This window comes from Bombina bombina, chromosome 1, assembly GCF_027579735.1.
Source record: "Bombina bombina isolate aBomBom1 chromosome 1, aBomBom1.pri, whole genome shotgun sequence".
NCBI lineage: Eukaryota > Metazoa > Chordata > Amphibia > Anura > Bombinatoridae > Bombina > Bombina bombina.
This window is the reverse complement of record NC_069499.1, coordinates 700,427,139-700,499,227: the sequence shown is the minus strand read 5'-3', so window position 1 is coordinate 700,499,227 and position 72,089 is coordinate 700,427,139.

The following is a 72,089-nucleotide window of genomic DNA, read 5'->3' as shown; positions in this document are numbered from 1 at the left end:
TAGCTACAATGTAATTATTAATTATATTGTAGCTATATTAGGGTTTATTTTATAGGTAAGTATTTAGTTTTAAATAGGAATAATTTAGTTAATAATATTAACATTATTTAGATTTATTTAAATAATAATTAAGTTAGGGGGTGTTAGGGTTAGACTTAGGTTTAGGGGTAATATAGTTAATATAGGTGGCGGCGGTGTAGGGGGCTCAGATTAGGAGTTAATATATTTAAAATAGGTGGCGGCAGTGTAGGGGGCTCAGATACGGGGTTATATAGTTAATATAGGTGGCAGCGGTGTAGGGGGCTCAGATTAGGGGTGAATACATATAATATAGGTGGTGGCGGTGTAGAGGGCTCAGATTAGGGGTTAATACATATAATATAGGTGGCGGCGGTGTAGGGGGGTCAGATTAGTGGGTAATACATATAATATAGGTGGCAGCAGGGTCCGGGGGCGGCGGTTTTAGGGGTTAATACATTTATTGTTAGGAGTGAGAGGGGGGATTGCTGATAGAGGGGTATACGCGTCGGGCTATTTTTGGGAGGCGTGTTAGACAGTAACGGCAGATTTAAGACTTTAGTTATTTTTTTTAGGCGGCGGCAGTTTCTAAAGTGCCGTAAGTCACTGGAGACTGCAGAAATTTGTACTTACGCTTATTTCTGGACATCGCTAGTTTGTCCGACTTACGGCACTTTAGCAACTGTCGGCGCCGTATTTGTGATAGCTCGCTGTGCGAGGTGAAATTACGGGCAGTGCAGGTTTCCACGCTTGCACCAAAACCTGCGCCATATATCGGATTGCGCCCCATATATCTAATTTTCAACTAATTTTGTACTTACTGTGCATCTGGGCATGTTCATATGTGTAAATGAGTAAATTGCAACCTAAATGACATGATGCATACCAAAAATTCAGAAAATCTTTGGGCTTTATTTTCTTGTCTATATCACAAAATTTCTTTGACCGTCAGTGTACCATGGGGATCAGCAAAATGTAGCAACTCTTTATGGTTAATTTTTATGCTGACCCCACACACTAAAGGAATAGTACCTTTATCACACATGCACCTGGGTAAGATATTGGAATCCCTAACCTTACCCCCACCACAGTAAAAAACATTTTTCTATAACCCTAACCCCCTAGATTGATTTTATCTCCATAGCTAACCCTGGCTCCCTCACAATTTGTAATATACTGTATGTGACCTATTTCTGTGGTCCCTCTTCATGGTCTGGGCATCTAACATAGTCTCCTCATATTTACAGAAAAAAAGTGATTAGTTAAATATATTAACCAAACATAAATGTATATGGGCAGGCTAAATGTAAAAATTGGGCATACGCACTTTTCTGTTTAATAGTGTTTATTTAATCAGAATAGGCAGAATCAGTCTTAAACTGAAACACAAATCCACAGTTCTGATAAGATAATATGTAAGAATTACCACATTAAGAAACTATCACCTAGATTACGAGTTTTGCATTAGAGGCTATGCGGGGCTAACGAGCAGTTTTCTCTTACCGCTCACTTACCTGCAGCGATGGTATTACAAGTTTTCAGAAACCCGTCGTTAAAAGACAAGAAGTGAGCGTTGAGCAAAATTTTGCTCATTACCGCACTCCAATACCAGCGCTGCTTAAGTCAGCGGTCAGATGGTGTATATTGCTGGTTGAAAAAAAGTCTAATACCTGCAAAAAAGCAGCGTAAAGCTCCCTAATGCAGCCCCATTGATTCCTATGGGGGAATAAAATTTATGTCTACACCTAACACCCTAACATGAACCCCGAGTCTAAACACCCCTAATCTTACATTTACTAACCCTAATCTGCTGCCCCCGACATCGCCGACACCTGCATTATATTATTAAACCCTAATCTGCTGTTCCGGACACCACCACCACCTATATTATACTTATGAACCCCTAATCTGCTGACCCCAACATTGCCGACACCTACATTATATTTATTAACCTCTAATCTGCCGCCCCAATGTCGCCGCCACCTACCTACACTTATTAACCCCTAATCTGCTGCCCCAACATCGCCGCCACTATAATAAACATATTAACCCCTAAACCACCACACTCCCGCCTCGCAAACATTAGTTAAATATTATTAACCCCTAATCTGCCGGCCCTAACATCACCGCCACCTACCTACATTTATTAACCACTAATCTGCCGCCCCCAACGTTGCCGCCACTATATTAAAGTTATTAACCCCTAAAACTAAGTCCAACCCTAAACCTAACACCCCCTAATTTGAGCTTGCATTCTATTGGCTGATTGGAACAACCAATAGAATACGAGCCAATCCTATTGCATCAGCCAATAGGATTTTTTCTACCTTAATTCCGATTGGCTGATAGAATTCTATCAGCCAATTGGAATCTAAGGGACGCCATCTTGGATGACGTCACTTAAAGGTACCTTCATTCTGTTTTAGTCGGTGCCAGAAGAGGATGCTCCGCGTCGGATGTCTTGAAGATGGACCTGCTCCATGCCGGATGGATGAAGATAGAAGATGCTGTCTGGATGAAGACTTCTGCCCATCTGGAGGACCACTTCTGCCCAGCTTGGATGAAGACTTCTGCCCATCTGGAGGACCACTTAGCCCGGCTTGGATGAAGACGTCTCCCGGTAAGTTGATCTTTAGGGGGTTAGTGTTAGGTTTTTTTAAGGGTGTATTGGGTGGGTTTTATTATTTAGATTAGGGTTTGGGTGGCAAAAGAGCTAACTGCCCTTTTAAGGGCAATGCCCATCCAAATGCCCTTTTTAGGGCAATGGTGAGCTTAGGTTTTTTTTAGATAGTATTTTATTTGGGGGGTTCGTTGTTTGGGTGGTGGGTTTTACTGTTGGGGGGTTGTTTGTATTTTTTTCTTTACAGGTAAAAGAGCTGATTACTTTGGGGATATGCCCCGCAAAAGGCCCTTTACAGGGCTATTGGTAGTTTAGTTTAGGCTAGGTTTTTATTTTTATTTTGGGGGGGCTTTTTATTTTAATAGGGCTATTAGATTAGGTGTAATTAGTTTAAATTTCTGTAATTTGTTTATTATTTTCTGTAATTTAGAGGGGGGGGTTGTACTTTAGCTAATTTAATTTAATTTAGGTAATTGTATTTAATTTAGTTAATTTATTTAATTATAGTGTAGTGTTAGGTGTTAGTGTAACTTAGGTTAGGTTTTATTTTACAGGTAAATTTGTATTTATTTTAGCTAGGTAGTCAGTAAATAGTTAATAACTATTTAATAACTATTCTACCTAGTTAAAATAATTACAAACTGTAAAATAAAAATAAACCCTAAGCTGGTTACAATGTAACTATTAGTTATATTGTAGCTAGTTTAGATTTTATTTTACAGGTAAGTATTTAGTTTTAAATAGGAATAATTTAGTTAATGATAGGAATATTTATTTAGATTTATTTAAATTATATTTAAGTTAGTGGGTGTTAGGTTTAGGGTTAGACTTAGGTTTAGGGGTTACTAACTTTAATATAGTGGCGGCGACGTTGGGGCGGCAGATTAGGGGTTAATAAATGTAGGTAGGTGGCAGCGATGTTAGGGACGGCAGATTAGGGGTTAATAATATTTAACTAATGTTTGTGAGGATGGAGTGTGGCGTTTTAGGGGTTAATATGTTTATTATAGTGGCAGCGATGTTGGGAGCAGCAGATTAGGGGTTAATAAGTGTAGGTATGTGGCTTTGACATTGGGGTCAGCAGATTAGGGATTCATAAATATAATGGAGGTGGCAGCAGTGTCCGGAGCGGTCAGTGTTAATTTTGACGGCAAATTTCAATTTAGTCTTAGTTTTAGTCTTTTGACTAAAATGCCATTTTAGTTTTAGTCGTATTTTAGTCATCTGAATTGTTTTAGTTTTAGTCTAGTTTTAGTCGACTGAATTTTCAGTAGATTTTAGTCGACTAAATCCTAGTAGATTTTAGTCAACTAAAATCTAAGGGGTTTAGTTAAAGTGTAATGCATTATTTAAGCATTTCTCTATCATTTGCAAACTGATTACATACTTCAGGAGTAAACATAATACCTGTTAATATTTATGGTATTAAGGTTTAAACATGCAATAAAGACACAGATTTAGCCGTTGTGATATGTAACATCTTTATTAAACTTACAATTAAATAAAACCAAGTTTCATAAACAAACAGAAGTGCAACTTTAAAATATAAAAAAAACAAAACTGTATTGGCTAAATTGAACATATTACCCAATATAAAAACTTTAACAGTTCTCTGTTACTAATTAAAACAAGTATCAAGTAACTCAACACAACAAAAAGTTTCTGCAGATAGCACAGGCACAACATAACTTAAACCCATACTTGTGGGTTATGCTTATTTCTATAGGAAGAATCAATTGATTGTTCACAGATTCAAAAAAGTTTCGGCAACAATATTAGCACTGCTCTAGAACTTCCAAACTCATTATATACTCCTGGAGTAAAGGTTTATTAACTTGTTTTTATTTATGGTATTAAGGTTTGAACATGCAATACAGATATAACAGATTTAACTGTTGTGGTATATAACATGTCTTTATCTTAAAATTTAATAAAATTAAGTTTTGTAAATTTTACAAAAGAGCAGTAATTAGATATGGATTGATTATAACAACTTGCATAAAATGTTTTTGTCAGCAAATTTTGATTTAGTTTTAGTCATAGTCTTTTGACTAAAATTACTTTACGTAAGTCGTTTTGCGGTAAGGCCAAAGAAGTGTGCGGTGCCCCTAAACCTTCAAGACTCCTAATACCAGCGGGCGTAAAAAAGCAGCATTAGGACCTCTTAACGCTACTTTTTTACCCTAACGCACAACTCGTAATCTAGCCTTTGTTTGCAGTATTTAACATTATAAAGGGATTTTTCTACAGGTTCATTCAGGATGCAGGTTAATGTAATGGATTGTGCTTTAGAATTAAAATGTTTGTATGAGTTTTTCATCATGTGTTCATAACAGTCTAAAACAATGATGTGTATAATATAGGCCATGTCACATATTCCTTATAATAAAAAGGATTTGTGTTTGTGCTTGATTTTTGACAGATGACCAGGAATCCATCCCGGCCACTGCTCCTACAATCTTGCCAGCGCTGGCAGAGGATGAGACGGCTTTAATGTAAAATGTATTCATTTAATGTAATGTAAGAAAACTTAATATTATGTTTTAACAATTGTATCTTGATAATGAATTTGTAGAACATATTTTATGTTGTCTTTTTATAGCTCGCGATCAGGGTACACAGACCGAGCCCTTCCTGCAAGAATTTTTCAAACAACTGGCGGAGGGGCTCCAGATTGTCGCCACTGCAGTGCGGGGGATACAGGAGGCCATACATATTTTTTTATAAAAAGTTTTAAGCTTGTGGAAAAAAAAGTTTAAATTTACTTATAATATGTATTTAATCAAAATTATAGTGTAGCTGTATTCATTTAAAAATTATTTTGAAGGGACATGATGCAGATAAACTATGTAGCTGCTGAACACAGATGACTCATATGATTGGCTTGCACATGTGAATTGCTACTTCTACTAAAAAGGATATCTGAGGAATAATAAAAGTACAATGGTTGTAATGTTGCTTGAGATGGTCTTCTATATCTTCATAATAATATTTCTGATATGAGTTTGATGTCCCTTTCTGATCAAAAATAATATTATTTAAGAAAAATAAAATAAAAGAATTATAAATATATTTACATGTGCCATTTGTTACATTTAGTATTATACTTTGGAAGTATGTATATGTGAAATTAGTATTAAAGATAAACATTGATGCTGACATTAGGACACCAAGTGTAATGATTAAAGGGGATTTTTTTCCATCCGACCAATGGTAACAAATTTAAGATTAGAGAGTATCTTACGTGTAGCTCAACATTTGTTATCTATCTAATCAAATGTCCATGTAGTTTTATTTACATTGGCGAGACCCGTAGAGAGGCCAGAGATAGACTTACAGAACATAAGTCTAATATTAGACGCAAAAATACAGAAGCACCTGTTTCCTTTCACTTCCTCTCCAGGGGACATAACATCAGCCAGCTTCAGTTTCAGGTTATCGAACAAGTGGCTGTCCCCAGGAGAGGAGGTGACAGGGAACACCTTCTAAAAATAATATTTTTGTAAAATGACATATATCTGTTGTGTTACATTCTTTTTTTTAAAAAAAAAATATATTTTTTTGTATATAATGGTTTTACTTTATCTATGTTTTTAACTTTTAGAGTTTGATACATTAAGGGTTAACATTTAAGTTGAAAGATGCAATACCAATATGTTACAAGCAGATGTCACTATAATGTTACCTAGAACTCTGTATTATTCAGGTGAGGGTATAAAAGGTACAAACCTGTATGCAATCAGTGTACATGACTAAGAGCCTATTGTAGGTTTGAAACGTTGTTCCTGTAAACTATTGGACCAAACTAATAAAAATAAAGGTATTTTAAACAAATATTTCTACTGGTGGCTGCAGTGCTTTGGATGTATGAATATTTGGATTGACAAGATTTGGGAAATCTTACTCCATGCGCCACAAAGAGGTGTGCTGTTCTCCTTTCTTTTTGATCTTATATGCCAGCCCATTTTATAACACCTGTGTAGGGGTGGTTTTAAAAACTAGATTGCAATGAGGAGGGGTTACACAGGTACAGAGAGAAAACCTGCCCAGCTCTTAAAATATCCATTGATTGCAAATAAATACATATGATACCCTGATTACATGTTATATTCGCAATTATTCCTGCTCAGAATAATAATACATTTACACTATATACATATAGTGGTATAAATAAACACAGAGATATGAAAGAATATGATAGAATTTTATCAGCCAATCGGAATTAAGGTAGAAAAAATTCTATTGGCTGATGCAATCATCCAATAGGATCGAGCTCGCATTCTATTGGCTGATTGGAACAGCCAATAGAATGTGAGCTCAATTCTATTGGTTGATTGGATCAGCCAATAGGATTGAACTTCGATCCTATTGACTGATTGCATCAGCCAATAGGATTTTTTCTACCTTAATTCCGATTGGCTGATAGAATTCTATCAGCCAATCGGAATCTAAGGGACGCCATCTTGGATAACATCACTTAAAGGTACCTTCATTCTTCTTTAGTCGTCGGATGAAGAGGATGCTCTGCATCGGATGTCTTGAAGATGGACCCGCTCCGCGTCGGATGGATGAAGATAGAAGATGCCGTCTGGATGAAGACTTCTGCCCGTCTTGAGAACCACTTCTGCCCGGCTTGGATGAAGACTTCTCCCGGCTTCGTTGAGGACTTCGCCCGGCTTGGATGAAGATGTCTCCGGTAAGTCGACATTTCAGGGAAATGGGGAGCTTAGGTTTTTTTAGCTAGTATTTTATTTTGGGGGTTGGTTGTGTGGGTGGTGGGTTTTACTGTTGGGGGATTGTTTGTATTTTTTTACAGGTAAAAGAGCTGATTACTTTGTGGCAATGCCCCGCAAAAGGCCCTTTTAAGGGCTATTGGTAGTTTAGTTTAGGCTTTAGCTTTTTTTATTTGGGGGGGGCTTTTTTATTTTAATAGGGCTATTAGATTAGTTGTAATTAGTTTAAATTTCTGTAATTTGTTTATTATTTTCTGTAATTTAGTGTGTTTTTTTTGTACTTTAGCTAATTTAATTTTATTTAGGTAATTGTATTTAATTTAGTTAATTTATTTAATTATAGTGTAGTGTTACGTGTTAGTGTAACTTAGGTTAGGTTTTATTTTACAGGTAAATTTGTATTTATTTTAGCTAGGTAATTATTAAATAGTTAATAACTATTTATTAACTATTCTACCTAGTTAAAATAAATACAAACTTGCCTGTAAAATAAAAATAAACCCTTAGCTAGATACAATGTAACTATTAGTTATATTGTAGTTAGCTTAGGGTTTATTTTACAGGTAAGTATTTAGTTTTAAATATGAATTATTTAGTTTATGATAGGAATATTTATTTAGATTTATTTAAATTATATTCAAGTTAGTGGGTGTTAAATTTAGGGTTAGACTTAGGTTTAGGGGTTAATAACTTTAATATAGTGGCGGCGACTTTGGGGGCGGCAGATTAGAGGTTAATAAATGTAGGTAGGTGGCAGCGATGTTAAGGATGGCAGATTAGGGGTTAATAATATTTAACTAATGTTTGCAAGGCAGGAGTACGGAGGTTTAGGGGTTAAAATGTTTATTATAGTGGTGGCGACATTGGGGGCGGCAGATTAGGGGTTAATAAGTGTAGGTAGGTTGTGGCAACATTGGTGGTGGCAGATTAGGGATTAATAAATATAATGTAGGTGGTGGCGATGTTGGGGGCAGCAGATTAGGGGTTCATAAGTATAATATAGGTGGCGGCGGTGTCCTGAGCAGCAGATTAGGGGTTAATAAGTATAATGTAGGTGGCGGCGATGTCGGGGGCGGCAGATTAGGGATGTTTAGACTCGGGGTTCATGTTAGGGTGTTAGGTGTAGACATAACTTTTATTTCCCCATAGGAATTAATGGGGCTGCGTTAGGGAGCTTTACGCTGCTTTTTTGCAGGTTTTAGACTTTTTTCCGCCGGCTCTCCACGTTGATTCCTATGGGGAAATCGTGCACGAGCATGTTACACCAGCTCACCACTGACTTAAACAGCGCTGGTATTGGAGTGCGGTAATGAGCAAAATTTTGCTCAACGCTCATTTCTTGTCTTTTAACGACGGGTTTCTGAAAACTCGTAATACCAGCGCTGCAGGTAAGTGAGCGGTTAGACTAAACTGCTCGTTAGCACCGCATAGCCTCTACTGCAAAACTCGTAATTTAGGTGATAGTATTATACTTGAAAATTACCTTTGATATCAGGGACGTCCGTATCTGTCCCTGACTCATCCTCTTTACGACCCTCAAGCAGTGTCAATAGCAGCGAGGGAGAAAAGAGGTTGCTCCTTGGTGTCACCATTGACACTGGCCTGATGTATCGGGGGATTCTGTCTCTTGGCCGTCTGAGATCTATGAACATATAAAGTTGTATGTCAACATTAGATCCATGTGATTTTTTTTTCTTTTTTTGTAATGCATATGCAGCTGTAATGCATGTAATCTTTATTTCCTTTGATGAAAATAAAAACCTATTTAAAATAAGAGAATGAAATAAAATGAATAAAAGGATTAAATTTGAAAGTAGATTAAAATGTCATGCTCTAACATGAAATAAAATATGTGAGCGATGAGCGACTGTAGCGCCCTGTAGTGCTCTTTTTTGCGCCGTCTAAAACCTCCAGAGACTATGACGACGCAACCTTATCACACCCGAGACGCGATACATTCATCTCAATATTTCATAGATGATCTTGTTGTGACCTTCATGTGCTACTCCACGTAGTCCTACAATTCTCTTCAGTAAGTACTTGTCCATCCCGTATACAAGACAGACAAGTTCTACCTCAGAGAATGGGGGTGGGGGCACCATGATTGTCTATGAAATTTTATGAAAAAAAATGTTATCTGCGATACTAATGACACAATTTTTGAGCAATCTGATTGGTTATAGTGATTAAAAAAGTATTGTAATTTTTTATTTGATGTTTTTATTGATAGTGATAATGCCTTTTATGTCAAACATGGATAATAATCTAATAATATCTGCGTCATATATCCTAGTATAAAGCAATGTCAATGCTTGAGTAAAATATTTTTTTTTTATTTTTATCTCTATATCTACTAGTGCACCAAATATAGAGCAATACTTTGCACCAAATTTGAAGCAATAATATTGTCCCCTTGCTTTGTAATGAGAGACAAAGATGTAACAATCCATAAGTAATAATGTATTTTTCATTTTTATCCCTATATGTACTAGTGCACCAAATGCGGAGCAATAATATTGTTTGATTTAGAAAGAGTACACCATTTTAATAGTTTCTAATTTACTTTTTTATCTAATATGCTTAATTCTCTTGCAGCATTGAACATAAGCTTTCTGCGTTTTCAGACTCCCATTGATTTCTATGGCATCTGCGGCCTCAAGGGTGGCAGTTTGAAAATTAGGTACGCTGCGTCGGAATAGACGCAAGCGTACATGTTAAATGTTTGATAAATTGAGAAAATGGTCAAATAGAGTCGAATGTGAATTCGAAACATCTGTAATGACACAAGCATCGATCTGAGCCTGATTGAAATCACGGGAGCGTATATTTTGTCACACATTTCAACATTTGACAATCTTGACACTTTCATAACTACGGCGGATCAATCTCACGACAAGCATATTTTCAGTTGATGCTTTGATAAATATCCCCCATAGAGTTACTTGAGATATTAGACCAGGTATATTTACAGAATAGTAATAGACGGATATTCACTTATTCTTGAGTAGCTTTTATTGCTTTTGGTGTAAAGTTGATGTGGATTCAATTTTTTACTTCCACATTAATTTATTTTTGTGGTACTAACTGTTGTTACATTGTGTGCAAATGGTTTAACTCAATTCAAATAACAATTATTATAGAAACATGACTATGTAAAGTTAATTACATGTAGCAACTCCTGTTAGCATGTTTAGCTTGTCACAGCGGTCACTTCACTTATGCTGTCTATTTTCTTTTTCTTTTTTTTTTGTGGCTTTACTTTAATCATTTCTAAGTAGTACATTGTAACAACAGTATTGTAAATATATATCAACCCTGTCACTACAATGTGTGTCTGTCTTGTGATCTAATGTATCAATGATATATTCACTATTACATGTAAAGACACTAAACACATAGGGGTAGATTTATCATAGTGTGAGCGGACATGATACGATGTAGCGTATTCTGTCCGATGCACATCAATAAATGCCGACAGCATAAGCTGTTGGCATTTTTCATTGCACCAGCAGTTTTTGTGAACTGCTGGTGCAATTCCGCCCCCTGCAGATTCGCGACCAATCGATCGGGTTGATTTCTGTCCGTGGCCCCAGAGCAGACGGACAAGTTATGGAGCAGCGGTCTTTAGACCGCTACTTCATAACTTCTGTTTCCGTCGAGCCCGAAGGCTCATGCGGAAACAGGGGCATCAAGCTCCATAGAGAGCTTGATAAATCGGCCCCTATATATTCTGCTCTTACTTCATTTGTAAACTATTGTTTTTAATGAAGTGAAAAAGTTACCTCACAGTCTTAAAAGCTTGCATTTTTTTTATTCTTCACAGTCACCTAATAAAAGCAGCATTTTTGCATCATGTTTGCTATAATAATTTGTTATAAAAGATTCTTGCCTTTCATCTGTTTACAAACAGACTTTGATAGAAATAAATTGTTAATCACAGCATGAGGTGGTATTCCAGAATGTTAAGTATTTTCTATTCTCTATTGATGATTACTATGTCCTAGCCAAAAAAAGACTAAATAACTTAAATTGTTTAAGGGCTCAACAGTAATTAAAAAGTAACTGCAATTAACATATTCACTATCATGCATACAACAAAGTAGTTGTTAAAATTAAAAGTCCAACAGATGTTGCAATATTAAATAATGTTCTTTAGTGTAATGGTAATTATGTTTTGCACTCATTTACATATTAGTTTTGCAGTAATCTTTTCTAACCTTTTGACATTTGATATAATATATATTTAATAATATTTTTGATTGAACTTGCCCTTACTTTTTGTAACATAAAACAGAATAGAATATTGTTGTATGTTCGTGATTGAAATAAATATAGAGAATATGTCAGCATGATACTCCTTGGTTTGAAAATCATAAAACCACAACAGCATAAGTCCATATCCATAGAAACCAGCAAATAATGTTCATATACCCTTATTAAATTGGAAAAAAAATTATGCTATTAATTACAATCATTAACATTTTATTTGAACTGTATGATTGGCAGTTCCCTTCTTTGATTCACTAGAGTCAAATCAGACATTGAGAATTATTTAGAACAGTATTCTATCAAAATACGTATAGTAACGCAGACTGCATTAGATTAGCTTTGAATAATGAAGTGCACTTACAGTGTAACTGATCTTAGGTTGTCACACTATAGTGAACATTGCCAAACTTCCCAGCATGAGGGTTACTATAGAAATTAATCATGGTAGCTGCCAACACAGTCTCACCTCTTCTTTTCTTCACTTTTTGGCTGCACAATCTTGTTTGGCTGTTTAAATGGGTATTAAAAGTATTTTTTTTATCACTTATATTAGCAAAAACGCTTCAAGTAAAAAACATTATTATCTTCTCTAGAAGCATTTTGCTAATACACAAATATTTAAAAAATGTTTCTATTCAATATTAAAATGCAATGCCATTTTGAGCACTATGTCCCATTAAAGAATGGTCTATATCAGTGATGGCAAACCTTGGCACTCAAGATGTTTCAGAACTACATTTCCCACGATGCTTAGGCACTCTGAAGTACAGTCGAGCATCATGGGAAATGTAGTTCTGAAACAGCCAAGGATCGCCATCACTGGTCTATACAAATGGTAAAATGGATGTTGCTCCTAACAATTTTACTGCCATTTGAATGCATCTATCGAAAAGGATTTCAACACCTAAATATTTCAATACAACATAATATTCCAATGTTACATAGACTTACATTAAAGTTGATAAGAATCAAAATTTGATATTAATTAAAATAATTAAATGTTTATTTTTACCCCTTGCTCTAACACAACCAGTGATAGAAGAGCTTGTAAACAATTTTGGAAAGATCAATCCAGAATGATTTAAATTACGAGTGAGCCTGCATCTCAAGGGCTCAAAGCTGTTTCCACACTATGATAAGCGAAGCCTTTAATGTTCAAAAGATACATTTAATATCTACTTTAAATTGCAAAAAGATATGCAATTCAGATACTAGAATTTGACCTTTAAAGTGAAAGTAAATCCTAGTGTTTTACAATGCTAGGATTTACTATTGAAACAAATAAAGGGCACTTTCATTTATGAAGTATAAGATACTTCATGTAGAAAGCTCCTTTATTTTATTCAATCAATCGCCGCTCTTAGCTCCTACAGCAGCACATGGCTAAAAAAAAGTTTGGCTAAGAGGTGATGTTTTCACCTGTTAGCCAATAGCCGTGCAGTAAATCCGGCTTGGTGCCCATGGGAGCCGTATTTACCGCACGGCTATTGGCTAAGAGGTGAAAATGTCACCTCTTAGCCAAATTATTTTTTAGCCATGCGCTGCTGTAGGAGCTAAGAGCAGGGATCGGTTGAATCAAATAAAGGAGCTTACTACATGAAGTATCTTATACTTCATGAATGAAAGTGCCCTTTATTTGTTTCAATAGTAAATCCAAGCGTTTGTACAATGCTAGGATTGACTTTCACTTTAACTTTAAACATTACATTTAATATAGAACAAAATCAACATCCAAGCTCAGAAACAAACAACATTCAGTTTGATTATGTTTTTGAATCACTGTCCATAACAATACAGATTAAGATATGGCAAGCCTAGATTTTTCCTACAGTATAACACATACCAATGGAAGTATACCCCAAGGAATGCAAGGTCCTTCTGCCATAGCCATGATTTTGAGTAGAGAGTGAGATTTTATTTATATGTTTCTTGAGTCATTGGCAATTCACTGCTTTTTGAAATATCCCTTATAATTCTTGGTACACTGCTCATTGTTTATTCTTTGCATTGACTATATATTTTCTTGTTAATGCACTATTCATCTTTGTAAAATCAGGGATATAGATGCATATCATACTCACAATATGTACATGCTCCTTCTGATCATCCTAAGCCTTCTCTAATAAAGAGGAAATATGTTTCATCATAAGAGACATAGAAGACAAAGAGTTACTTTTGGTAATAGAAGTAAATTGAAAGTGAACTTTAAATTGTATGCTGTATCTGAATCATCTAAGTTTAATTTTGACTTCAATAAACCTTTACTTAATTTTTAACATGTGCTCAAACTTTCACCTATTTTTACTGATTATGGGGTCGAATTATTAAGGGCTGAATGGCCCCTGATACCCCTGTTTCCACGCGAGCCTTCAGGCTCGCCAGAAACAGCAGTTATGAAGCAGCGGTCTTAAGATCGGTGCTCCTTAACTCGTCCGCTGCCTCTAAGCAGTGGACAGCAATCAACCCAAACCTATACGATCGAGTTGATTGACACCCCCTGCTAGCTGCTGAGTGGCAGTGAATCTGCAGGGGGCGGCATTGCACAAGCAGTTCATGCTGTCGGCATTCAGCAATGCCGTATTATGTCTGCCAGACATTTATAAATTAGCCCCTATGTCTCCTTTGATCCCCTCACATGGTGCTTTAAACTATACACACAAAAAAGTGTTTGCATTAAATAAAACAAACATTTCTTTATGTACAGAGGAGCAACATTTAAAATTGCACACAGGCCCAAACATTCACCATGTATTAGGTTTTATAGAAACTCACTTGATGATGTAATAGATGTTTTATTGTCTGATCAGATCATATTTACCCATTCTGGATATTCATGAAGATAAAACTACAAATTAATGGGCATAATAAATATATAAAACTTTGGGAATTGGAACTGAAACTAACTTAACACAATTAACTCATTTGAAGATGTGGCTATAGGAAGCATTCAAAGTTTCTTATGATCCATTTGGCCCAGGATGAACAAACTGAAATAATGCTTGACATTAATTAAGAGGCCATTGATCATGGAGAGGAATGATGTAAAATCTTTGAAGGAGTGGGGTTTGTGCATTATATTGTAAGGTATGTATCCCTCCTTCACAGCGAGAACCATGCATAGCAAGATAAACAGCTTTTAAAGATATATGAAACCCAAAATGTTTATTTCATGATTCAGGCAGAGCGCAGAATTTTAAACAAGCAACCAAACACATACCTATGTCGTTTCGGGAGCTTGGAACTAGCTGCTGATTGGTGGCTGCCTTTGTATGACTCTTTTCATTGGCTTACCGATGTGTTCAGCTAGCATTGCTGCTTCTTCAATAAAGGATATCAAGAGAAAGAAGCAAAACTGATAACAGAGGTACATTGAAAGTTGTTTAAAAATGTATGCTCTATCTGAATCATGAAAGAAAGAAAAAATGGGTTTCATGTCTCTTTAAGCTAACGTTTGTCTTCCTAAACTTCTTTGAGTGAATTTGCAGTACTGACAAGACTTCTTAGACAATCTCATCGGAGTAGCGCTTCTGAACAACAGGCCTTAAAAGAGAGGAGACCAGGAGGTTGCAGTATGCCATTTATGTCAAAATATTTGAATTACAAATAAACACTAGAAACTTTTATAATTATAGTAGTATCTAATGGTGTCTAACAGGGCTCTTAGATGATCTCTTATGGGTGACCTGGTATGTGTAACTGTGAATTCCTGTATCTGTGCGATTGACATGAAGGGGTAGCTTTATCAAGAAGTGGATGCTGCAATCTACCCCTGAAGATTCGGGATCACTTAAACTTAAGCTAAGAAGCAGCAGTCTGAGGTGGCGGACAGCAATCATCCGGATCAGATACTATCGGGATGATTGAAACCCCCTGCTAGCGGCCAATTGTCCGCAAATGTATAGGGGGCGGCATTGCACAAGCATTTCACAAGTAATGCTTGTGCAATGATAAATGCAGAGAGCAAATGTTGTCGGCATTTATCAATGTAGGGTGGACAGGATTCGCTACAGCGAATCATGTCTACCTGCAAGTTGATAAATCGGCCCGAAGAGTCAGATCTGTTTATTATGAACTGGGATGTTAAATAGGTAACATGTTATTGAGAGGTAAAGTTTTACTTTGCTTTACAATTCCGGATAAGTTGTATATTATCCCCTTAATGACCACAATGTACCCTGTATGTCACTGGTCGTTAAGGGTTTTTTCAGGACATAATAGCACAAGTCTAGCAAGAACACGCTATCAATGCCCTCCCACCAGCAGGCTTTGTGGAATAGAGCAGTCTCAACGCTGGTGGCAAGACCACACTATAAAACAATCAAGTCCCAAAAAAGGCCAGTGACATACAGGGTACGTCGCTGGTCCTTAAGGGGTTAAAGTAAAATGTCCAATATGTTATATACTTTAATTATGTTATTTTTAATCTGTTCAACTGGTTATTCTTCATTTATTTAGCTTCGGCTAGATTACGAGTTGTGCATTAGGGTAAAAAAGCAGCGTTAGAGGTCCTAACGCTGCTTTTTTACGCCCACTGCTATTACGAGTCTTGAAGGTTTAGGGTCACTGCACACTTCTTTGGCCTTACCGCAAAACGACTTACGTAAACTTCGTAAGTCTTTTTTCTATGGGACTTCCATGGCGCCGGTATTATGAGTCTGTCCTGGGATGCCAAAAAGTGAGCGGTACACCCTACCCCATCCCATCAAGAGTCCTAACGCATTTAAAAGTCGGTAGATAAGAGTTTCCACCTACATTATATTTATGAACCCCTAATATGCTGCCCCCAACATTGCCGACACCTACATTATATTTATTAACCTCTAATTTGCCGTCCCCAATGTTGCCCCACCTACTTACACTTATTAACCCTTAATCTGCCGCCTCCAATGTTGCCGCCACTATAATAAACATATTAACCCCTAAACCGTCCACTCCCGCCTCGCAAACATTAGTTAAATATTATTAACCCCTAATCTGCTGTCCCTATCATCTACGCCAACTACCTATATTTATTAACCATTAATCTGCCGCCTCCAACATCGCCGCCACTATATTAAAGTTATTAACCCTTAAATCTAAGTCTAACCCTAACCCTAACACCCCCTAACTTAAATATAATTTAAATAAATCTAAAGAAAATTACTATCATTAACTGCATTATTCCTATTTAAAACTAAATACTTACCTATAAAATAAACCCTAAGCTAGCTACAATATAACTAATAGTTACATTGTAGCTATCTTAGGATTTATTTTTATTTTACAGGCAAGTTTGTATTTATTTTAACTAGGTACAATAGTTATTAAATAGTAATTAACTATTTAATAACTACCTAGCTATAATAAAAAAAAAGTACCTGTAAAATAAAACCTAACCTAAGTTACACTAACACCTAACACTACACTATAATTAAATATATTAACTAAATTAACAACAATTAAATCAATTAAATTAAATTAGCTAAAGTAAAAAAAAAAAAACACTAAATTACAGAAAATAATAAACAAATTACAAGACATTTAAACTAATGACACCTAATCTAATAGCCCTATCAAAATAAAAAAGCCCCACACCAAAATAAAAAAAAACCTAGCCTAAACTAAACTACCAATAGCCCTTAAAAGGGCCCCAAAGTAATCAACTCTTTTACCTATAAAAAAAATATAAACAACCCCCCCAACAGTAAAACCCACCACCCACACAACCAACCCCCCAAATAAAATACTATCTAAAAAAACCTAAGGGTGTATTGGGTGGGTTTTATTTTTAGGTTAGGGTTTGGGCTTGCAAAAGAGCTAACTGCCCTTTTAAGGGCAATGCCCATCCAAATGCCCTTTTCAGGACAATGGAGAGTTTAGGTTTTTTTAGTAAATATTTTATTTGGGGGGGTTGGTTGTGTGGGTGGTGGGTTTTACTGTTGGGGGGGCTATTGGTAGTTTAGTTTAGGCTAGGGTTTTTTTTTTAATTTGGGAGGCTTTTTTATTTTGATAGGGCTATTAGATTAGGTGTAATTAGTTTAACTATTTTGTAATTTGTTTATTATTTTCTGTAATTTAGTGGTGGGGTTTTGTACTTTAGCTAATTTAATTTAATTGATTTAATTGTTGTTAATTTAGTTAATTTATTTAATTATAGTGTAGTGTTAGGTGTTGGTGTAACTTTATTTTACAGGTACTTTTGTATTTATTTTAGCTAGGTAGTTATTAAATAGTTAATAACTATTTAGTAACTATTGGACCTAGTTAAAAAAAATACAAACTTGCCTGTAAAATAAAAATAAATCCTAAGCTAAATACAATGTAACTATTAGTCATGTTGTAGCTAGCCTAGGGTTTATTTTATAGGTAAGTATTTAGTTTTAAATAGGAATAATGTAGTTAATGATAGTCATTTTCTTTAGATTTATTTAAATTATATTTAAGTTAGGGGGTGTTAGGGTTAGGGTTAGACTTAGGTTTAGGGTTTAATACATTTAGTATAGTGGCGGCGATGTTGGGGGCAGCAGATTAGGGGTTAATAAATGTAGGTAGGTTGCGTAGATGTTAGGGACGGCAAATTAGGGGTTAATAATATTTAACCAATGTTTGCGAGGCGGGAGTGCGTCGGTTTAGGGGTTAATATGTTTATTATAATGGCGACGACGTTGGGGACGGCAGATTAGGGTTTAATAAGTGTAGGTAGGTGGCGGCGACATTGGGGGCGGCAGATTAGGGGTTAATAAATATAATGTAGGTGGCGGCGATGTTGGGGGCAGCAGATTAGGGGTTCATAAGTATATGGTAGGTGGCGGCGGTGTCCGAAGCGGCAGATTAGGGGTTAATAAGAATAATGTAGGTGTCGGCGATGTCGGAGGCGGCAGAGTAGGGGTTAATAAGTGTAAGATTAGGGGTGTTTAGACTCGGGTTCATGTTAGGGTGTTAGGTGTAGAGATAAATTTTATTTCCCCATAGGAATCAATGGGGCTGCGTTAAGGAGCTTTACGCTGCTTTTTTGCAGGTGTTAGACTTTTTCTCAGACGGCTCTTCCAGTTGATTCCTATGGGGAAATTGTGCACGAGCACGTACGACCAGCTCACCGCTGACTTAAGCAGTGCTGGCACTGGAGTGCGGTAAGGAGCAAAATTTTGCTCAACGCTCACTGTTTGTAAAAATTTGTAATACCAGTGCTGTAGGTAAGTGAGTGGTGAGGGATAACTGCTCATTAGCACCGCACAGCTCAAAACGAAAAACTCGTAATCTAGCTGCTTGTTTCTTACCAGCCCCTAGGTATCGTGTTTTATTTTCCATTATATAGTCTAAATCTAGTTTGTATTGTTTATTTTAAAACAAGAAACAATAAAGTGTTGGATTTGTATGTTATCCTATTGAGAAATACCAGAGGGTAGACATGTATTTTATCCAGGAAAACAGCTCCCAACTTCACTATCACAACTGTTTAAAGGATGCTGAAATGTCTTATTTAACTATCTTGTTGACACATGGCTGTTTTGTATTGCTTCCCTTTGTCTATCATTGCATTGCTATGTTGTGATAAATATAAGGTTCTGGTTCTGCATTATCTTTGGTATCTTTGCAGTTTCAAACCTTTTTTTTTTTCCCTTTGGCAATAAATAAATTATTTCAGTTAAAAATAAATACAAGGAAAAAAATAGCATTCAAACCAATGTGTATTTGAATTTCAGTTGAACCAGCATTGGGCTAGATTACAAGTGGTGCGCTAACTGTTGTGCACAAGTGAAAAGGGGACGTATCATGGGTCCTTGCATGCATTGCAAGTAGCGTGCATATTATGAGCTGAAAGTAAATGTGTCCACTTGAGTGCAATTGAAATTAATGTGTTTCGGAATGGTGTGACTTCAAAGCTCTGGTTAACTGTTACTCGAGTCAAAAAAGTAGAACAAACACATACAAAATACAAAAATTTAAAAGTACAGTTACACTCATAATAACAAAATTATTGAATAAAAATATTACATAACAAAAGGTATAAGGTGTCTCAGGTGTTGAAAAAAAAAAAACTACAAAGGGCTTTAACATAGAGATACATACATACACATGTCTACATGTGTGTGTATATATACATATATACAGGGCTTTTTTTCTGCCTCTTCAAAGCACAATTGACTATTAGATCAACTACAATGTTCCCTCTAAAGAGCTACTGCACATGATAGAGTTAAAATGGCGGGGACGGCTGCTCTTAAATAAACAGAACCATACTCTCCATGATATTCATTCATTACCTATCACTCTAGGCATGACCACCTCCTGACATGACATCTTCAACCCAAAGGGGTGCGTTAGCTACGCATGCTTTTTTTCCCCCGCACCTTTTAAATACCGCTGGTATTTAGAGTTCACAGAATGGCTGCGTTAGGCTCCAAAAAAGGAGCGTAGAGCATATTTACCGCCACTGCAACTCTAAATACCAGCGTTGCTTACGGACGCGGCCAGCTTAAAAAATGTGCTCGTGCACGATTCCCCCATAGAAAAAAATGGGGCAGTTTGAGCTGAAAAAAAACCTAACACCTGCAAAAAAGCAGCGTTCAGCTCCTAACGCAGCTACATTGTTTTCTATGGGGAAACAGTTTCTAAGTCTGCACCTAACACCCTAACATGTACCCGAGTCTAAACACCCCTAACCTTATACTTATTAACTCCTAATATACCGCCCCCGCTATCGCTGACCCCTGCATATTATTTTTAACCCCTAATCTGCCGCTCCGTATACCGCCGCAACATACATTATAGTTATGTACCCCTAATCTGCTGCCCCTAACACCGCCGACCCCTATATTATATTTATTAACCCCTAATCTGCCCCCCACAACGTCGCCACCAGTTACCTACAATAATTAACCCATAATCTGCCGATCGGATCTCGCCGCTAGTCTAATAAATGGATTAACCCCTAAAGCTAAATCTAACCCTAACACTAACACCCCCCTAAGTTAAATATAATTTAAATCTAACTAAATAAATTAACTCTTATTAAATAAATTATTCCTATTTAAAGCTAAATACTTACCTGTAAAATAAACCCTAATATAAAATAAATTATTCCTATTTAAAGCTAAATACTTACCTGTAAAATAAACCCTAATATAGCTACAATATAAATAATAATTACATTGTAGCTATTTTAGGATTAATATTTATTTTACAGGCAACTTTGTATTTATTTTAACCAGGTACAATAGCTATTAAATAGTTAATAACTATTTAATAGTTACATAGTTAAAAAAATTACAAAATTACCTGTAAAATAAATCCTAACCTAAGTTACAATTAAACCTAACACTACACTATCAATAAATTAATTAAATAAACTACCTACAATTACCTACAATTAAACCTAACACTACACTATCAATAAATTAATTAAATAAAATACCTACAAATAACTACAATGAAATAAACTAACTATAGTACAAAAAAGAACTAAGTTACAAAAAATAAAAAAATATTTACAAACATTAGAAAAATATTACAACAATTTTAAACTAATTACACTTACACTAAGCCTCCTAATAAAATAACAAAGCCCCCCAAAATAAAACAATGCCCTACCCTATTCTAAAATTAAAATAGAAAAGCTATTTTACCTTACCAGCCCTGAAAAGAGCCCTTTGCGGGGCATGCCCCAAAGAATTCAGCTCTTTTGCCTGTAAAAAAAACCCATACAATACCCCCCCCAACATTAAAACCCACCACCCACATACCCCTAATCTAACTCAAACCCCCCTTAAATAAACCTAACACTAAGCCCCTGAAGATCTCCCTACCTTGTCTTCACCTCACCGGGTTCAGCGATCGGTCCAGAAGAGGGTCCGAAGTCTTGATCCAAGCGGCGGCTGAAGAACTCCATCATCGGGCTGAAGTCGGAAGTCCATCATCGGGATGAAGTCTTCTATCAAGCCGCATCTTCAATCTTCTTTCTTCCGGAGCGGAGCGGAGCCATCTTCTTCCCAGCCGACGCGGATCCAATCTCTTCAAGCAATGCCTACTCGCCGAATGACGGTTCCTTTAAATGACGTCATCCAAGATGGCGTCCCTCGAATTCCGATTGGCTGATAGGATTCTATCAGCCAATCGGAATTAAGGTAGGAATATTCTGATTGGCTGATGGAATCAGCCAATCAGATTCAAGTTCAATCTGATTGGCTGATTGGATCAGCCAATCAGATTGAACTTGAATCTGATTGGCTGATTCCATCAGCCAATCAGAATTTTCCTGCCTTAATTCCGATTGGCTGATAGAATCCTATCAGGAAATCGGAATTCGAGGGACGCCATCTTGGATGACGTCCCTTAAAGAAACCTTCATTCTTCAGTTGGACGTCGGAAGAAGAGGATAGATCCGCGCTGGAGGTCTTCAGGATGGAGCCGTTCATCGGATGAAGATAGAAGATGCCGCTTGGATCAAGATGGTTGCCGGTCCGGATCTCCTCTTCTTCCCGGATAGGATGAAGACTTTGGAGCCTCTTCTGGACCTCTTCAGCTGACGCTTGATAGAAGACTTCAGCAGGATTATGGATCGCCATCCCCTGCTTGGGCTTGGATGAAGACTTCAGAGCCAGGACGGATCGGTGTTATACCCGGTGTGGTGAAGACAAGGTAGGATGATCTTCAGGGGGGTAGTGTTAGGTTTATTTAAGGGGGGTTTGGGTTAGATTAGGGGTATGTGGGTGGTGGGTTTTAATGTTGGGGGGGGTTGTATTTTTCTTTTATAGGCAAAAGAGCTGAATTCTTTGGGGCATGCCCCACAAAGGGCCCTTTTAAGGGCTGGTAAGGTAAAAGAGATTTGAACTTTTTTAATTTAGAATAGGGTAGGGCATTTTTTATTTTGGGGGGCTTTGTTATTTTATTAGGGGGCTTAGAGTAGGTGTAATTAGTTTAAAATTGTTGTAATATTTTTCTAATGTTTGTAAATATTTTTTTATTTTTTGTACTTTAGTTAGTTTATTTAAATGTATTTATTTGTAGGTATTGTATTTAATTAATTTATTGATAGTGTAGTGTTAGGTTTAATTGTAGGTAATTGTAGGTATTTTATTTAATTTATTTATTGATAGTGTAGTGTTAGGTTTAATTATAACTTAGGTTAGGATTTATTTTACAGGTAATTTTGTAATTATTTTAACTAGGTAACTATTAAATAGTTATTAACTATTTAATAGCTATTGTACCTGGTTAAAATAATTACAAAGTTACCTGTAAAATAAATATAAATCCTAAAATAGCTACAATATAATTATAATTTATACAGGGAGTGCAGAATTATTAGGCAAGTTGTATTTTTGAGGATTAATTTTATTATTGAACAACAACCATTTTCTCAATGAACCCAAAAAACTCATTAATATCAAAGCTGAATATTTTTGGAAGTAGTTTATAGTTTGTTTTTAGTTTTAGCTATTTTAGGGGGATATCTGTGTGTGCAGGTGACTATTACTGTGCATAATTATTAGGCAACTTAACAAAAAACAAATATATACCCATTTCAATTATTTATTTTTACCAGTGAAACCAATATAACATCTCAACATTCACAAATATACATTTCTGACATTCAAAAACAAAACAAAAACAAATCAGTGACCAATATAGCCACCTTTCTTTTCAAGGACACTCAAAAGCCTGCCATCCATGGATTCTGTCAGTGTTTTAATCTGTTCACCATCAACATTGCGTGCAGCAGCAACCACAGCCTCCCAGACACTGTTCAGAGAGGTGTACTGTTTTCCCTCCTTGTAAATCTCACATTTGATGATGGACCAAAGGTTCTCAATGGGGTTCAGATCAGGTGAACAAGGAGGCCATGTCATTAGATTTTCTTCTTTTATACCCTTTCTTGCCAGCCACGCTGTGGAGTACTTGGGCGCGTGTGATTGAGCATTGTCCTGCATGAAAATCATGTTTTTCTTGAAGGATGCAGACTTCTTCCTGTACCACTGCTTGAAGAAGGTGTCTTCCAGAAACTGGCAGTAGGACTGGGAGTTGAGCTTGACTCCATCCTCAACCCGAAAAGGCCCCACAAGCTCATCTTTGATGATACCAGCCCAAACCAGTACTCCACCTCCACCTTGCTTGCGTCTGAGTCGGACTGGAGCTCTCTGCCCTTTCCAATCCAGCCACGGGCCCATCCATCTGGCCCATCAAGACTCACTCTCATTTCATCAGTCCATAAAACCTTAGAAAAATCAGTCTTGAGATATTTCTTGGCCCAGTCTTGACGTTTCAGCTTGTGTGTCTTGTTCAGTGGTGGTCGTCTTTCAGCCTTTCTTACCTTGGCCATGTCTCTGAGTATTGCACACCTTGTGCTTTTGGGCACTCCAGTGATGTTGCAGCTCTGAAATATGGCCAAACTGGTGGCAAGTGGCATCTTGGCAGCTGCACGCTTGACTTTTCTCAGTTCATGGGCAGTTATTTTGCGCCTTGGTTTTTCCACACGCTTCTTGCAACCCTGTTGACTATTTTGAATGAAACGCTTGATTGTTCGATGATCACGCTTCAGAAGCTTTGCAATTTTAAGAGTGCTGCATCCCTCTGCAAGATATCTCACTATTTTGACTTTTCTGAGCCTGTCAAGTCCTTCTTTTGACCCATTTTGCCAAAGGAATGGAAGTTGCCTAATAATCATGCACACCTGATATAGGGTGTTGATGTCATTAGGCCACACCCCTTCTCATCACAGAGATGCACATCACCTAATATGCTTAATTGGTAGTAGGCTTTCGAGCCTATACAGCTTGGAGTAAGACAACATGCATAAAGAGGATGATGTGGTCAAAATACTCATTTGCCTAATAATTCTGCACTCCCTGTATTGTAGCTATATTAGGGTTTATTTTACAGGTAAGTAATTAGCTTTAAATAGGAATAATTTATTTAATAATAGTTAATTTATTTCGTTAGATTTAAATTATATTTAAGTTAGGGGGGTGATAGGGTTCGGGTTAGACTTAGCTTTAGGGGTTAATACATTTATTATAGTAGCAGTGAGCTCCAGTCGGCAGATTAGGGGTTAATGCTTGAAGTTAGGTGTCGGCGATGTTAGGGAGGGCAGATTAGGGGTTAATACTATTTATTATAGGGTTATTGAGGCGGGAGTGAGGCGGATTAGGGGTTAATAACTTTATTATAATAGCGGCGCGGTCCGGTCGGCAGATTAGGGGTTAATAAGTGTAGGCAGGTGGAGGCGACGTTGAGGGGGGCAGATTAGGGGTTAATAAATATAATATAGGGGTCAGTGGTTTTAGGGGCAGTAGATTAGGGGTTCATAGGGATAACGTAGGTGGCAGCGGCGTGCAGTCGGCAGATTAGTGGTTAATAAGTGTAGGCAGGTGGAGGCGACATTGAGGGGGGCAGATTAGGGGTTAATAAATATAATATAGGGGTCGGCGGTGTTAGGGGCAGCAGATTAGGGGTTCATAGGGATAATGTAGGTGGCAGCGGCGTGCGGTCGGCAGATTAGGGGTTCAAAAATTTTAATAGAGTGGCGGCGATGTGGGGGGACCTCGGTTTAGGGGTACATAGGTAGTTTATGGGTGTTAGTGTACTTTAGAGCACAGTAGTTAAGAGCTTTATAAACCGGCGTTAGCCCAAAAAGCTCTTAACTACTGACTTTTTTCTGCGGCTGGAGTTTTGTCGTTAGATTTCTAACGCTCACTTCAGCCACGACTCTAAATACCGGCGTTAGAAAGATCCCATTGAAAAGATAGGATACGCAAATGGCGTAGGGGGATCTGCGGTATGGAAAAGTCGCGGCTGCAAAGTGAGCGTTAGACCCTTTCCTGACTGACTCCAAATACCAGAGGGCGGTAAAAACCAGCGTTTTCGCTGGCTACCGCCCAACTCTAAATCTAGCCGACTATGTTTACTGCAGGGCATTACACTACTCGCCCTTTAGGTTAGCAGCTCTCATGGTCACCAATAATTTCTATACACTCACCACTCAGGCTGTTGTCTCTTTGCCCAAGAAGGTGGGCAAACTACAACTACCTATGTGCTCCGCACTTCTGCCACTTTTCCTATTTGCTCTGTGTGAGTGGAAACCCAGAAGCCATCTGAATAACCAAAAACAGCTTCATGCCAGGTATACACATCTGTTTTATTGAATTAAATGTTATATTTATGGTCAGGGAATTAATTATAAGAATAATTGTTTTAAAACTAGTTTGTTAACAATACATTTGAAGAATAACAGCAAAATAACTCAGCAATGTGTGAGAGGACTGTCTGGGCTTTAAACCCTGCAAGGGCCAGGAACACCCCCATTGCTCAGCTAACGCAGGTGCAGCAATCACTTGAGCACCTATGGGAGGCACAGAACACAAAGTTATGGTCACAGAACACTTCCCCTGCCTGTCAGGAGCTGGCAACGTGCCGCGACTAGCCATGACAGTCACATGGTCAGAAATTGCAGAACGTCCACTTGCATGGAGGTTTCTTTTTTAAATGGGCAGCTTTTGATTAGAATGCTTGCCTACAACTATGGTTGTTAAATAAAATTACCTCTATGTGTCAGAGTGTTATTGTGTCTGTGTTAATGTCTGTGTATGTGTTAGTGTGTCAGTGTCTCTATGTGTGTTAGTATGTCTGTGTATGTGTGTGTTTTAAGTTTGTCTGTATGTATCTGTGTCAGATTGTCAGTGTATCTGTGTGTATGTGTTAGTGTGTATGTGCCCTAGTGTTTCTGTGTGTTTAGCATTTCTGTGTGTGTTAGTGTGTCTGCATGTGTCAGATTGTCAGTGATTATACACAAATAAGTAGGCATGAGTATTTGGATGCTTAGCTAGAATATAAAATGTGTTGCTCTCTTACAAGAAAATAACCAGCTCTAAAAAGAGCCAAATGCCGCGAGCAGCCTTCGAGTATTGGCACTTTTTTTTTTCTTTCAAAAAAGCCCTGCGCGCACACACACACATATATATATTTATATGTGTTTACAAATGTATTTATGTATTAATATGTGTATATAATTTATGTATTTATAGATATTTATATATACACATATTAACACATAAATACATATGTGTATATATATATATATATATATATATATATATATATATATATATATAGATATATATATATATATATATATATATATATATATATATATATATATATATATATATAGATAGATAGATAAAAACATGTAAAATCAAATTTAAGCAATATTCATATTTAGGTATAGATATATATTTTACCTAAAACCAGCAGATTTTCTAAATTTCTAAATTACCTTCTAGATTGTTTCCATGAGAATAGGACCCTCAATTCCTCCTGTATGTGTTCGTCAATTTTTTTTATTTTTTTGTTACTTTTTTTAAAACATTGCATTCGACGGCACCAATACGCTTCCGTGACATCACCTAACATCGCAGCCGTGGACCTGAATACACTCTCCATATTTATATAAAAAGCTGTCAAAAAGCCGCGCACCAAGTACGGGGCAATGAGCAGCGGACTGTTATTAACTAAACAGTCATCGATCTCACTGCTATTCGGCTTTTTCATAGCTTTATGTATACCCTGTCACTAAACACCGCCACTATACTAAACTGTTTAACCCCTATCCTGCAGCTCCTGGACACCGCTGCAACTAAATAAATTTATTAACCCCTATCCCGCTGCTCTCCGACATCGCCACAACTCTAATAAACGTATTAACCCCTATTCCACCGCTCCCGGACCCCGCTGCAACTAACTAAATGTATTAACCCCTAAACCTCTGGCCTCCCACATCACTACCACTTACAAAACCTATTAACCCCTAAACCGCCATCCCCCCACATCGCCATAAACTAAATTAACCTATTAACCCCTAAAACTAACAACCCGCTAACTTTATATTAAATATTAACTCATCCCTATCTTATAATAAATTAAAACTTACCTTTAGATTTAAATTAAACTATATAAAACTATTACTTAACCTACCCTAACTGTTATACTAAAATTACGTTAAACTATATTAAACTATTAATTAACCTACCCTAACTGTTATACTAAAATTACATTTAACTATATTAAACTATTAATTAATCTACCCTGTTATACTAAAATTGCATTAAACTACATTAAACTAATAATTAATCTACCCTAACTGTTATATTAAAATTACATTAAACTACAAATTAAATTAACTAAATTACATATTTAAAAACCTAACCCTACTCAAACAATTTAAATCTACTATTAAAAATTACAAAGTTACAAAAAACTAACAACTAAGTTACAAAAAATAACAAATACTAAGTTACAAAAAAATAAACACTAAGTTACACAAAATAAAACATTTATCAAATATTTAAACGAATTACACCTAATCTAAGAGCCCTATGAAAATAAAAAAGCTCCCCAAAATAAAATAAAAAACCTAGCCTACAATAAACTACCAATGGCCCTTAAAAGGGCCTTTTGTGGGGCATTGCCCCAAAGAAATCAGCTCTTTTACCTGTAAATAAAAAATGCAAATACCCCCACAACAATAAAACACACCACCCACATAACCAAACCCCCCAAATAAAAACCTAATCTAAAAAAACCTAAGCTCCCCATTGCCTTGAAAAGGGCATTTGTATGGGCATTGCCTTTAAAAGGGCATTTAGCTCTTTTTCGAAAGCCCAAACCCTGATCTAAAATTAAAACCCACCCAATAAAGCCTTACACTAACCCCCGAAGATACACTTACAGTTTCTGAAGAGCCGACATCCATCCTCAACGAAGCACAGAAGTCCTCATCGAAGAGGCCGAAGTCTTCATCCAAGCCCGCAGAAGTCTTCATCCAGACAGCATCTTCTATCTTCATCCATCCGGCGCGGAGCGGCTCTATCTTCAAGACATCCGACGCGGAGCATCCTCTTCTTACGATGTCTTCTTCCAAATGAAGGTTCCTTTAAATGATGTCATCCAAGATGGCTTCCCTTAGATTCCGATTGGCTGATAGAATTCTATCAGCCAATCGGAATTAAGGTTGAAAAAATCCTATTGGCTGTTGCAATCAGCCAATAGGATTGAGCTTTCATCCTATTGGCTGATCCAATCAGCCAATAGGATTGAGCTTGCATTCTATTGGCTGATTGGAGTATCCAATAGAATGCGAGCTCAATCCTATTCGCCTTCATTCGGAAGAAGACGTCGTAAGCAGAGGATGCTCCGCGTCAGGTGTCTTGAAGATGGAGCCGCTCCGCGCCAGATGGATGAAGATAGAAGATGCCGTCTGGATGAAGACTTCTGCGGGCTTGGATGAAGACTTCGGCCGCTTCGATGAGGACTTCTGCTGCTTCGTTGAGGATGGATGTCAGCTCTTTAGAAACTGTAAGTGGATCTTCGGGGGTTAGTGTTAGGCTTTTTTGTATTTTTATTTGTATTTTTATTTACAGGTAAAAGAGCTGATTTCTTTGGGGCAATGCCCCGCAAAAGGCCCTTTTTTTAGGGCCCTTGGTAGTTTATTGTAGGCTATGTTTTTTTTTTTTTGGGGGGGGGGGCTTTTTTATTTTCATAGGGCTCTTAGTTCAGGTGTAATTAGTTTAACCCCTTAATGACCGGACCATTTTTCAATTTTCTTACCCTTAATGACAATGGCTATTTTTACATTTCTGCAGTGTTTGTGTTTAGCTGTAATTTTCCTCTTACTCATTTACTGTACCCACACATATTATATACCGTTTTTCTCGCCATTAAAAGGAATTTCTAAAGATACCATTATTTTCATCATATCTTATAATTTACTATAAAAAAATTATAAAATATGAGGAAAAAATTGAAAAAAACACACTTTTTCTAACTTTGACCCCAAAAATCTGTTACACATCTACGACTACCAAAAAACACCCATGCTAAATAGTTTCTAAATTTTGTCCTGAGTTTAGAAATACCCAATGTTTACATGATCTTTGCTTTTTTTGCAAGTTATAGGGCAATAAATACAAGTAGCACTTTGCTATTTCCAAACCACTTTTTTTCAAAATTAGCGCAAGTTACATTGGAACACTGATATCTGTCCGGAATCCCTGAATATCCCTTGACATGTATATATTTTTTTTTAGAAGACAACCCAAAGTATTGATTTATGCCCATTTTGGTATATTTCATGCCACCATTTCACTGCCAAATGCAAGCAAATAAAAAAAAATCGTTCACTTTTTCACAAATTTTGTCACAAACTTTAGGTTTCTCACTGAAATTATTTACAAACAGTTTGTGCAATTATGGCACAAATGGTTGTAAATGCTTCTCTGGGATCCTCTTTGTTCAGAAATAGCAGACATATATGGCTTTGGCATTGCTTTTTGGTAATTAGAAGGCCACTAAATGCCGCTGTGCACCACAGGTGTATTATGCCCAGCAGTGAAGGGGTTAATTAGGGAGCTTGTAGAGACCTTGAAGGGTTAATTTTAGCTTTAGTGTAGTGTAGTAGACAACCCAAAGTATTGATCTAGGCCCATTTTGGTACATTTCATGCCACCATTTCACCGCCAAATGCGAGCAAATAAAAAAAAAAGTTACATTTTTCACAATTTTAGGTTTCTCACTGAAATTATTTAGCTTGTGCAATTATGTCACAAATGGTTGTAAATGCTTCTCTGGGATCTCCTTTGTTCAGAAATAGCAGACATATATGGCTTTGGCGTTGCTTTTTGGCAATTAGGAGGCCACTAAATGCTGCTGCGCATCACACTTGTATTATGCCCAGCAGTTAAGGGGTTAATTAGGTAGCTTGTAGAGAGCTTGCAGGGTTAATTTTAGCTTTAGTGTAGAGATCAGCCTCCCACCTGACACATCCCACCCACTGATCCCTCCCAAACAGCTCTCTTCCCTCCCCACCCCACAATTGTCCCCGCCATCTTAAGTACTGGCAGAAAGTCTGCCAGTACTAAAATAAAAGGTGTTTTTTTATATATATATATATTTTTTTTTTTAATTATTCATCTGTGATGGACCCCTGCCTTAGCCTCCAACCTCCCTGATCCCCCTCCAAACAGCTCTCTAACCCTCCCAACCTACCTATTTGCCACCATCTTGGGTACTGGCAGCTGTCTGCCAGTACCCAGTTTTCCCCAAAAAAGAAAGGTTGTTTTTTTTTTTTGTTTTTTTTTTCTTAAACAGCAGTTTTCTGTACTGTAGCTGCCCCCCCACCTAACCCCATCCCCCTACCCTAGCAGATCCTATTATTTTTTTAAAAAAAAAAATGTTTTCTGCCCCCCTCTCTCTTCTCTAGTCATTGGTGGCAGTGGTTGCTGCACGCGCGCGTGCGCACACACACATGCACTCGCGCGCGCCCGCAGGCCCCCCCTCCGCACGCTCCCAGCATCCGGCGTGCACAAAGCACTTGAAGGAACCGGATGCCAGGGAGCGATGGGCCGCCCACCCGCCTCCCTTGTAAGCTCCCACCCACCCACCAACGGCACCATCGCTACCGGTGCAGAGAGGGCCACAGAGTGACTCTCTCTGCATCGGATGCTTTTTAAAGGGTATTGCAGGATGCCTCAATATCGAGGCATCACTGCAATACCCTGAGAGCTGCTGGAAGCGATTGAGATCGCTTCCAGCACTCTCTTAGACAACTGACGTACCAGGTACGTCCATTGTCACTAACTGTCAGTTTTTGCAGGACGTACCTGGTACGTCAGTTGTCATTAAGGGGTTAAATATTTGATCATTTATTTTTTATTTTGTGTAACTTAGTGTTTATTTTTTTGTAACTTAGTCTTTGTTATTTTTTGTAGTTGTTAGTTTTTTGTAACTTTGAAAATTTTAATAGTAAATTTAAATTATTTGAATAGGGTTAGGTGTTTAAATATGTAATTTAGTTAATTTAATTTGTAGTTTAATGTAATTTTGGATCAGCCAATAGGATGAAAGCTCAATCCTATTGGCTGATTGCAACAGCCAATAGGATTTTTTCAACCTTAATTCCGATTGGCTGATAGAATTCTATCAGCCAATCGGAATCTAAGGGAAGCCATCTTGGATGACATCATTTAAAGGAACCTTCATTTGGAAGAAGACATCGTAAGAAGAGGATGCTCCACGTCGGATGTCTTGATGATAGAGCCGCTCCGCGCCGGATGGATGAAGATAGAAGATGCTGTCTGGATGAAGACTTCTGCGGGCTTGGATGAAGACTTCGGCCTCTTCGATGAGGACTTCTGCGCTTCGTTGAGGATGGATGTCGGCTCTTCAGAAACTGTAAGTGGATCTTCGGGGGTTAGTGTAAGGCTTTATTGGGTGGGTTTTAATTTTAGATCAGGGTTTGGGCTTTCGAAAAAGAGCTAAATGCCCTTTTAAGGGCAATGCCCATACAAATGCCCTTTTCAAGGCAATGGGGAGCTTAGGTTTTTTTAGATTAGGTTTTTATTTGGGGGGTTTGGTTATGTGGGTGGTGTGTTTTATTGTTGTGGGGGTATTTGCATTTTTTATTTACAGGTAAAAGAGCTGATTTCTTTGGGGCAATGCCCCACAAAAGGCCCTTTTAAGGGCCATTGGTAGTTTATTGTAGGCTAGGTTTTTTTTTTTATTTTGGGGAGCTTTTTTATTTTCATAGGGTTCTTAGATTAGGTGTAATTCGTTTAAATATTTGATAATTTATGTTTTATTTTGTGTAACTTAGTGTTTATTTTTTTGTAACTTAGTCTTTGTTATATTTTGTAGTTGTTAGTTTTTTGTAACTTTGAAAATTTTAATAGTAAATTTAAATTATTTGAATAGGGTTAGGTGTTTAAATATGTAATTTAGTTAATTTAATTTGTAGTTTAATGTAATTTTAGTATAACAGTTAGGGTAGATTAATTATTAGTTTAATATAGTTTAATCTAATTTAATGTAATTTAAGTATAAAAGATAGGGTAGATAAATTAATAGTTTAATATAGTTTAATGTAATTTTAGTATAACAGTTAGGGTAGGTTAATTATTAGTTTAATATAGTTTAATTTAAATCTAAAGGTAAGTTTAAATGTATTATAATATAGGAATGAGTTAATATTTAATGTAAAGTTAGTGGGTTGTTTAGGGGTTAATAGGTAAAGTTAGTGCTAGTGATGTGGGAGGCCAGGGGTTTAGGGGTTAATACATTTATTTAGTTGCGATGGGCTCCGGGAGCGGCGGGATAGGGGTTAATAACATTATGTAAGTGGCAGTGGGGTCCGGAAGCGGCGGAAGAGGGGTTAATAACTGTATGGGGGTGGCGGGGGTGGCGGGGCAGCATATTAGGGGTTAATAGGTATAATTTAGGTGGCGGCGGTGTAGGGGGTGGCAGATTAGGGGTTAATAAGTATAATGTAGGTGGCGGCAGTGTAGGGGGCGGAAGATTAGGGGTGTTTAGACTCGGGGGTTATGTAAGGGTATTAGGTGTAAACATAACTTTTATTCTCCCATAGGAATCAATGGGATATCTGGCAGCAGAGAACATGAGCTTTTGCTGCTTTCAGACTCCCATTGATTCCTATGGCATCCGCCGCCTCCAGGGCGGCGGATTGAAAAGCAGGTACACTGGGCCGGATTAGTGGCGAGCGAACCTGGTAGATATTTGTTAACTAGCAAAAGTAGTCAGATAGTGGCGAATTTGCATTCGGAACATCTGTAGTGACGTAAGCATCGATCTGTGTCGGACTGAGACCAGCGGATCGTATGTTACGTCACAGATTTCAACTTTTGCCGGTCTGTAGGCTTTGATAAATAAGGGAATCAAGCTCTCCACAATTGCGCTGCAGAATTCCAGCGTATTTGCAGTTGACGGCTTGATAAATAGGCCTCTTTGTCAGTGCTGAAGAATATGTTGGCGCTTTATAAATAAAGAATTATAATAATAATAATAATAATATACAGGTAGCCCTCAGTTTACGCCGGGGTTAGGTTCCAGAAGGAATGGTTGTAAATCGAAACCGTTGTAAATTGAAACCCAGTTTATAATGTAAGTCAATGAGAAGTGAGGGAGTTAGGTTCCAGCCCCCTCTCAAAATTGGCATAAGTAACACCTAATATATATTATTTTTAAAGCTTTGAAATGAAGACTTTAAATGCTAAACAGCATTATAAACCTAATAAAATAATCACACAACACAGAATATATAATTAAACTAAGTTAAATGAACAAAAACATTTGCTAAACAGCATTATAAACCTAATAAAATAATCACACAAAACAGACTTTACTTGCATTTTTCTGCAAACAGTTCTTTCTATGCATTCCAATCTGGACTGATTTATAGACAGGAAGATCTTGTTCCTTTCCAAGCTGCTCGATAGCTCAGGTCTGGTTAAACTGATTAATTTCAGCTTGCTTGGCTTGCATATCTTTGCTGCAACACAAGCGGACAGCTCCACCTACTGACTATTTTAATCAATGCACTGCTTCTCAATGCTTTTCAATAGCAGTCACATGACTGAAAAAAAAGGTTGTTATTCTGAAACGGTGCAAATTGAACCGTTGTAAACCGAGGGCCACCTGTATATAGAAATATGTATTTAAGAATAAATAGAACATTTTCTATGTGAGGAACATTGTAATGTGAAATATTAATATTTCATGTCAGGTTAGTGCACTTGAGATAATGTGATCGGGTTTGCATGCAAGTAAGGATGTTAGAGTTTTTTTCTACTTTTCGCACCTCATTGAAGTCTATGGGGGAATGTGTTAATGCAGTTGCAATATTCTTATTTTTCAACCTGTAATATGCATGCTACCCGACGCGCACAAAAAGAGTTTGAGCACAAACTATGGTTCCACTCATAATCAAGACCTTTATCGTTTCTATGGCATTCTCATGTTTCTTTAAAACTCTATAACAATTTAACAAATAAAAAATATACGGCTAGATTTAGAGTTTTGTCGGTAATGACCCGCGTAGCTAACGCATGCTTTTCCCCCCCCGCACCTTTTAAATACCGCTGGTATTTAGAGTTCACAGAATGGCTGCGTTTTCAGTGCGTTAGGCTCCAAAAAAGGAGCGTAGAGCATAATTTACCGCCACTGCAACTCTCGATACCAGCAGTGCTTACGGACGCGGCCAGCTTCAAAAACGTGCTCGTGCACGATTCCCCCATAGGAAACAATGGGGCAGTTTGAGCTGAAAAAAAACCTAACACCTGCAAAAAAGCAGCGTTAAGCTCCTAACGCAGCCCCATTGTTTCCTATGGGGAAACACTTCCTACGTCTGCACCTTACACCCTAACATGTACCCCGAGTCTAAACACCCCTAACCTTACACTTATTAACCTCTAATCTGCCGCCCCCGCTATCGCTGACCCCTGCATATTATTATTAACCCCTAATCTGCCGCTCCATACACTGCCGCAACCTACATTATCCCTATGTACCCCTAATCTGCTGCCCATAACACCGCCGACCCCTATATTATATTTATTAACCCCTAATCTGCCCCCCAGAACGTCGCCTCCACCTACCTACAATTATTAACCCCTAATCTGCCGACCGGACCTCACCGCTACTATAATAAATGTATTAACCCCTAATCCGCCTCACTAACCCTATAATAAATAGTATTAACCCCTGATCTGCCCTCCCTAACATCGCCGGACCTCGCCGCTACTCTAATAAATGTATTAACCCCTAAAGCTAAGTCTAACCATAACCCTAACACCCCCCTAAGTTAAATATAATTTAAATCTAACGAAATAAATTAACTCTTATTAAATACATTATTCCTATTTAAAGCTAAATACTTACCTGTAAAATAAATCCTAATATAGCTACAATATAAATTATAATTACATTGTAGCTATTTTAGGATTTATATTTATTTTACAGGCAACTTTGTATTTATTTTAACCAGGTACAATAGCTATTAAATAGTTAAGAACTATTTAATAGCTACCTAGTTAAAATAATTACAAAATGACCTGGAAAATAAATCCTAACCTAAGTTACAATTAAACCTAACACTACACTAGCAATAAATTAATTAAATAAAATACCTACAATTAAACACAATTAAACCTAACACTACACTATCAATATATTAATTAAATACAATACCTACAAATAAATACAATTAAATAAACTAACTAAAGTACAAAAAATAAAAAAGAACTAAGTTACAAAAAATATAAATTTTTTTACAAACATTAGAAAAATATTACAACAATTTTAAACTAATTACACCTACTCTAAGCCCCCTAATAAAATAACAAAGCCCCCCAAAATAAAAAAATGACCTACCCTATTCTAAAATTAAAATAGAAAAGCTCTTTTACCTTACCAGCCCTTAAAAGGGCCATTTGCAGGGCATGCCCCAAATAATTCAGCTCTTTTGCCTGGAAAAAAAACATACAATACCCCCCCCAACATAACAACCCACCACCCACATACCCCTAATCTAACCCAAACCCCCCTTAAATAAACCTAACACTAAGCCCCTGAAGATCTTCCTACCTTATCTTCACCACACCGGGTATCACACCGATCCGTCCTGGCTCTGATGTCTTGATCCAAGCCTAAGCGGGGGCTGAAGACATCCATCCTCCGGCTGATCTAGGCGTTACTCTGTCATCTTATTTGCTTTGTCTAAAAATTTATCATGTGCTTTTTAGTGACCAAGAATATAGCCCACTGAGCATTTCTAAATTAATATTTTACAATACAATACTTTCTATACTTTGAATATATTTTAACCCTTAAGGTATTAACTGAAACCCATGTACCTAACCAACCTTAAAACGACAATTTTCCCACCTCCCTAAAGACTTTATTTTTCATTTTTTATCCAATGAAAATACACATACTTTCTTTTGCCCTACCCTATCACTTATCACTACAAACCTGCTTACAAATATATACAAATGGCACTTTAAAAGTATAAACTCAATTAAGTAAATTGTACTAAACTATGTTGACTCAATAATGCATAGAGTTTTGCAGATTAAAGGGACATGAAACTTAATTTTTTTTATTTTATGATTCATATAGAGAATACAATTTTAAACAACTTTACAAATTACTTCTATTATTTAATTTGCTTCCTTCTCTTGTTATCCTTTGCTGAAATGTTTATCTTGGCAAGCTCATGAGCAGCAAAGAACCTAGGTTCTAGCTGCTGATTGGTGGCTGCATATATATACTGATTGTCATTGGATCACCCATGTGTTCAGTTAGAAACCAGTAGTGCATTGCTGCTCCTTCATCAAATGATATCAAGAGAATGAAAAAATTAGATAATAGAAGTAAATTAGAAAGTTGTTTAAAATTGTATTCTCTATCTGAATCATGAAAGAAAAATTTTGGGTTTCATGTCCCTTTAAGCAGGAGAGACTTAATAACTGTTATTTATGCACAGATAGGCAGAGAACTTAAAGGGACACTGTTAGATACAACCACTGTAGCATGTAGTCTAGCCCGGAGGATGAATAGAGGAAGGGCTATTTGACCGCTGAGTTATCGAAGATTTTGGCGGTAAAAGGGGAAGTGAAAGGCATCGGGGAATTGTGGATGCCATTTTCAGGGAGGGGGGTTAACGGGGGATTTTGGGGGCACATGGGGGCTCATGGCAGGGATAAAACTGAAGGGGGGGCATGATTTGAAGGGAGGGTATGTGTGAGGAGTCGGGATAAGGCTCCGAGGGGGGCTTTAAGGTGCACTGAGTTATCGAAGATCTTGGCGGTAAAGTAGAAGGGAAAGGCATCAGGGAAATGTGGATGCCATTTTCAGTGAAGGGGGCTAACGGGGGATTTTGGTTAGTGGTAAACTATGCTGCCTTGAATTCTGAAGGTCAGAAGTTCAAATCCACCTGTGGCTAAGTGTTCTCCATTTTGGGCACATGGCAGGGATAAAACTGCAGGGGGGGACATGATTTTGAGGGAAGGGTTTGTGTGTGGAGTCGGGATAAGGCTCCGGGGGGGGGGCTTTAAGGGCGGTGAGGCTGTTAGGGACTATCACAGGGATGAGGGCCGCAGTTGAGGGGTTAGTTTGGTTTCGGCGCAGGAGGGTATAGTAGCTGTGGGGGAGGATGGAGGTTAGTAGTTCCGTGAGCCGGGATAAGGCTCTAGGTGGGGGGCATAGGGGTGTGGATTTTAGGGAAAATTGGGTTTTCTGGGGTTAAGGCGAGGCAGGACGTGGCCTCTGTGGGATAGGAAAGGGGTGAGAAGGGGATAGGAGAACTAGGTTTTATTTTAGTCGGGGGGTATTTTAGGATAACCGTATGAGGGGGGGGGGGTTCAGGCTGGTTATCGGAAGGTAGGTTGAGGGGTTGGGTGGGTGGTTTGTCATGGGAGGCAGCGGGGGGGGGAGGGTTTTGAGAGCCATGGGCACTGTATTAGGATGTGGTGGGCCGGGAGTCGGTTTTGTGGGTTAGAGGGGAGGGAGCATAGGGGCATCTGAGGAGAAGGGAAAATTTTATTCACGGGGCTAGGTGGCGAGCGCGGGGAGTTGGCTAGGTATTAAGCACAGGGGTGGGGGTTACTGGGATAGGTCTAAGCGGAGGTGGGCAGCAATAAGCTGTAAGGGGAGGGGTGTGTGCTAGGGGCGTGACCAGGAGGGATGGAGGTTGCGGCTAACGGGTACGCCGGGGAGGGGACAGGGAAATGGTAGGTTAGGGTGGGTTTCTCATAGGGTATGGCAGGAGTAAGACCGTAGGTGTGGGTAGGCGGAGAGGGCTTTAGGTTGGTTGGAGTGGGCGGGTCTATATAAAAAAAAAAAAAAGAAAGTTATAAAAATAGGTGGGTAAAAGGGGTTTTGATGATGGGGAGTGCATGGGGGGACGGCCTGAGGGGGTGCAGGGAAGTTTGCTAGGCAGCTGGGGTGAGTCACAGGGGTTTAAGATGGGGGGAATATATTGAAAGCAATTTTTGGGAATAGCAGGACAGGGTGCAGGGTGATTAACTTATCTTCTGGTTTTAGGGTCTGCCGCGGGAAGCAGGAGGGGTGTGGAGGCTACGGAAGCCAGGAGGAGTGGCATTGGAGAGCGGCAGGAGGATATCACGGATCCACCTCTAGAGTTGGAGGCCAGTGGGAACTTTGAAGAGGAGGACGCATTGGAAGGAACGTCGTCGGGTTCGGTTACGGTTGGCCAGGTAGGGGGTATGTCCACCCTGGTGCAGCTGCTTCAAATGTTGTCTCCACAACGGAGTGCAGGAGGGGTAGGGCAGGGGGAGGGAGGCCGGGGGGCGGAAGGGGGGGAAAGGGGTGCATTGACCATGTCTTCTTCACAGTCTGTAGGTGCAGGTAGGAGGGAGAGGGGCTCATCGCCCGCTGTCAGGATAGGAGTTTCCGGCGGTCGCCGGAGGTCGAGATCGCCGATACAGCGGCCCCAGGGAGGAGGCAGGTCTGGGTCGCCATCCCGAGCGCGGGAGGAAAGAGAGCGAGACAGGAGCAGGCACGGCAGGGGGCGTTCTCCTGCCAGGCGAGGCGACGTACGGAGGAGACTGGACAGCAGCAGAGGTCCTGAAAGCGAAAGGAGGGAGCAGAGGAGGGAGCAAGGGACGGAGTCGGCACAAATCCCAGTGGCGGTGCAACAGCCTACAGGTGAGGGTACGGCTGGGGGTGCGCCAGGAGTGACTGTGGTGGAGAGTGGAGAGAGAGGCATGATATTGGCAGGGCTGAAGGGGTTATTGGCGGCATTGGAGAAGCCTAGCAGTGGGGGGGGTCCCGGTTGCGGCGGCATGGGTTGCCCCTGGTCCGGGGACGCAGGGTGTAGTAGCGCCGGGAGTAGCAGCAGGTACACAAGAGGTGGTAGCACCGGTAGTAGCAGCACAGAGTAGTGGCGCCGCGATACCAGCTGAGTTACCGGCGGCGGGTAAGGAGGTGCTTAGAGTTCCGGAAGGGGCGCTTAGGAGGCCGTGTTTATGCTCGGTGGGCCCGCTGGGTATTCATCTAATGGCCGAGTTGCGGGAAAAGATAGGGAGGAGGGAATTTGTGGAGATATTCTCCGTTTTGCTCTTGGAGCATGTGTTAGAGGTGAAGGAAGATGAGAAGGAAAAGGGAAAAAAGGAAGAGGAGGAAAGGAAGAAAAGGTGGAGGAAGTTGCCCAAGACATTTGCGAATTGGTCACGGGCCTTTCGGATTTTAGCTAGTGTTTTTTGCGAAAAGTTCCCCGAGCAAGGGGCTTCCCTTTTTTGCTATTATGAAGAGATAGCTAGTGCCTTTGGGACTTATGGGGGCATGGCCTGGTGGAGATATGATGAGGGATTCAGGCAGCGAATGGCAGTTCGTCCGGAGATGCGCTGGGACGATAGGGATATGGGAATATGGTTAGAAATGATGACCCCATTGTGGGGGGCTCGTTCCTTTCGGAGTTCGGGACAGTCGGAGAGCATCCCTGGAGCCAGCACAGGAACTGGAACAGCTATCCGAAAAGGGCTGTGCTTCCAGTTTAATGAAGGGCAATGTAAGTTTGGATTGTCGTGTAAATACAAGCACGAGTGTTCTGTGTGCGGTGGGATCCATTCTGGGGCGAAGTGTTTCCGGAAGAGCAGAGGGGGTAACAGGCCAGGGGAATTGGGTATACCGGGCACGGACGCCGGTGAAAGTAAAAAAGATGGTCCCCTGGCTCGAGGCGTACGCCAATGAGCGGGGGCATGTGGGGGACGCGGAATTGCTCTTGACGGGATTTAGTTCTGGGTTTTTGATTCCTTTTAAGGAGCAGGAAGGCTCGTCCTTCACGGGGAATTTGAAGTCAGCAAGGGAATTTCCGGAGGTGTTGAGGGAGAAGTTGGGAAAAGAAGTCAGACTGGGGAGGATGGCGGGTCCATTCAGACTACCTCCTCTCTCGGGACTGAGGGTGTCTCCTTTGGGGGTGGTCCCGAAGAAGACCCCGGGGCAATTTCGGATGATACATCATTTATCCTACCCGCGGGGTATGTCAGTGAATGATGGAATTGACCCGGAATTGATATCAATGAAGTATGCCTCTTTTGACAAGGCAATCTCGGTCGTGAGGAAGGCGGGCCGGGGCGCGTTGTTGGCAAAGGCGGACGTTGAATCCGCTTTCAGACTATTACCGGTTCACCCGAGGTCTCATCACCTCTTGGGGTGCAAATTTGAGGATCGGTTTTATGTCGACCTCTGCCTCCCGATGGGCTGTTCAATTTCCTGTTCATATTTTGAAAGGTTCAGCTCGTTTGTGGAGTGGGTGGTCAAAAAGAGGTTGGGGAAGGTCTCAGTAGTGCATTACTTGGACAATTTCCTTTTTGTGGGCCCGGCTGGGTCCGGTGTATGTGAGCTCCTGGTAGCGGTTTTTGGTGAAGTGGCTCAGGATTTTGGTATTCCGATTTCGGAAGAAAAATCGGAGGGCCCGGCTACGACCCTGAGTTTTCTGGGGATCGAGATTGATTCGATCAGTATGGAATGCAGACTCCCGGAGGACAAAGTCCGGGATCTGCGGGACGTGATTGACGGGGTCCTGAGCAAGAAAAAAGTCTTACTGAAGGATCTGCAATCGTTATTGGGCAAGTTAAATTTTGCTGGTTGGATTATTCCCATTGGTCGGATTTTCTGTCACAGATTGTCACTGGCTACGGCTGGAGTTTCTAATCCCAATTTTCACATCCGCTTATCGTCGGATATGAAGGAAGATTTGAAGATTTGGCAAATCTTTTTGGAAGACTTTAATGGAACTTTGTTGATCCAGGAGGCCGGTTGGTCGGACGACCAATTGTGTTTATTTACAGATGCGTCGGGTGCCCATGGATTTGGGGCTTTTCTGAATGGCATGTGGTGTGCGGGGGCCTGGCCGGAGGTTTGGGTGGAATGGGGTTTGACAAGGAATCTGACATTTTTGGAGTTGTTCCCATTGGTGGTAGCTTTGAGAATTTGGCCTGAACATCTCAGGGACAAAAGGGTTTGTTTCCACTCTGACAATTTGGGGGTGGTGTGGGCGATTAATCGCTTGACGGCGAATTCTCCGGCCGTGATCCATTTACTGAGGGCATTTGTGTTGGAATGCTTGAGGTGTAATGTATCATGGAGGGCGGTACATGTCCCTGGACGGCTTAATGTAATTGCTGATTCTTTATCCCGGTTCCAGTGGGATCGATTCCGAGAGGTGGCTCCAGGGGCGGATGCGGAAGGTTGGGAGTGCCCGGAAGATATGTGGCAGCTTGGCTGCCAGGAACATTGAGTCTGGTGCAAGGGGCTTTAGCCCCTAACATATGGAGGGCTTACGTCCGAGTGTGGAAGTTGTGGAGGATTAGAATGGAGCTGGATTATCAAGAAGGTACTATGGAGGAGGAGATGAGATCTTTGGTGGAGTGGATAAGATGCTGGGGGAGGGAAGGGCTGTCGCCCTCAGAAATACGGAGGAGGATGGCGGCTTTGGCGTTCCTGTTCAAACTGTTGGGACAGGTAGATTTGACAAAAATCTTTGTGGTACGAATGGCGGTGAAGAGTCTGTGTAAGAGGAAGGCGCAGGCAGATGGTAGGCGGCCGCTAACATTTGCCATTTTAGAAGGTGTGATTGGGAGGCTGGGGGGTATTTGTTCCTCAGGTTACGAGGAAAAGTTATTCAAGGTGGCATGCGTGCTGGCTTTTTTCGGAGCATTTAGGGTATCGGAGCTAATGGGGAGGAATCGGGGGGACTTAGGAGGCTTGGCAAGGCAGGACGTGGTGTTGCGGGAAGGGTTGGTGGAGCTTTGGGTGAGGAGGTCCAAGACGGATCAGGAAGGGAGAGGTGCCATGGTGGTGCTACGTGCGATCGGGGGCCGATGCTGTCCGGTTGGTTCGGTCCGGGAATTGTTTGAGGTTTCAAATAATTCATCTGGTCCACTGTTGGTGCACAATGATGGGATGCCCTTATCTAGGTATCAGTTTGTGGCGGTGGTGCGAAAGGCGTTAGTGGCGATGGGGTTGAGAGGGGAAGATTTCAGTTCACATTCATTTCGAATTGGGGCAGCGACGGAGTCAGCATCTCTAGGTTTGGATGGTGGGGTGATCAGAAAGATTGGCAGATGGAGGTCTGAAAGATTTCAAGGGTATGTGAGGCAGGGGCTGGTGGTACAGCCAGGGGGTTATTGATAAGTGGAATTCTTTGCTTTATTTGACAGGGCCGGTGTCTTGCTGGATCTTAGGGCACTCCTACATTTTTTGGGCGAGGAAAGCGGCAGCTGTTAAGGACAATGGGTTGCAGTTGGGTTTCTCCAGGGAACAGGTGCATATACGGTGGTTGGGGGTCCGAGGTATGAAGTGGGCCCAAGTGGTCGGGAAGGTATCAGAATATGCCAGGGTGTTTCCCCCCCTCAGTTGTTAGTTCTCCATGTGGGAGGGAACGACTTAGGGTGTATGCCTCAGAAAGATTTGTTATGGGGAATGAAGAGTGGGATTGATAGGTTGTTATCTCTGTTCCCGGGTATCATTTTAGTGTGGTCGGAGATTGAGAGTAGGGTGGTATGGCGGTCAGCTTGGGACACCAGGAAATTGGAAGCTTCCAGAAGGAAAGTAAACAGGACAGTCAGTGGGTATGTTAGGAAGCTGGGCGGAGTGAGCCTTAGGCATGTGGAATTTGAAGGGGAGTCGGGCAGGTGTTTCTATTTGAAGGATGGGGTCCATTTGAATGAAGTTGGTCTGCACCTGTTTAATTTCACTATTAAGGAGGGGATCGAAAAGGCCTTGGCCCTGTGTGGCGGTACTCGCTGAAGGCGAGTGGTGGCGGGGTGCTTGCTGTGATCTGTTGAGGCTTATGCCTGATAGATAGTAGCTGGTACTTCTGTCGGTAATAGAAAGTGGAAGGTGATGGTGGACGCCCCGCCCCTGAAAAGGGGTGGGGGCTTATGGAGAGGTTAAAGGCAAGCACTGGGTGAATTGTTAGATATGAGGTTGTAATGTTTATAAAGTTTAACTTGTGTTGTTGTTTTAATAAACAGGCTGCGGCCTTTTCTCCCCCATAAAGTTTGTGGTGTCTTATTGTGAATGGATGGAGTGGACTCAGAAATGGGGGGTCAAGTCTAGCCCGGAGGATGAATAGAGGAAGGGCTATTTGACCCCCACTTTATGGGAGCGATGGTAGGCTCCGCTTTGGGGGTTGAGGTGGATAGGAGGAGATAAATACTCCTCCCCTGCTGACGGTTGGCACTTGCAGAGTTTTGAGCAGCACGGAAGGTGGAAGTTTTCCCGCCCTCCCTCCCCAAGATTAGAGGCTAGTTGGTTGTCGCAGCTACGGCGGGGTGCTTGCTGTGATCTGTTGAGGCTTACGCCTGATAGATAGTAGCTGGTACTTCTGTCGGTAATAGAAAGTGGAAGGTGATGGTGGACGCCCCGCCCCTGAAAAGGGGTGGGGGCTTATGGAGAGGTTAAAGGCAAGCACTGGGTGAATTGTTAGATATGAGGTTGTAATGTTTATAAAGTTTAACTTGTGTTGTTGTTTTAATAAACAGGCTGCGGCCTTTTCTCCCCCATAAAGTTTGTGGTGTCTTATTGTGAATGGATGGAGTGGACTCAGAAATGGGGGGTCATTACTATTCACCATGCTATTGTTTTTTCTCTGTGCCTACAACTCTCTTCAAAACTATTTTCTTATTAAGCCTTCTAAAATGCTGGTTAATGAAGTTCTGCATCTTCACCTTGGGAGCATCCATTTTGGAATTTAAGTATTCTTGTACCCTGTGATAGAAGTGGTGCACAGTGATACTATTGTCTTGTAGACAAACTGTATCATGCAATTCAATTAAGCATGCACAATACAGAGGAGGAGCTGTATGCATTTCTCTGCATTATTTCTGATGACTTTTTTATTTTTATGTATTTTTTAAACTGTGGTAAAAACTGCAAACATATAACTCTTCTGCATTATATTGTGCAAAGTGCAAATCAAATCTGTCAAAAAGCTAGCAATGTCACTTATCTGTGAAACTGCTCTGTTTATTGACAGGATGCATCAATACATGTGTACCAAGATGGCGGCACCTAGTATAAAGATGCAAGGCTTTACCAACTCACTTCTGATATGGGTCAAAATAAGATAACATCTTTAAAGAGTGCTACAGCTAGAGAAGGAAAAATAATAGTATGGTGAGTAGTAACCATGATAATGCAGATGTACTCAGCAGTTTAATGCCCCTTTAAGGGCAAATATGCCATTTGCCTACAAGCCATACTAGTATTCTTGTGTATCAACAAGACATTAAAGCACTAGATCCAACTTAGTGAGGAAGATCATCTGATGTTCCAACATATTTAATGTCTGATAGGTGATAACTTTGAAACTACCCAAGATAATCCGACCAACTTGCTACATAGTTAATCATAAGGTAAGTCAAACATGGAAACACTCACTAGCAAGAATAAAAGTGGGTTAATTTAAGGGAACATACTAAGGTAATTAGTTCTCTGGCCAAAATGGTGAGTCTGAGGAGGCAACAGATTATTGCATAGGTTAGATGTTAGAACTTGATAACAGATACATGCTAACAAAAGGTGCAGGGATTAATGCACTTGTTAAACAGGAAGGCACATACAGAGAGGGACTGGTCTAACTTGGTCCTGTGGATTTAAAGGATAAACTGTGACCTCTTCCAGTATGACAAACAAATGTCTGGGGGTTTTTTCTATAAGGGATGTATTTGGGGATGTAATGGTGGTGTAATTGTTTTGGATATATGGCTACATAAAGATCCCACAAAGGTTATATGGTGTGGCTGCTATTGGATGAAACTATAGTCCTGAAACATGCTCCATAAACACAAAGAAATGGGAAGCAAAATGTAATGAGTCCTTACATCTCCTCATCAGGCCTACATGCATCTGTGGTACTGGTGAAATAAACAGCATGGACAGACAAGCATTCTTAGTTTATTACACATCACTACTCAACCCAATACTTTACCTGTTCAGCCTGGTTAGTAAACTGATTCTCTTCATTACTGAACCATTCTGAAACATGGTAAATTACTCAACTAGATAAGTAGAAAACAATAAGTTATCATCCCAGATAAACCTTTACATTTATATAAATAGTATATCTCATTTGTTATAGACAATAAACAGTATTTTAGTAAACAAAGGTGTCTGTGCACAGGAAATAGCAGAATCTGTGAGCCAAAAAAGTAGCTTCTCTTGTAATTTACATACTTAATAACTGAATTAGGCTGATTAAGTTATGAAAATTCAATTATAATCATAACTGACTAGTTCAACACTGCACATGTCCTCTCTATTTATTTCCTTACAGTAATAACCTTAGGGTAGCCCATGGCTTTCTAATGCTGTTTTCAATTTTCCTGTGGTATAGGAACAATATTCCCCAGGAGAAGCTTCACTGCTGCCTCTTAGTAGCCATTGAATTCCATAGTTCTAACTGTGTCATAACCTTTATTTTCTTAGGTATCATTGTACAACAAGCTGTTTTAAAATACCTAGTATCATAACCCTCTAGTTCTAATTAAAGGTCAGCAATGCTTGACAAACACACAAGAATGATATAAATGTAGAATTATTTCCATTCAATTTCCATATTACAAACACAAAAACATTGTACTGATTTTTTGGGGAATCATACAGTTTTGAAGAAAACCTGCTGAAAAACACTTTTGAAAAACAGCTGGTACATGTATGATGCTGCAGGCTGATTAACAGTCTTTTCTAACACCAGAGATCAGAAAGTCTTGCTATCAATGACAATTCTATGTCCCAGCTGACACTTTACCATTTTATGGATTCTTTACAACAGTAGCAAAGAGCAGAGTCAAACATCTGTTCTTGATAGTTTAATACAAATATGTGATATTAAGACACCAGCTGAGACACTAGGACAACATAGCAAAAATACTGAATATGTCCTGTATTAAATAAGCATTCTCAATGGAGAAAGTATGGTACAGATGTAGTGTAAGGTAATATATATATTTTACCAGCACTGGAAAATGTCTTAAGACGAAATATCAAAATATACATTCATTCATACATACCAGCAACACAACTTGCTGTCTGATCATATGGTTGGTTGGTCAAGAGGAGGTGGAAACAGAACACACTTCCATGCTGCTTATCCCCTAAAGTTCTGTAAAGATTTTTCGTAATGCATTTCCAGTACACGCTGCTGTCATCATTATATGACTGTTAAGCATTTGGCTGATGAAAATATGAAGAGATATTTAATATGCTTTTTATGGTACTGCCCAGAGCATACTATGAACGCCATGACAACAAGTTGCCCGCAAGCTGTCATGCTATTTGTGTTCAAGCTGCAAAGCAGTCTTTTTAAAAGAAAACAGCTGACAAGCTTCCTGAATATCAATAATCATACTAAATGAAAATGTGTGTACATGATCATTTGAATACTGGTAGAATTAGAATGTACAAATACATATAAACCAACTAATTACTTAGTTGCATTAATTTACAGATACATAATTTAGGCAGAAACTGTATAAAACAATAAAATAATGTCAATGCACAAGATTTTAGCCCTATAGCAAGAAGTGTGTGTGGACTATAGAAGAAAATATTAAGCTGACAAGAAACAAGCACATACTCCACAAAAAATGTCCATTCACATCTATTTGTTTAATCTCAGAAGATATGGTACAACTGAAGTCCCCACAGGCAATTGCAGTTCTTTATTTTTCATAATTTACCCATGAAAGTTCATTGCACATTCACTGAACAAATGTGAAATTAAGTCTTAACATTTTCAAGGTTCTTATTTAAATTGACTGTAGCCTTACAAGTTAATACCCTTGAAATGTACAGCTCAGCATCTAGTTGAACCAAACCATATGCAAAGCTATAGCTAAAAAAAATGTAATTATTTTGTCAGACACAAAAATGACAAAGGGAATTATTTAAGAAGCCTTATTTGATATATATTTTTTTTTCTTTCTAGGGTCAGAAATGTATATTAGACACTGTTGTTATAAGGTGAAAACTATTTTATTCTACTCTTGTCTCTCAATATCACAGGTCACAACTAGATGTATAGCTCACACTAATATTATGTATGCAGATATTTCATTTCAGCTTATATTTACATAGACATATTCTCAGCAATAAAATCTCAGAGTAGAATGTATTTTAAATTACTCATTAGCATAAAGAAAGCATCCTTCTACATTCAGGTACATTTTAAATAAACTTGATATTAATATTTCAAACATTAGTGTGAAATAAACTTTCCCTAGGAAAGCTGTAAGACATTTTGTTAATCTAGCTCTGGAAAGTTATAAATGTTTTATATCATAACTGGAAATTCAGTCTTTCACCTTATATAAAATAAAATGAAAGATTGATGGAGTTGTATGATCAAGATGTGATATATTTATTTACTTATTGCTGCTGCTTGTCTAAAATATATAGATGCATTTTACATTTTTGTTTCATTGCCAGTAATATCTAGAAATGTGCATTCAAATCCTTTGTTAGCAGATTATTCTTATGAAAGTTCAACATACTAAGATCTGTGAAAATACTGATCTTAGTGTGTTGAACTTTCACAAGGATAAATCTGGTTCCAAAAAGATTGGAATATCATGAGCGGCCACCTTCTTTATTATCATTCAGATCCTAATGAGGGATCTGAATGCACATCCCTAGTAATAACATTGTGTGATTTCTGTTTAAAAATGAGTTACATTTCTGTGTTGTCAATAGCAGAACAAAAATAAAAAGTATATATATATATATATATATATATACATACAGTATATATATATATATATATATATATATATATATATATATATATATATATATATATATATATATATATATATATATATATATATATATATATATCTATCAATGTAAATATTTGCATAGGAAATTAGCACATCTAGGCAAGTATCCCCGCTTGCTTTCCCCCAGAAATTCTTAATATACAATGTTACCAATGCACAAGAGAATTGTGGGTAAGATATGAAAATTAGATATGCAAATTCTCAGTTTTTTTGCTTCAAAATACTGTTTTGACACAGTGATACTTTTAACAGGATTATTACAGCAAACCAGAAATCACTCACTAGACAGCCTGTTTCATTCTTTTTGGAACTCATCAGTAGGAGATAGATTTCTGGTTGCTGCATTGGTAAAGCTATTTTCATGCTTATAATAAAATTCATTAAAATTATGGGGGGGGGATAAAAAACTGAAATTAAAATCCTCTATGTCTCAAAATTAAATCAATGTAAGTATTGCATAGGAAATTAACACATCTAGGCAAGTATCCCCACTTGCTTTTCCCCAGAAATTCTTAATATACAATGTTAACAATGCACAAGAGAATTGTGGGTAAGATATGAAAATTAGATATGCAAATTCTCTTGTGCATTGGTAACATTTTATATTAAGAATTTCTGGGGAAAAGCAAGCGGGGATACTTGCCTAGATGTGCTAATTTCCTATGCAAATATTTACATTGATTTAATTTTGAGACATGGAGGATTTTAATTTCAGTTTTTTATCTCCCCCCATAATTTTAATGAATTATATATATATAAATATATATATATATATATATATATATGTGTGTGTGTGTAGCTTGAAACACAATTTATAAAGCAATAAGAACTGTATGTATATATATATAGTGTGTATATATATATATATATATATATATATATATATATAAATATGTAGCTTGAAACACAATTTACAAAGCAACAAGAACGTTAGGTAAAGGGATATTTTGATGCAAGAAATTATATGCTCTAATTTGATCATTTGTTAGAGCATGTAAATTATACATTATGGACCTTAGCTATGTTTGACCCCTATGAAAGTTTTAAACACATAGGTAATGAAAAAACAGCCACACTCACTATGATTCAAAGACCTGTTTGGGAGCTGCAATACTTGGAGTTGATCACAATCCTTTATAAAACATATCAAATGGTTTTCAACAGAAAATCACCATTGGGGATATTTGTAGATAAATGATTTGCTACGTTTTCCTACAGGATTGTGGGTAACCCCCTTGTGGCTCAGACTGGAACTGTATCTATGCCTTTAGCCCATTTCCAGGGGTTAAACATATAAGGGCAGATTACAAGTTAAGCACAAGAAAATGTAAGGTATGGAGCATTAATAGCTCACACAAAATCCATAGCTTGAATTTTAGTGCTGCTGTTTCATGTTGATGGTTTATATACATCACAAGAGTGTTAGTATGGTGCTCCCTCAGGTAACAGATGTCTATTAAGGTCAGCACCTTTGCATAATACAGATGCTCAAACCCACATTAGTTTAATTATATATTATATTTAACACACATCATTCTACACACATAAACCCTCAACTTTTCTCTTCCCACCCAGTTTGTCATTTACCTTATCCCAATACCCCTTCCTCAACACTTTTGTTTTCTATTTAGCCCTTTGTTTCCCATTCAGCTTTAAATTTAAGCTTAATTAATTTATTTCTATAGCTTTTAAGGTGTATTTAAACCAAAAAAGCAATATATCAGTTTTTCAAATGGTTAAAAAGAAAAAGGCAGTATTTTGAAATGCACACTAATGCAACAGTTAATTGTCATATTTTATTACACACAAAGGGCTAGATTACGAGTGGCCATTTGTGCACAAGTTAAATTCTGCCATTATTACAAGTTCAAACTAAATGTGAATGCGTGAGCGCATTCATTACAAACTACAATGATTAGCGGGACTTCAGAGCTCTGGTTAACTGTTACGTGAGTCAAAACAGTGTCACAAAACACATTGAAAATACATTGAAAAGTACAGTTACACTCATAAAAACACTAATCATTTTTTTTTTTTAATTGCAAAAAAAAGTTATAAGGGATCAAAGATATGATATGTCAGGTGTTAGAAAAAAAAAAAACGGGCCAAATTGCTTTTTCATAGGGCTCAATAGGGACACATGTATAAAATATGTATGTATATAAATATATACGCATGTATATATGTATTTTTATGTGTATATATGTATTTACAGACATATATACACATATAAATACAGATATGCATATGTATAGAAATAAATACATTTTTCTCATTGCAATTCTGAACTTGTGTTTGCGCGAGCTGGCGGATGTTATTTTTTATTTATTTTTCAAAACAAGGATCCATTAAAGTCTATGAGGGAATATGACCACAAGAACACAAAAGTTTTACTTGCAACCTGTAATACGTGCGCAACTGGGTGCACAATGGTAAAAAAAGTTGCAGATAAAGCACTTGTGAGAGAGCAAACTTGCGCACCACTCGTAATGTATCTTTGGGCATTCCATTGAAAGCATAGGGCAACCTATATTTATGTATCAGGTGTGTTGAAATTCTTTGTTTAAACAATTGAACTAACAACTTGTAGTAGTAGATTGTGCAAGGCTGTGAGCAAAATAATGTATTATAAACTATTTTTGACTTGCAAGTAATTTAGCCTATAGTTAATTAGTATCAGTAATGCTTTTTCTATCAGAATGCCCCTTTAAGGATAAGTATGATTTTACCTTATGATGTCACAACAAAGCAACTGTAAAACTTTGTTTAAAGATTGCTAAAAGTGTGAATACCCAGAGACCTACATACCTGTATAACATGGTTTGAACCTATTGTTAGCAAATAAAATGTAAATCGTTTAAATATGGTACCAAAAAGTAAAATCTACACAATATATTGAAAATAAATACTTCCCAATCAGTATGTTGAACAAATTGACATAAGACAATCACAGTTAGTCTAGTAGTATGGCTTCACAGTTATTACTGTCAAAGTTTAAGTTTAAATAAAAGTGTACACTTTAACGGTAAAAAAACAATAAAGAAAAATATCTATTCAATGGGGTAGATTTAACAAGGCCCGAATGGCCCTTGTTCCCCTTGTTTCCACGCAAGCCTTCAGGCTCGCCGGAAACAGCATAACTTGTCCGCTGCCTCTGAGGCTGCGATCTTCAATTCACCAGATCCTATACAATCGGGATGATTGACACCCCCTGCTAGCAGGTGATTGCCAGCGAATCTGCAGGGGGCGGCATTGCACAAGCAGTTCTGGTGAACTGCTTGTGCAATGATAAATGCCGACATTGTATGCTGTCAGCATTCAGCGATGTCTGTCGGACATGATACAATACAGCGTATCATGTCAGACAGACATTGATGAATCTACACAAATGTATTAAATTGCAAGGCATCTCCAAAAATAATTCAAATTGCTTAACTATTATTAGTGTTCACATGAGCACAATTGTTTGTAGAATAAAAACGTATAACATACAGCACAGTGAAAATTTGTAATTAGCATTTATTTACTATATATTAAAATTGGGTGGTTTTTTTTTGCTTCTTATTTTAAAGTTTTTTCATCCTTTAGAACTGGATCTGTTTTCCTTACATTTTAAACTTAGAGAAATGAATTGTGCTATGTTCTGACCAAATATAAATATTTCCTTATAGTTAAATTTCAGCAAAGTATGAATAAGCACACCTTATTGTGTATTGATTGTCTGTACCCACTGAAATGTGCTTATTATAGACCTTATATATATATAAAATAATGCTCTTCTACTAGCACAGTTCCTAATACCGTGTTATGTACACATATTAATAGTAGTCGTCGTAGATCATCGTGATTGGCTAATACGCCTTTAAATAGAAATGGCGTACCGGGGATATCCGACTTTTACTGTTGCCTCTTGAAGAAGCCCGACCGCAGATCGGGGGAAACTGAGGTTTTTTGTGACTTACAAGAACTTTGTCCCCACAAGCTATACAGTTACCTGGCACAGGATCCGGAAAACTCTGCCTGAAGTTACCTGTCATAGCTAAAGAGGCAGATCAACTACGCCTGGTGTGTGAGACAAGGAGCTGTAAGGAAATAACGTTCCACCTGAATGCTTGTTTTATGCTTTATTCTAGTAAGTCCAATAATACTTGCGTGTGCAGTAATTGCTAATAAATCTTTCACTTGAGTCTTGCCTTGTGCGCCTTTTTTTCTATTTTTCTTTATTTCCTTACATTTTGTTTGGTTAAGTATTAGGGGCAAGATTACATTTTTTACGCAGTTTTCGTATCACATATAAAGCTGCATATAAATACGGCGTGTATATTTCATCCGTCACCCGCAATTTTTACTCCCATAAGCTAACATAGAACCGCCTTACAAATCGGTATTACATATTCAGCGCAAGGACTTACGCGGTGAAAATTGAGACATTTTACTCCATTATCACCTCGCCACACATAGGCAAGTACCACAAGCCTTACACTGAAAATGTGAGCACCGTAACTCCCGTAACTGCCTGAAAATGTTAACTAACACATGCACAATACCTATCTACCTGTCGACCATAATCCCCCACCGCAATAAACCTAATAAATATATTAACCCCTAATCCGCCATTAACCCACATCGCAATAAACCTAATAAATGTATTAACCACTAATCCGCCATTAACCCACATCAAAATAAACCTAATAAATGTATTAACCCCTAATCCGCCATTAACCCACATCACAATAAACCTAATACATGTATTTACCCCTAAAGCGCTATTAACCCACATTGCAAAGTACCTATTAAAACTATTAACCCCTAATCCGCCAAACCCACGCAATGCAGTAATCCTAATAATACTATTAACCTCTAATCCGCCAAACCCACGCAATGCGGTAATCCTAATAATACTATTAACCCCTAATCCGGCAAACCCCAACAGCGCAAGTACCCTAATTAACCTATTAACCCTTAATCTGCCAAACCCCCACAACGCAAATAAGCAATTTAATTACTATGCCCACCAATTTAAGTAATAACACCCACTAAATTAACAACAAATTACATCAAATAATAACATACTAAATTATAATTAAAATAAAAAATCCTAACAGTACTTAGAAAAATAAACCTAAGATTAAATTAAAATAAATTAATCTAAAATTACCAAAAATAAAAAAGTCTAACACTACAGAAAATAATAAACAAAATTAACCAAAATAAAAAAATAAACCTAATCCCTATGAAAATAAAAAAGCCCCCCCACCCCAATAAAAACACCCCCTAATCTAATGCTAAACTACCAATAGCCCCTTAAAAGGGCTTTTTGTAGGGCATTGCCTTAAGTTAAACAGCTCTTTTGCATTTAAAAAAAATAAAAAGTGCCCCTCTAACAGTAAAACCCACCACCTAACAAACCACCCAAAATAAAAAAAACTAACACTAAGAAATCCTAAATTACCCATTGCCCCTAAAGGGCATTTGTATGGGCATTGCCCTTAAAGGGGCATTCAGCTCTTTTACTGCCCGTAAAAGGGCATTTAGCTCTTTTTAAGAGTGCCCAGTAAGTCTCTAATCTAAAAAAAAAAACAAACCCAATAAATAAAAAAAATTCTAACACTAACCCCACAAAATAGATACTCGACGGAGAAGGTGCTGTTCCAGGTTGTGAAGTCTTCTGCCAAGCAGTCAACATCTTCTTCCAAGCAGGGACCACTTCCTTCTTCATCCAGGACCAAGCCGGCACTGAGCGGAGATGAGTGCGGAGCAGGACCGGCAACCATGGAGCCATGGAGCGTGGAGGATCCTCTTTGTATGATCGCCACCATACACTGAATAGTGAATTCAAGGTACGCGTTTAAATATGGGGTACCTTGAATTCCTATTGGCTGATTTGATTCTTCAAATTCAAATCAGCTAATAGGATGAGAGCTACTGAAATTGATGCTGCGGTCTGCAATTTGCCCAATCCTATACGATTGGGGTGATTGACACCCCCTGCTAGCGGCAAATCTGCAGGGGCGGCATTGCACAAGCAGTTCACTAGAACTGCTTGTATAATGCTGAATGCGGACAGCATATGCTGTCGGCATCCAGTGATGTCTGTCCGACATGATACACTACAGCGTATCATGTCGGACAGACATTGGTAAATCTACCCCTTGATTTTGAAATCTTTCTCCTGTTTTTTTGTGCTAAAATAATTGTGATACAAATACCTTTTTTAAAATTTAAAGTTTTGGTCACTATGTATTATTAATTTTAACACAGTTTGCAGTAAAACTAGCAGTTTATGATTGACTAGTCCTAAAGCCCGGGCCAATCACGGGCCATTTTTTGCAGTGCAGCGGTCCTACCCCTTGCTCTCTCTCTCTCCCCCCTCTCTTTGTCTCTCTCTCACCCCCCTCTTTTTTGCTCTCTCTCCCCCTCTCTTTTGCTCTCTCCCCCTCCCTTTTGCTCTCAATCTCTCTCCCCCTCTCTTTTGCTTGCTCTCTACCCCTTCTATTTTGCTCTCTTTCCCCCCTCTCTGTTGCTCTCTCCCCCTCTCTTTAACTCTCTCTCTTTTGCTCTCTCTCCCCCCTCTCTTTTACTCTCTCTCTATCTCCCCTCTCTTTTGCTCTCTCTCCCTCCTCTCTTTTGCTCTCTCTCCCCCTCTCTTTTGCTCTCTCTCCCCCTTCTCTTTTGCTCTCTCTCCCACCTCTATTTTGCTCTCTATATATCTCTGCCTCTATTTTGCTCTCTCTCTCCCCCTGCATCTTTAGTGCTCTCTCTTCCCCCTCTCTTTTGCTCTTTCTCTCTCCCCTCTCTTTTGCTCTCTCTCCCCCCTATCTTTTACACACTCTCTCCCCCTCTCTTTTGCTCGCTCTCTCCCCCTCTCTTTTGCTCTCTCTCCCCCTCTTTCTCTCCCCCCTCTCTTTTGTGCTCCTTACCTCCCCCTCTCTTTTGCTCTATCTCTTGTCCCCTCTCTTTTGCTCTCACTCTTGTCCCCTCTCTTTTGCTCTCTCTCCCCCTATATTTTGCTCTCTCTCTCCCCCTATATTTTGCTCTCTCTCTCCCCCTCTATTTTGCTCTCTCTCTCCCCCTCTATTTTGTTCTCTCTCTCCCCCTCTATTTTGCTCTCTCCCCCCTCTCTTTGCACACTCTCTCCCCCTCTCTTTTGCTCACTATCTCCTCCCTCACTTTTGCTCTATCTCCCCCCCCTCTCTTTTGTGCTCTTTCTCTTCCCCTCTCTTTGTCTCTCTCTCATCCCCCTCTCATTTGCTCTCTCTCTCCCCCTCTCTTTTGCTCTCTCTCCCCTCTATTTTGCTCTCTCTCCTCCTGTCTTTTGCTCGCTCTCTCCCCCCTCTCTTTTGCTCTCTTTCTTCCCCCCTCTCTTTTGCTCTCTCTCCCCCCTCTCTTGCTCTTTCTCTTTACTCCTCTCTTTGTCTCTCTCTCCCCCTCTCTTTTGCTCTCTCTCCCCCCCCTCCCTTTTGCTCTCAGTCTCTCTCCCCCTTTATTCTGCTCACTCTCTCCCCCTTCTCTTTTGCTTTCTTTCCCCCCTCTCTTTTGCTCTCTCCTCCCTCTCTTTAACTCTCTCTCCCACCTCTCTTTTGCTCTCTCTCTATTCCCCCTCTCTTTTGCTCTCTCTCCCTCCTCTCTTTTGCTCTCTCTCCCCCTCTCTGCTCTCTCTCCCTCCTTCTCTTTTGCTCTCTCTCCCTTCTCTATTTTGCTTTCTATATATCTCCCCCTCTATTTAGCTCTCTCTCCCCCCCCCCGCATCTTTAGCTCTCTCTCTCTCTCCCCCTCTCTTTTGCTCTTTCTCTGTCCCCCTCTTTTTGCTCCTTCTCTCTCCCCCTCTCTTTTACTCTATCTATCTCTATCCCCCCCCTCTCTTTTGCTCTCTCTTCCCTCTCTTTTGCTCTCTCTCCCCCCTCTCTTTTGCTCTCTCCCCCTCTCTTTTGTTCTCTGTTGTTCTCTTTCCCCCCCTCTCTTTGCTCTCTCCCCCCTCTCTTTAACTCTCTCTCTCCCCCCTCTCTTTTGCTCTCTCTCTATTTCCCCCTCTCTTTTGCTCTCTCCCTCCTCTCTTTTGCTCTCTCTCCCCCTCTCTTTTGCTCTCTCCCCCCTCTATTTTGCTCTCTCTCTCCCTCCTCTATTTTGCTCTCTATATATCTCCCCCTCTATTTTGCTCTCTCCCCCGCATCTTTAGCGCTCTCTCTTCCCCCTCTCTTTTGCTCTCTCTCCCACCTCTATTTTGCTCTCTATATATCTCCCCCTCTATTTTGCTCTCTCCCCCCCGCATCTTTAGCGCTCTCTCTTCCCCCTCTCTTTTGCTCTTTCTCTCTCCCCCTCTTTTTTGCTCTCTCTCCCCCTCTCTTTTACACACTCTCTCCCCCTCTCTTTGCTCTCTCTCCCCCTCTCTTTGCTCTCTCTCCCCCCTATCTTTTGCTTGCGCTCTCCCCTCTCATTTGCTCTCTCTTCCCCCCCCTCTTTTGCTCTCTCTCCCACCTCTATTTTGCTCTCTATATAACTCCCCCTCTATTTTGCTCTCTCCCCCCCCGCATCTTTAGCGCTCTCTCTTCCCCCTCTCTTTTGCTCTTTCTCTCTCCCCCTCTCTTTTGCTCTCTCTCCCCCCCTCTCTTTTACACACTCTCTCCCCCTCTCTTTTGCTCTCTCTCCCCCTATCTTTTGCTCGCTCTCTCCCCTCTCATTTGCTCAATCTCCCCCCTCTCTTTTGCTCTCTCTCTCTCTCCCCCTCTCTTGCTCTCTCATTCTCCTCCTCTCTGTCTCTCTCTCGTCCCCCTCTCTTTTGCTCTCACTCTTGTCCCCTCTCTTTTGCTCTCTCTCCCCCTCTATTTTGCTCTCTCTCCCCCCTCTATTTTTCTCTCTCTCCCCCCTCTCTTTTGCTCTCCCCCTCTCTATTGCGCACTCTCTCCCCCTCTCTTTTGCTCACTCTCTCCCCCCTCACTTTTGCTATCTCTCCCCCCTCTCTTTTGCGCTCTTTCTCTCCCCCTCTCTTTGTCTCTCTCTCCTCCTCTCTCTCTTTGTCTCTCTCTCCTCCTCTCTCTCTTTTGCTCTCTCTTCCCTCTCTTTTGCTCTCTCTCCCCCCTCTCTTTTGCTCTCTACCTCCCCCCTCTTTTTTGCTCTCTCTCTCTTCCCCTCTCTTTTGCTCTCTCTCTCCCCTCTCTTTTGATCTCTATTTCTCCCCTCCTCTCTTTTGCTCTCTCTCCCCCTCTCTTTTGCTCTCTCTTTCCCTTTATTTTGCTCTATTTCTCTCCCCCCTCTCTTTTGCTCTCTCTTTCCCTTTATTTTGCTCTATTTCTCTCCCCCCTCTCTTTTGCTCACTCTCCCCCTCTCTTTTGCTCTCTCTCTCCCTTCTCTTTTGCTCTCTCTCTCTCCCACTCTCTTTTGCTCTCTCTTTCCCCCCTCTCTTTTGCTCTCTCTTTCCCCCCTCTCTTTTGCTCTCTCTTTCCCCCCTCTCTTTTGCTCTCTCTTTCCCCCTCTCTTTTGCTCTCTCTTTCCCCCTCTCTCTCTCTCTCTCTCTCTATCTCTCCCTCTCTCTCTCTCTACTTTGCTTTTTCTCTCTCTACCCCCTGTCATTTGCTCTCTCCCCCTCTCTTTTGCTCTCCCCCTCTCTGTTGTTCTCTCTCTCACCCTCTCTTTTGCTCTCTCTCTCCTCACTTTTGCTCTCTCTCTCTCCCTCTCTTTGCTCTCTCTCCCCCCTCTCTTTTGCTCTCTCTCCCCCCCTCTCTTTTGCTCTCTCCCCCCCTCTCTTTTGCTCTCTCCCTCTCTCTTTTGCTCTCTCTCCCCCTCTCTTTTGCTCTCTCCCCCTCTTTTGCGCTCTCTCTCCCCTCTATTTTGCTCTCTCTCTCTCTCTCCTTCCTCTCTTTTTCTCTCTCCCCTCTTTTTTGCTCTGTCTCTCTCTCCTCTATTTTGCTCTCTATCTTCCCCCTCTATTTTGCTCTCTCTACTCCCTTTCTTTTGCTCTCTCCTCCTCTCTCTTTTGCTCTCTCTCCCCCTCTCTCTTTTGCTCTCTCCCCTTTCTTTTGCTCTCTCTCTCCCCCTCTCTCTTTTGCTCTGTCTCCCCCCTCTCTCTTTTTCTCTCTCCCCCCTCTCTTTTGCTCTCTCTTTCTCCCTCCTCTGTTTTGCTCTTTATTCCCTCTTTTTTGCTCTCATTCCCCCTTCTCTCTCTGCCCCTCTCTCTCTCTCTCCCCCTCTCTTTTGCTTACCCTCCTCTTCTCTTTTGCTCTCTCTCCCTTCTCTTTTGCTCTCTCCCCCTCTCTTTTGCTCTCCCCCTCTCTGTTGCTCTCTCTCTCACCCTCTCTTTTGCTCTCTCTCTCCTCACTTTTGCTCTCTATCTCCCCCCCTCTCTTTTGCTCTCTCTCTCTCCCCTCTCTTTGCTCTCTCTCTCCCCCCCTCTCTTTTGCTCTCTCTCTCCCCCCTCTCTTTTGCTCTCTCCCCCCTCTCTTTTGCTCTCTCCCCCCTCTCTTTTGCTCTCTCCCCCTCTCTTTTGCTCTCTCTCTCCCCCTCTCTTCTGCTCTTTCTCCTCACTTTTGCTCTCTCCCCCTCTTTTGCGCTCTCTCTCCCCTCTCTTTTGCTCTCTCTCCTTCCTCTCTTTTTCTCTCTCTCTCCCCTCTTTTTTGCTCTGTCTCTCTCTCCTCTATTTTGCTCTCTATCTTCCCCCTCTATTTTGCTCTCTCTACCCCCTTTCTTTTGCTCTCTCTCTCTCTCCCCCTCTCTCTTTTGCTCTCTCTCCCCCTCTCTCTTTTGCTCTCTCCCCTTTCTTTTGCTCTCTCTTTCTCCCTCCTCTCTTTTGCTCTCTCTTCCCTCTTTTTTGCTCTCATTCCCCCTTCTCTCTCTGCCTCTCTCTCTCTCCCCCTCTCTTTTGCTTACTCTCCTCTTCTCTTTTGCTCTCTCTCCCTTCTCTTTTGCTCTCTTCCTCTCTCTCTCTCTCTCTCTCTCTCTCTCTCTCTCTCCCCATTTTTGCTCTCTCTCTCCCTCTACTTTGCTCTTTCTCTCTCTCTCCCCCTGTCTTTTGGTCTCTCTCTGCCCCGCTCTTTTTTGCTGTCTCCCCCTTCTTTTGCTCTCTCTATCAACCTCTCTTTTGCTCTTTCTCTCCTCACATTTGCTCTCTCCCCCTCTTTTGCTCTCTCTCCCCTCTCTTTTGCTCTCTTTCTCCCCCCCCCTCTCTTTTGCTCTCTCTTTTCCCCCTGTTGTTGGCTCTCTCTCTCCCCCTTGTCGTGAGTGAGCTCGTCTCAGGTGCAGTAATAAAGAGGTCCAGACCAGATATTTATCAAACAAGGGCTCACCTCAGGAGGAGAGGTCATATTTATTACACTGTTGCAACAGTATCCCAGCACAAAACTCAGCAATGCAAGACTATCTCATTTTCATATACATGCGTTTTTATACTATTACAGTTCCTTACAAAGCAGAGAGCTTATTGGCTAATAATAATTGGCCAATAAATCTCATGTTCTCTATGTTAGAATTAGTAAGATATGCTTTCTTGAAAGTTGGCCAGATACTAATTGGGTTGGAAAAATAATACTAGACAAAGAGGCCTTGATTTTAAGACTTTTAGAAAACAATCTATGAGAAAAAGCCAAAACAAAGTTATATGTTTGTGTAACTTATTAGGTTAGAAACAAGTTACTTAGCGTATTAGGTTATAAGTGAATTTCTAGAAAATACAGAAGTAATATATCTGCAGTTTCAGATAAGAGTTCAGTAAAAGAAAAGGAAAAGTTTGGTTAAACATATAAAATAATAAAAATAGAATAAGAAGCTCATAACACCCTCTATCTTGCTCTCTCTCTCCCCCCTTTCTTTTTCTCTCCCCCCTCTCTTTTGCTCTCTCTCTCCCCCCCTCTCTTTTGCTCTTTCTCTCCTCACTTTTGCTCTTTCCCCCCCTCTTTTGCGCTCTCTCTCCCCCTCTTTTTTGCTCTCTCTCTTCCCCCTCTCGTTTGCTCTCTCTTCCCCCCTTTCTTTTTCTCTCTCCCTCCCCCTCTCTTTTGCTCTCTCTCTCCCCCTCTCTTTTGCTCTTTCTCTCCTCACTTTTTCCCTCTCTCCCTCTTTTTTGCGCTCTCTCTCCCCTCTGTTTTGCTATCTCTCTCTCCTTCCTCTCTTTTTCTCTCTCTCCCCTCTTTATTGCTCTGTCTCTTCCCCCCTCTATTTTGCTCTCTCTCTTTCCCCCTCTCTTTAGCTCTCTCTCTGTCCCCCTCTCTTATGCTCTCTCTCCCCCTCTCTCTTTTACTCTCTCTCCCATCTCTCTTTTGCTCTCTCTCCCCATCTCTCTTTTGCTCTCTCTCCCCATCTCTCTTTGCTCTATCTCCCCCTCTCTCTTTTGCTCTCTCCCGCTCTCTTTTGCTCTCTTTCTCTCCCCCTCTCTTTTGCTCTCTCTCCCCTCTATTTTTCTCTCATCCCCCCTCTCTCTCTGCCCTCTATTTCTCTCCCCCTCTCCTTTTCTCACTCTCCCCCTCTCTTTTGCTCTCTCTCCCTTCTTTTTTGCTCTCTCTCTTTCTCCCCCTCTCTTTTGCGCTCTCTCCCCCTTTCTTTTGCTCTCTCTCTCACTCTACTTTGCTCTTTCTCTCTCTCTCCCCCTGTCTTTTGCTCTCTCTCCCCCCTCTCTTTTTGCTCTCTCCCCCCTCTCTTTTGATCTCTCTCTCACCCTCTCTTTTGCTCTCTCTCTCCTCACTTTTGCTCTCTCCCCCTCTTTTGCTCTCTCTCCCCTCTCTTTTGCTCTCTCTCCCCCCCCCCTCTCTCTCTCTCTCTCTCTCTCCCCTCTCTTTTGCTCTCTCTCCCCCCCCTCTCATTTGCTCTCTCTCTCCCCCTCTCTTTTGCTCTCTCTCTTCCCCCTTTCTTTTTCTCCCCCCTCTCTTTTGCTTTCTCTCTCCCCCTCCCTTTTGCTCTTTCTCTCCTTACTTTTGCTCTCTCCCCCCTCTTTTGTGCTCTCTCTCCCCTCTCTTTTGCTCTCTCTCTCTCTCTCTCTAACTATCTCTCCTTCCTCTCTTTTTCTCTCTTTCACTCCCCCCTCTTTTTTGCTCTGTCTCTTCCCCCTCTCTTTTTTCTCTCTCTCCCCCCCTCTCTTTTGCTCTCTCTCCTCTCTCTTTTGCTCTCTCTCCTCTCTTATTTGCTCTCTCCCCCCTCTATTTTGCTCTCTCTTCCCCTCTCTTTTGCTCTCTCTATCCCCTCTCTTGCACTCTCTTTCACAGCCACGCCCCCCACCATGCCCGCTCCTGCCTCCATCATGCCAACTCCAGCCAAGCCCGGCCCTGTCCACTCCCGTCCATCATTCTTGCGGTGGACAGCAGATCAGGTGTGTTTGTCTAAGCCCAGGTGTGGTTGTCCTCATGCTGTCTCTACAGTGCATGACAGCTTTGGACAAACATACCTGGTCTTTTATATTAAAGGATGTTTTATAGGGTAATATGGGGTAAGAATCAAACTTTCCATATCTTGTCCTTTTCAAGGATCAATATCATATTACCTTTTATATAATATTTATTGAAAGGCTGTTTAAGAGAAAGGAAAGAAAGAAAGATTATATATATAACAATAAGAAACAGTTTGTGCACATGATAGGTGTTTAGAGTTAAAATAATGTGCAAAATTCAGAGCTGTGCATATTTTTGTGTGACTATGGGGTAAATTTATTATAGTGCGGACGGACATGATGTGATGTAGCGTATCATGTCCTCTGCACATTGATAAATGCCGACAGCATACGCTGTTGGCAATTATCATTGCACCAGCAGTTCTTGCAAACTGCTGGTGCAATGCTGCCCCCTGCAGATTTGCGGCCAATCGGCCCTATACCGCTGCTTCATAACTTCTGTTTCCGGCAAGCCTGAAGGCTTGCGGGAAACAAGGGGCATCAAGCTCCATATGGAGCTTGATAAATTGACCCCTATATGTTTATTGAGATCTGTATAGCAATTAGACACTTCTATGCATTGCAGAATCTGCCATTGCTGATATTTTACATTCAAGGAATATGATTTATGATTAGGTTGCAAGTACTGATTGATGTGGCACTATTGCCAAACATAAGGGTTGGATGGAAAAGAATGGCACTAGCAGGATAGTGCTTCATTTCAGTTCCCTCTCTGAGTAGTCTATTTGCTTGTACTGCAGTGTTCTGTGCTTGTAATGCAGTGTTCTGTTCAATATCAGTCTTTAATTAAATATGTTTGGAAACAGTGTAGTATACAATATTGTGTATGTCCTATTAACAGCAAATGAAACTTTAAAGGCAAATTGTAAAAATCTAAGAAATGTTATTTGACTATAATGCTTGTGAATAGCCCAAACTGCCAGTAACTCAATATCAGTTTTTTCAATATTATATATTTCTAGTGACAATTCAGGATTTTATTTTGTGTAGCCATTCATGTGCTGCTCTCCTATTTATTCACTATATCAGCGTAAATAGACAGACACACACACACACACACACAGACAAACAGACAAACAGACAAATAGATAGATAAATAGATAGATAGATAGAAATATAGATGTTAGATAGATAGATAGATAAAGATAGATAGACAAACATAGATGTTTGTTGGCTTGCAATAATGAGTACAAAATTATTAAGGTGCTATTACTGAACAATAATGGGCAGAAAAAGCAAGGAACATCTGTCTGACAAAGGCCTTTACCCTAGGAGCATGTTAAAATATTAGCTGTATTACTGTAGTTTTTTCCCCTGCAAAGAGGACATTGGCTGCAGATTTTAAATATGCATGTACTAAAAGATGAGTTATCTGATATGGAGATTACTAGAGAAAAGTAGAGAAATACTTAAAGCAAGGGCCCACGTGAAATCTTGGAATCTTGGAATCTTGCAAGAAAACGTAATACCGGTTGGTGACAAAGTTTAGACATTTACGATATAATCTTTTTAAGTTTGTTTTACTTTCAAAATACCAGTATGTGTGAATACTTATCATGTGTATATATGCATTAATTGTAGTAACAATATGGGCGTGATCCGATATACGGCGCAGGTTTCGGCACAAGCGACGGAACCCGCGCCATCCGTAATTTCACCTCGCACATTGGGGTATTACATATACCCCACCGGCAGTTCCTATATCTTAGGGTTTATTTTATAGGTAAGTATTTAGTTTTAAATAGGAATAATTTAGTTAATAATAGTAATATTATTTCGATTTATTTAAATAATATTTAAGTTAGGGGGGTGTTAGGGTTAGGGTTAGACTTAGGTTTAGGGGTTAATATCTTTATTATAGTGGCGGCGACGTTGGTGGCGGCAGATTAGGGGTTAATAGATTTAATAGGCTATGTGGGGTATGGCGGTTTAGGGGTTAATACTAGAATAGGTTTACTGCGGTGTGGGCTATGGCGGTTTAGGGGTTAATACTAGAATAGGTTTATTGCGGTGTGGGCTATGGCGGTTTAGGCGTTAATACTAGAATAGGTTTTTTGCGGTGTGGGCTATGGCGGTTTAGGGGTTAATACAGTTTATTAGTTATTGCAGTGGGGGATTGCGGTTTAGAGGTTAATACTAGAATAGGTTTATTGCGGTGTGGGCTATGGCGGTTTAGGGGTTAATACTAGAATAGGTTTATTGCGGTGTGGGCTATGGTGGTTTAGGAGTTAATACTAGAATAGGTTTATTGCAGTGTGGGCTATGGCAGTTTAGGGGTTAATACTAGAATAGGTTTATTGCGGTGTGGGCTATGGTGGTTTAGGGGTTAATACTAGAATAGGTTTTTTGTGGTGTGGCCTATGGCAGTTTAGGGGTTAATACAGTTTATTAGTTATTGCGGTGGGGGATTGCGGTTGACAGGTAGATAGACATTGCGCATGCGTTAGGTGTTATTTTATTTTTGCAGGCATTTTAGGGAGTTACGGTGCTCCCATACTCAGCGCAAGGCCTGCTACAGCTGCTTTTTATGGCGAGGTAAAAATGGAGTAAGATTTCTCCATTTTCGCCACATAAGGCCTTGCGCTGGATATTGGATACCGATTTACGACGCTGTCCCATGTTAGCTTATGGGAGTAAAAATTGCGAGCGACTGGTGAAATATACAGGCATAACTTGTGTGCTACGCCGTATATGTAATACCAAAAACGTGCAAAAACCGGCGTCACCGGCTTTTGCAGGCGACGCTACTTATGTAATGGGGCCCTATATGTGCAAAATTCATCATTCGGATATTCGTTTGTCAAACAAAGTCCAAATATGGCAGCAGGTAGCAGCATTTGGCTATTTTTGAAGCCAGATATATTAGTGTTAAAGTGCCAAACACAAATATCTTGATTTGCACAGATCTTTGTCTGTTACACTTTAACACTAATATATCCGGCACCATAAAAAGCTGAATGCTTCCATGCGTCCTTATTTGGAATTCATCTGACAAACAAACATCCTAACAAGGAATTTTGCACATTTCTAGTATTTACACATGCAATCAACAAATCAGTTGAGTGTCTGATCTTTAATACTCATATTATTCTATTGAAAGTGTTAGACATATATTTTGAATTCTGCTTTGTAATATATTAAGCAATATAAATAATATTATTTTCCATGCTATAGTGGCTAACTTTTTCTCATATTAAAATAAAGCAGTACATTTTTTGAAATATTCCCAACAGTTCTAATTAAATAGAGTAACTAGTGTACAATTGTCTGAGATCCTGGGCTGGTATCTGATAATAAGTTTCTGCATAATCTAATATATGAAAACTGTACATTCTTTTTTTTGAAAATAATTTTTTTATTGAAGTTTAACATATAGATTAACAAACAAGCCTCGCCCTGAGACCAAACTTACATCAGAGTAAATAATACATTGTCTATACATTGTCATTATTAGAAGGAGGAAAACAAGATATACCTGTAACAATATAATTACATATCAAGTCGTAACCTAAAGATAGACAATAAGTTTAGGCGAGGTGGAATATAACTTCATTTTATGTTATAGTATATGTGATTGATCTCCACAGTACTATAAAAAAGAATCAGTAGAGTATCAGAATTAGAGATAACAGGCTGTGGAGAATAAGCTTATGCGTCAGCCACTTTTGGGCTGAAATATACAGGGGGGGGGGGATATTCAGCGGGTAAGCACCGCTATACATATAAGAGAAGGGGGGGGGGGATGGAGCCTTATATGAATATGCGAATTTTAAAGTATATGCTGGGAGCTCAGAAATGTCCTAATAGAAGGGTCCCAGGACTGTCTAGGGGATATCATGTCTAAGAGATCGTGGATTAGGGTATTTCCAGTCGTTAGTCATCCCCTCTATTGTTAGGAGTGTACCATATTAGCAGTACAAACTATAACCATTTGCTAAAGAACCGAGCCTGCAGTAGATCTATCTTTCGCTGAGAGCATCCTGATTAGAAGTGGGTTGATTTAACTTAACCAAAATAAAGTGCTTTTCAAGCACATGAGGGATACATCAGAATCTAGTATAAGATCCTTGCGTTACTTTTAAGAAAAGGGCCTCTTACAGAGGAAAATAAGTAATGTATAGTAATTAGTAAACAAATAGGCACTTACATATATACAGGGTGTAGATTCTACTATTACCACTAAACTATTAACCTTATATAGCCAGCATGAGGCTTGTAAAATGTATAACAATTGTTCTAGTCAATTCAGCCTAATTCTATGTATCTTATCCACAAATCTCTAATTAACTGCGTATCTACTATTCAAGGCATGCCAGGATTGCGTGTGAACCTAATATATAGCCCATGAGTCACCCCAAGAGGGAAGACTCGCATAAAGAACAAGTGAAAATGTATAGCCAGGGCAGGCATATTAGTTTACCTATATCCTAGTTATCTCCATTACACAGTAAGCTTAATATTAGAACCCACATACATTAAAGCAGGCAAGCCCTCTGGGGTGGGAGGCTGGAATGTGGGTGAATTGCCCTGTAGGAGATTTTAGTAGACTGAATATGTGCCTTCTACTTAATAGAAACATGTACTTCTATAGTATGTGCAGGGTAAAGGATAGATACAGATAAAAAACACACTATCATTCAGCACTTATAATAATGCAACTACAGTCTTATAGGTATCTCTTGGTCTTTACACAAGAAGAGATTCAACTATTTATAATACAAACTATTATTATGCAAGAAACTAAACTTAATGCTAAAGTTGGTAACTAAGGAAGTGATCAATGAAAAGACTGACAGTGTACCATGTAAATGTAGGAGTAGAATACAACAAGGGCCTTGCATAAGGCACATTTATATGGAAATGAACTCCATTGTATATTGCGCCTGCATGGAGCTAAATTGTAAAAGCTTATGTTTACAATAGGACATATAAATAAGCTATATATAATTTCCTATTAACAAGCGTATAGCGCAGATTTGCGTGTAGTACACCCAACATAAATTACGCAGGACTGCCATAATTCTATATCTAAACAGTTGCGATGAGGCTCAAGCTAATACTCCCTCCTAGTAATATGTAATTAAATTATTGACATCAGATTTTGAGGGATAGATGTTACAGGAGTATATGTGCTTATGATGCAAGGTCTTACAAGGCAATCTGTGCTAACTGACAACCAGTCTATGAAATGAAGGATACTGGTATCTATATATGTTGAATGCCGGGTATGGTTTTGTAGGGGGGGAGCTAAGAGGGATCAAGTTCTATACAGATGAAAACCAACACTAATATGTATACTTAGTTAGGTATATCAGGATATGTATATAAAGGGCTAGAAGGCAGAGTGAAACTGCCCCCCGGCATATTAAGTGAACTCAGTCAGTACCTAGCAGACAACATATCAGACAATTTAGACAAGCCATCATTAACGAAGTCTGTGGGCCTGGAAAATAGCATAACACTCTGCAAAAGGCATATATAGTGTTAACATCTGTCTTAAAAAAAACACACAGAACAAGCTTTGCGTCCTCTTATCGACCTATGTCCCATACAATAAATACTGCTGTGAATGCTTGCCAGTTCATATAAACCACATATCTAGTTGGTAAGTGAAACATCTGTGCCATTCATGATGTGGTCAGTTCAGCTGATCTCTTAGCCAATACCAGCTGGTTTAGTTGAGCCAACAGAGATATGCGCTACCTCTGGTGTATGGGTCAGCAGTGAGGCCAATAGTTGCGGAGGGTCAGGTGCCCGTGTGACAAATGCCACAGAATGCAAAGCCGTTGCTAGTGGTAAGCAAGCCAAAAGCTGTAAACCGATGTCCGTGTTATCCTGCAGCAGGACGCCTGCTGCATCAACAACAGCATTGACTGAGGAGAGTTCAATATGATGGCTGCGCTGAGGTATAGCGTATCTCTGGTGAGATGCATATCGGTGGTAATCAGAATTCCGGTAGAATAAGTCAGGGCTCAGAGTAGTTTCATCCCTCTCTGTTTGGATCGGGTGGTACTCGGGAGAGATTGCCGTAGAAGGGGGAATGGCTAGATCCATTTGCGGTTTCCCGTTCTGAAGAGGATCTTCACATGTCTCCGCCATCTTGCGTGTAATTCTATCTCCATGATCACATGCAGCTCTGAGTGTGATTGTAAGCTCTTCAAAATTAGTTTGCATCCGCAAAGAGAACTCCCTGAGTAGTGCCAGTATCTCCGCCATTGTCAGGGCAAGTTGCCTTTATTCGCAATTAGGAATGCTTCAATCTATTCCGGCAATCACTCTTCCTATATCTGCTTGTTGCTTAAGTCGCCATCTTTGGTGTCCCTGACTCTGTATTAAAACTGTACATTCTTTGTGATTTATAAATGTGCTTATCAGACATCCTCTGTATTTTTGTAGACTAGAATTGTACTGTATATATATATATATGTTTAGTGTATACAACATTCACACGTCTTTGTAAAGGAATTTAAATTATGAGAAATAACTGAAACGCTACACTGCTAATTATTTTATCCAGATGAAAAACAATTTCATATTTCAATTATATTTCTTTTGATTTACAGTTCAGCAACATTTCAGCAAATGTGCAATGATAATTATGTTTTATATTTACATTTTTATCATCCCAAAAGGTCATTTCTTACAAATGCTGTAAAAAATGTGCATATTTGATGCAACATCATTTTTATGTATTATGCATTTGTAATACTCTATGGGGCTTTTTAAGCTGCAATGCCAGAATCTTTTCTGTGTTTGTGTTTTCCTTTTTGTATCCTACAATGCTAATGCATTAAATTTATGTGTGTGTGTTCATGTGTGTGCGTTTGTATGTAGCAAGAGAGAGAGATAGATAGATAGATAGATAGATAGATAGATAGATGATAGATAGATATATAGATAGATAGATAGATAGATAGGAGGGATATATGTTTTTTTATTAATACAATTGTTTTATCAGTGATTGATATGTATATCACAAGGTGCGTGCATGTGTTTGTATGCAAATATGTATGTATATACTTACATATGTATGTATGTGAGCACAGATGTATGTATACACATATATACAAACACACACACATATACAAGCACACATGCAAATATCACTGTAAAACAATGTTGTTATATATATATATACATATATATATAATCCTGAAGAAAAAGCGCACTCCAAAGGTCTTAATATAACTTCCACTTTAATGTATAATCCTGAAGAAAAAGCGCACATTAAAGTGGAAGTTATATTAAGACCTTTGGAGTGCGCTTTTTCTTCAGGATTGTGCATTTTGTTTGCTGCACCCAAGGCTTTAGTAGTGAAGTTTGGAGTGCACCTTGTCTATTTTGTATATATATATATATATAAAAGAGATAATCAGCCAATGAATTTTCATATTAAATATTCAAGGAAATTAATTTCCCTTAATTTTCAGTGACTGCACTATTCCGTATTCATATAATGAATTTTAGTTCAACATTTACATTAATTTTCATTAAAATGAATGTAAATGTTTCAAAGCTACAGGTGAAAAGTTCACCTAGAGTTACAATGCTTAGTGTTCTCTGGAGAGTGTGCTAACTTGATCTTCTTCTTGCCAGAGCCCCAGCCGTGCTAACAGCAGGCTTAAAGATCTTGATTCCGAGGACTTGCACTAACTTTAGTGCAGATTTAGGTAGCTGAGTGCACTAAGCCTCCTGTTTGCACGGCCGGTGCTCTGGCAAGAAGAGGAGCGGGTTAACATGCTCTCCTGAGTATGATGTCGGCATTTAGCTGTCGGGTGAACATGATTCGCCACACTGCACGGCGCTTTGATAATTCAGCATCTTTGTCTGAAACTTTCGAAACACATCAGCATCATTGCACAGATACCACATTCTTGAACCACACACACCTTGAGAGACACATGAACTTTCACAAATTAACTTTAAAAGTGTCTATCAAATTCTATACTCTGTACTGTCAATACCTCATATTGTGTTGAGGTTTTTTAATGTGAGCAGGACTATTGCTATAGTTGAGTGTATATTTTAGAGCACTGCCATACTTCAAGAAGCAGTTGTGCATGTATATTCAGGTGCCTTTAACGGCGCTCCCTACACTGCGTGCCACTTACCTCATATAAGGGGCACCATATTGTTTTATTTGGACAAAGTGATATAGACCTGGTGTTGACAATATCTGTCTTAAACTGCACACCTATGTTAACATAGGCTTATTGATTTGTGACAACACTATTTTAATTTTTATATGTTATTTCTAATTTATGCACCTTCTTAGCTCTTTTAAAACACATTTGTTTATTTCTGCATGTCATAAATATTATATATATATATATATATATATATATATATTTTTTTTTTTTTTTAAATGTTTGTAATTTTACTGATGTTTAGAGTGGCCAAGCTATCAATTAAAAGTATAGGTTGTGCTAAACAAAATGTCAGCAGCGCTAACATTCTCTAGGAAACTTTTTACTATTCAATTGCTATATCAGATTTAGTTCTATTCATTGTATAGCATATCTTCTCCTTCTTAATGGAAACCTCAACTAATAATGTTTTTGTTAGAGTGAGGGATTCTGGGCAAAGAAAGATATTTAAATTAACTTCGTAATACCTTACCTGTTTACTTACACTGTTTAAAACATTACTCCCTTATGTCAGTGCAAATCTAGCAGGGATATGAAAGGTATAGCATAAGAAAGAGCACATTAAAAACAAAAAGGGGAAGACATTGTGAAGCTCATTTCCATATTATTGTTAAGAATATCTTGCTCAAGAAGGAAGCCTTTGGGTTGAGGTTACTATATAGTGGATTTTTCCCTAACCTTTTTGCTCACCATAACTTATTTAAAATTGGTTTCTCTCTTCTCTACTTCTCTTATTCTATATCTCCAGTTTTGAGAGAAATTAAACTGCAGACTTCAGAGGGGCATAACTCTGAATTCCCAAATGGCAGAACCTGGAAGTCCCAAAAAGATGAGAGCTGCCTCCCATAAAACTCCAATATATATATAAATATATATATATATATGTATCAATGTATATATAGCAGTGCTTTTGTGTAACTTTTCTAATAACATTTTTATTGTTATTATATGGATAACAGGCATATCTGTTTAATCGTGTTGCCCTAAGGTTATTTGGAAAAAAGATGACCTGGTTAAATCAAAGGGAAAAAAAAATATTTTCATGTGTAAGAATTTCAGCCTTGCTTTTTATTTTCAAATAATTATTTATTTTTTTGCAAGTGATTGGCAAGCTTCTTTGGCAATATCAAATCTCTTTGGCAGCATTTCATTCTTTCTTACAGTGTGGGAATTCTTAGTCAAATTCTAGCTAAACTGTCTCTTTAATTACTGCATTTGTTCTTCCAGAGTAATCTGTCATTAGGTCATTAAATGCTTTGAAAATGTGCATGAATTTACCAACATGATATTTATATTTTTTTTTATTAATGCTGGTATAAAAATTAAATCAACTTTTGTAAATGTAGATATGGCAATAAACACTGTTATACTATATTTCACGTTCTTGTAAATGTAATCTTTATTTTACCAAACAAGACTGATTAAGTTAAATTAATTATTGGTTTTGCAAGTTTAAGCCATTCTTGTGTATTTTTACTTTAAGTATTGTTTACTTCTTTAATTATGTTTATTTCTTTATACCCAAAAAACCTTCATTTTTTTCATGCACTATACCTTATTTTTGGGTTGATTACAAACTGCCTTATCCCATTTAGGGCCAGATTATAAGTGGCACATTAATATTTATGCTTGAGCGATATTGGGCTTACGGTGGCTGTTTGTGTGCGTTGGATGTAAAGCTCCTATTACAGGTTGAAAGTAAATGTGATCGCTTGAGGGCGATTGCATTTAATGCGCGTTGGGATATCGCAAACTCAGAGCTCGGGGTTAACTGTATCCCGAAACCAAAAGGTGTCAGAAAACACATTAAAAATACATTTAAAAGGACAGTTACACTCAAAATAACAGCATCTAATAAAAATTTGTAAATAAAATATTGCATAAATAAGTTATAAGGGCTCAAAGGAATGAGGTATCAGGTGTAAGAAAAAAAAAAAGGCAGGCAAAGGCTTTAACATAGAGATACATACATATACATTTCTAAAGATGTATATGTATGTGTGTATATATATATATATATATATATATATATATATATACACACACACAAAATAAGGGAAAAGGACAGCACATCAAGACTGGACCGGGTACACATCCCATGACCCATAAACAGGCTCAGCTTTGGTTGCTATCGCACTCACATAAAGCTCCTCTATTTACAGAGTCACAGGCAGGTAACCCCGGGCCTGCCAGGGTGCAAGTCCTTAGGAAGAATTACAAAAACAGACAATACAACACACATAAAGTCCAGTACTCACTTACAAGCTCTCAGCTAGGATTAAAAAGCAAAACCGGAAGAGTTAGTTACTGCAT